The following is a 72,089-nucleotide window of genomic DNA, read 5'->3' on the forward strand; positions in this document are numbered from 1 at the left end:
CACAAGATGAAACGCCAATTGAAACTATGGAATCCAAGAAGGGACATTGTCGCGTTATCGCATGGTTGCGCTTTGAAAAATATGTTTGACCTTTACCAAAGGGCTCAACGCGACGATGTCCCTTGAAGGATTCCATACGTTACAGATCAAAGGAAATAGAAACACGTTCAACGTTTACCTCAGGGTCCCTGTCGTCACAAGATTATGTTTTGAGTGAATAAGTAAATCTTGTGGGAATAAAACCTGGGCCTCAAACATGACCAGCCAGACCACTTAAACATCAGGCTATCACATACCCTTGATTAAGTTACATCATGTGATAGTTACAAACACGAAACTAGTTTCCATATGGAAGTACTATAAGTACTGGCAGAGATGACAGAGATGGGATAAAGGGGAGCTGAGTAATTGATGACGCTGCTGATGGAGGCATTGAGCAAAAGATAAGAAACAGAACAAATGACACGTCTTCAATCTGGAACACGTTGCATTGCACTCAGCAAGTTTAATCCATTTTACGACATACTGTATGTCACGCTAATCCATTTTACGACATACTGTATGTCGCGATGATCACCGTACCAAACTTGTCTGTTCTGCAATGTTCCTCGTCAGGCATTCGGGTAAGGGTAAATTCCTGGTAACCTAGTATGTTTGTGGTAAAGGGCGACTTAATGGATCGGTTCGTCAAGCTTAGTGACTTGGATTATTGTCACGCTCATTATATTAATCACTTGTTTGGTTAAAGTCTAGGCTTTATTTTTTTTAGGTTGACCGTGGCTCTAATATAACTGATAATCCGGGCGAATCCGACATTTGAACCCACGATCTTTGCTTTCTAGGACGCCAAAGGGACACAACTCTGCACAGTGAATTGCGGTGTTGTAGACGACTGGGCAACCCGTTCACCCTGAAATGTCTCTGAATTCACGAACCTCGAGACGTGGGCGTATAATGTCAGTCCTTCTGTAGTTTCTTTATTGAGTAAATATGCACACCGACATCGAGACTGGCATATACATACATTTACAAGGCTAAATGATAATATAACATGTTACTAATCCTGGTACTACAACACACATCTGCTCAAACTCAGACATGGAATGGGTCACAAGATGTTTTACAATTGAATATACATAACACCTATTTGCAAAATAAAGCTACTATTGTGTGTGTGTATGTATGACATTTATTCGTGATGCTTACTTCAGTCGAAGCATTTTAAGTATAATGGCATGGTTGATACACGGTTTGTGGTGAAGTGTAAATGTGAGGTCTTTAAAACAAATGCGCAAATTTTATTAAGTGTGATGAGCCTTTATTACATTAAATATTACATATTGATGCTTTTGAATATTGGCAGTAAACAAGCTACAGACGAAAAGCAATTATTGCATATTTGAGCTTCATTTAAAACATGCATGTCGTGGCACAATACATTTCCTTGTTTACAATTATTAACTATGAGTCTTTCTGAATTAAACAATATGAGTTTTACACACACTTCTATTCAAATAATAAGTCATATGGCTCAGTCTCAACTTCGTGTTTATTTTAACTTCATTGAATATTGAAACCCCGATTCTTTTTGGTATTATGTTAATATCAAAGGTAACTTTTAGTCTTAAATCTTGTTATAGAAAGGTATTATCTCAAAGAGTTATCAACAGTTTACTTGACTATCTTCACCCTTTTATCTTGAATTACTCTTAATATCAAAATGTTTCATTAATCCAACGAACTGCAAGGCATCAGGTGATTATTGAGATAATGTTTCTCTTAATTGCACATCAGTTCCTTGTCCATCCACTGGTCTGAAATAGAAACATGTTTAACAGTTAAATCTCGAACCTACTTTATAAAAACACATGTCTCATTAAATAATCCTCAGCTGAAACGAAAGGGTTCAACGATTTATTAATTTTAAACAGGGATTGTTGTGTGACTCATATGAGAAGGCCTCTGTCACAAGATGGCTTACACATCAACTTCGCGTCAAGCTAAATTATCTCTACAAACTTGCTCTTGGCATCAGCAAAAATGTCTCTTTTCATCGAGAGGTTCTTTTTAAAAAAATGTACTTATCAGGTGTCAAATGGTTGTCAGGTGTCATTGGAATTATTTTCAATACATTTTAGTAGTTGAAATAATTGAGAGAAAACGTGCCCACCTGTTGAATTAACAGCATCATTGTTCGCATACTGTAAAAAATACCACCGACAGATCCTACTGATGACCAACTTCTGTATTTGAATCTTCTTCGCTTAACAGAATGGATAGTGACCTCAAATACATTTGCATATAAGCTATATACTCACATCAAACGTTCAACGTCCATTTGTTCTATTAGACCGCCACGCCGAATACTGAAATCGAGTAACAAATAGGTGTCACCACTATTTGGCACAACAAAGGTATTGAAATAACACTGCATCTAGATACCCGTATCTTTCAAGGTTTGGAGCTTTGATCTTCTTTAATGTCCGAATGATAATATGGATTCTCACTTGAGTAAGTGAGTGAGTGACTAAAGTTGGCTTAACGCCACTTTGAACAGTGTTTCAGTTATATCACAGCGTGTCAGATTGATGTGGGAGGATTGCCAGCATTCGAAGTGATGTACATGTCAGTTTACCACAGTGATGAAACAGGTATGATGCTGACAAACCAAGAACCAGGATTTGGAGCCACGATCATAGGTTTCTGCAGCTGGCACGCCTGAAGGACATATCTCAGTACAAAGAATTGCTGCGCCTTTGACATCTCGGCCACCACTCAGAGTTCTGATGAGGTGAAATGAAGTGCGTGGTTATTGCACTAATATAGAGATGTACATGCATGTGCGTGATGTGTGTGTGACAGTATACGTTCTCCGAGGCGCCAAGTCCTTGTTTTGTCCCCTTAATACCGAGCTACAGACATTGTACCGAGTACCATCCTTAACATCTTTTGGTATAAAGTGGCCTGGGATCGATCCCCCGACTTGGCAGACGCTCTATCCACTAGACTATGGAGGCTGTCCCGCCTCTCCTACAATGTAATAACATCAATGATTTGACGTACATTCTTGTACAATCTCTCCAGAGTAGTCTTGTCTGGGATGTATTTGCTGACCGTTGCTTTTGCATTCTGGACATATGGCTGGACATCGGGTAATCTGTCCAGAGATCGAAGGGGTATTGGCAGGCATAATTCTATCTGGATCTCTCCATGTTCTGGGTCCCAGGCAGTGATTTGGGGGTTATAAATTGTGAGAGCATCACGTGTGTAGTTCGTCAACTCCCGCTTGACTAGGTTCGGGATTTTCTGCAGGTGCTCCTCCAGGATGGATCCGCCCTTCGAGTAACACAAACAAACCAATTTTGCAAAATGTATAATCAAGCAGCCCCATGATCCCGTTTCAAAAAACAATCACAGCACTTCAAGTCTTTGGTAAACAATAATGGTTCCCATAGTCAAATAACAGCGACAAACACTATTTCAGTACGAATAGAAAATTTCTGCTAAAAGATCGGAAGAGCAACAGGTCTGGACTTCAGAGCACAGCTGTTCGTAACAGTACATATCAATACAACTGTAAATCTGGATCACAAAACAACATTATATCATAAAATATCATCATTCTAAGGTTCCCGAACACGAACAACACATTTGTAACTGCACGTTTACTCACCCACCTTTTAGCCATCATGAAACACGACTTACTTCTTGATATGCATTGTTAGTGATAGAGAACAGCATCTGTAGATCGCTTCGTTGCTCAGCATTTATCAGATGAGAACTAATCATGTCTCCCGAATTCATGAGCAAATCCTTGAAGCTGCCGTACGTCTTCACTGTGGTACTGTAGAGGCGGTCCATGTAAGGTGATATAGAATTAGATATCTCAAACTTGCTGTCTACGATGTGTGGTAGGTCCATGATCGTGTCTACTGTCGCTAGGAATACACATACAAGGTTTTGTAAATGTAATATAATATATTTACTCAATCAGGCTTCAGTGTTAATTAAATTCTACCTACAGTGAGCAATGCCAAATCAGCTAGACTCTCCGCAAACTATTCTGCATTATTTTGTCCCTAAACTCTCAGAAACCGTTTATGGTGGATTCAAATCCCAAAGAATGTTTTGTAGGAGTCCTTTCTGTCTGCTAGTTGGAAAATCATCGTCCGCGCCGATTACCTCCAAGTTTACACCTATATCTGGCAAGATCACAAGTAAGCTTTTCTTATGACACTAGTGGGATGCAGTGACGTTCTGTGGTGCAGTGCCCTTGTTGACAAAATGTGTCTTATCAAAGGTTATGCTACCTGCCGAGATTGCAAATGTTATTTACATAAGTTTGGACATTTCCTTTGCGAATATTGATATTGCTTACATAAATATTTGCTTTATTTCCAAAACATGTTTTCATAATCATTTTACACCTAGAATTCAACACGAGTCTCTCACTTCAGTCATCCTACACGGAAGTTCAAATCTGTTGCCTCGCTTGCCACTTCTCAGAGGGGAGTGGTCAAATGATGTTACGTGGTACTGACTATATATCATACCCAGCGTTAAACTAAAACCCACTTTAAGATCCCTTAAAACATCAAATAATGACAATTCAAACCTCGCATTGCTGAAGCCCTATATCTTTAAAACAAAATCCCGTTTGGTTACAAATAGAAGCCCCACACTGTATGACAACTTACCAGTAGCTTTCATCTGTACAATGTTGTAGTGGTGCTGATAGATGTCCCACATGTTTTGGATCATGTCATCTAAACTTGAGATCATCTCTACAGCATCTTCAACTGTTGTGTCCACCTTCTCCTAAAAACAAGCATGCAAGCATATCAATACAATACAGTACACTTGTTTTCCAATCTAGCTAGTAACATGGCCCCCTCGTGATACTGCTAAAACGTATATTTCCCACAGCTTCAACTGATGTTATTTGAATTCACTTTCTTTGTGTGAGAGGAAATGTTAACTGACGTTGAACAAACACATTTCTGCAGGATACCTTTGCAAGGACAACCCAGTCGTTCAGGAGGTGGTCATAGAACTCTTTCACATTCAGATCATTGGCATTCTGTAGGTGTTCTGTCATGGATCTAGTGCCTCGAATGAATCTTCTGAAAATAGTCTTCACAAGGTGCTTGTACAGCTTCCTGCAAATAATAAAAGCATAGTTTTTTTGGGTTTTTTGTCGTTGATCACTGCACTCGGCAATATTCCAATCGTATGACGACTGCCTGTAAAAATATCGGAGTCTGGACCAGATAATCCTTTGATCGATATTCTGAGCAACGATCCATGCTGTCGGGGTACAACGACACGCAATCAACCACGTCACCATGCCTGACTATCAGATCCATTAGGTCGCACCTTATTATGACCAGCATAGGTTGATGGGGACCTATTCTAACCTGGAATGTTATCAGAAATCGGTAGATACTCATGTACTTACTTTCCCGCTTCAGAATAGTATCCCATGTCTGCCATGTAGAAGTCATTACGGTCGTACATGCGCTTCATATCCCTCCTAATAGAGTCCAGCTGTTTTTCTATGGTAGCCATTTCTGACTCCAGTAGGTTTAGGTAGGGAGACAGTTCCTCCTTGGTGGCTTGTGCAATCCGGTGGTACTTGCCTGACAACTCCTGTCCCACAGACTCGTACACAGAGTCTAAAGTGGTCTTTCCATTTTCTCCATTCCTCTCCACTGCCCTAGTCAAGTAAGCCTGTTAAACACAAATTCATTCTTACTGGCGAGTTTATATAGCGCCTTCACATGTATGTAACTTTCAATATGGTCATTTATGTAAGCACTTACAAACGTTTGCGGGTGTTTCATACCTGAACATCGGCGATCATCTGTGGCCTCCAGGATATCCTGGCATGGAGAAGACGGGATGTGTTGAGTCTGAGGGCAACTATGCTGTCAGATACTCGACTTGAATTCTCCTGATGATAAACCCCAGCCTGCATAGCGCTTGAGTTCACATATCTTGCATCTACGTGAATCATCCTTTCAGGGTTATCTATTCGAAGAATTCTTTGAAGTAAGTGAGGGAATGAGCTATACATTTCATACACAACCAGTTATATATGTGTGCATATATTACTGCACGTCATATTAAAAGTCAGAATGAATATTGATATACTTGTATTTATTTAGTAGTTTCAAGTCTTTCAATGGCATTTAGAAGTGATACACATAAGGAAGAGAAATTATGCATGTCAAGTCCTTTATTATCAGGAACATAAGCAGAATAAATTCTCTTCCTTATGTGTATCACTTCTAAATACCATTGATAGTGTTCCTCATAATAAAGAAGTTGTCATACATATATTCTCTTCCTTGTTTATTTGTTGTTGTAAAAGAGAAAAAGTACCACAGACTACCTAGATCAAAACGTGTTTCAAGCTCCACCGCCCTCCAAGATGTCAGTCCAGTGGCTAGTGTCCTGTTGTTGATCACTATTTTAAAGGGGTTCTCTCCCATTTCAACAGAGGCTTCCAACTGCTTAATTGGACACTGCATCTACAACAAACCATGCATAAGATGTAACGTGGATGCATATACCTGTAAATAAAAACGACAAAACCCTATATATATTGATAAGAAATCTCTGTCAAAAACAGTGTCGATTGTACAATTACGACTCTATCATGGGCTTATGTTTATAAATCACTATCAAATATTGATGATACCAAAAGATGTGAGTGTCCTGGCCCACCGGGGGCACCCGTCACAAACGCATGCAAAGGCATGTCAATTGTTCACCTGAAAACAAAACGCGGGAGCTTATGGTACAAGTCAAATATTATTCAATATCACCTCATGCTGCAGTAGAAGAATACGTATTCTGTTTATGGTGAGTAAGAGTATATTCCATGCGTTTATGTTTCGCACCTTGTATGTATGAATCAACTAGAGTCTTCATTGCTTTCATCCATATCAAGATGCACCAAAAAAGAGTGTTATCACAAAACAAGTAGAGTACTCACTTTTAGCTTTAACATTTGCATTTCTGTATTCAAATGTCCTTCGAGAGCAAAGTTCTTTCTTTCCCTCGATGCTGTCAGGTAGGCAATATCCATTCCAGCAGATACTTTCTCACTGGAGCTACCGATGTGGGATGTAAGTTTGACGTCCACATCTGTATATGGGTGGCTAATGCCAACCACAAAGCTGTAGTTGCTGTTACCATAGCCATAGGAAATGTCATCCATTCGAGATGTAAGGGTGAGGGTTTTTCGGGAGTCACTGGAGTAGGACACTTGTGTTTTTCCATTGAAGACAGTCCTGCCATCATTCAGCAACATTGCCGTGTCAAGCTGGATGTTCTGAAGATTATTAACAACAAATAGAACATCACCGAATATGTTCCTTTTGAGGCACAAGCCATTTCCTCTTAGTACAAAGCATCAATCTGAATACATTCCAAAAAAAATTATCTAGCATGTTGATTCTATTTTAAATGATCAGTAATATATAAAATTAGTAGCATGCTTTTCTCACCTTGCCAATGGAAGGAAGTCTGAGAGAGAGATCTGCCTGCTTGTTTTTGTCATCCGGCGTGAAGATTGCTTTCATGGCAATCTTCTTTGTGTTATCTTTGTCTGCATCCCAGGAGAAGGCTCCATCCACAGTTTGGCTTGAACCTGTCTGACTGTAAGACCCATCCATTTGGAGACTTCTCAGAGGGGATCCCACTTTGAGGGAGCTATCAAACATCTTGCTGTTGCGACGGCTACGGTCCTTAACATTCACATCATAGAAAAGTTTGTGACCAGCCGCTTCATTCCAAATGAATTCTCCATGACTCTTTGTCTGGAGCTGTGAACTGAGGACATTTCCAATGATACCAACAGTACGTTGTGTTCTGATAAGCTTCAGTATCAGGTCTTTGTTCAAAAGAGACTGTCTGCTTCTGTCCATCAGTTTTGCTTGGAGCTCAATATTGCTTTCAGGATTTTTTCTGTCCCAGTTGATCACCATTACTCCATTAAGTTTTCGTAGTTTTCCAGGAATGATAACTTGTGTGACTGATGATTCATATGTTGATTCAGCAACCATAATATAACCTTTGGCTCTCACATTGTTTATGACTCTTTCTTTTTGGAGCACAACTGTAATGTTGCGAAAAGTATAAACATCTGAGTCAATAACTACACTTCCATCGAATTTGTTTGTGCTAAAGGTACTATAAATATTAGTAGCAATGTATTTACTCCCATTACTTTCTAACTTCAGAGCAGCCTCAAGACTTCCATCAACAATAAAGTGGTGATAATACAAAACACAATTTTCAAAACCTACCAAAGGCACTTTTGTCTCGACTTTAACAGTACAATTTCCTACAGTGGGATTTCTCAGTGAAAGTTTTACCAGATCTCGCCCCTTAATTTCTTTAGATTTGAAAAATAAATTTATGTCAATAAATGAATACAAAGCAAAATCTGAACTTAGAGTCAGTTGTTCCCCTTTACTGTTTAAGAACGTTATGTTATTCTTGAAAGTTTTGTAACTCTTAGAACGATCAGTAAAGAGAATGTGTTGCCTCTCATAACCAGTAATTGGAGTTATCAGTTCAGCTTTCACTGATCGGCTTTCATTTACTGGGGAAAGTACTGTAAATCTAAATGTAATGACTTTGTCGTCTCTGTAGCGAATGTTCAGTTTTCCAACTCCGTGTTGTCTGCTTACTTCTTTGCAATCAAAGGTAAACCCAGTGTTCGTAAAGTTCTCAGCAGGAGTCCAAATTGTCAGATGTGTATGAAATCCATCCTTCCAGGCAAATACAAACTCAGTTCCTACTGTTTGATTATTTATCTTGAAAGTACTAGTGGCATTAAGTACTCGATTAGCTTTTACAATGTCAAAGGTTCCTTCCATTAATTCGTAACCATGGAAATTGGTGTGCAAGGTCATATTCCCCATTTTCCAATCCTTTTTAGTCGTGTAATACAGTGAAATCACCATGTCATCAATTTGTGTGTCCATTTTCCCATAGTAATATGATCCGTTTCTAAGACCACTAAATACTATTTTACTTGTTCTATATTTTTCAAATGGTGTTTTTACAAGAAGTGTTACTGTTGGATCAACTGGATCTCTATCAGTCCATATAGAGTCTAATGTAATTTGCTTGTGGTTTCCATACATGAATGTAATATTCCCATACGTTTTGTAACTCAAATCAAGTCCATCAAATCGAAATGAAAATATTTCAAAATTTCTAAATGGTGTCGTGAGCTCTATCAAATTTAAATGGTACCGTCTTTGTTGACCAGAAACTGATCTGTAGGTGGTTCTGTTGTGGGTCAAGCTGAATGTTATTTCTTTGGCATCCATGTAACGGAGTGTTGCATATACATTTCTCCATTTTTTGTAATGATGGTAAGATAGTCCCGTTTCACGAAAATCTTGGATAGGTGTTCTTAATTCCATAACCACTTTGATTCTGTCTCTTTCTTTCACACCAACAACCGTACCCTCAAAGATCGAACCTGCCAATGTGTATAAAGCACTGGTATTGAGTGTTGTTGGGGTTATTTCAAAGTTCAAAGACACCTTAAGTAGTTGCATACTCTTGTTATTCGATGTAAATAGCACTCTCATTTTATGTCCATGTTTGTAGACAATCTGCACTAAATTCGAATATCCAAACATTTTGATTTCAGTTTGGACACGACTCTGGCCTAAAGGACCAGTATAGGTAAACGACACTACGTTGTTTCCAGCTGTAGTCTTCAGCGTTATAGCTAGTCTAACGTTTGTCAAATTGACTAGACTGAAACTGAACATAGCCCTTTGGTTGCAACCATAAATGGCTTCAGTAGTCAAAGCAGCTTCAGATTTGCCAAATGAATGCTGATACTTTACAGTGTTGTTTTCATATCCTTCGAAAGGTGTTGTCATCTCACCCTCAAAATCGATGTGAGCTAGGTCGTTGTATATGAATGAAATTGCTCCTTTTATTTGTTTCCTCTTATCATATGATAGGCTTCCTTTCGTTTTAAAATTGACAATGCCTCCAACATGGTGAAGATGTAATTCATACACCCTGTCATCGTTGGATGGCGATGACAATACTCCATTGGCTGACAATTCCAACCCATTATGTGTATTTGATGGCATCTTTAACTCAGCTGCATATGTGATCTTATTTTCTTTACGTCCCGAGGAAAATGATCCAACTGAAGAAGCCTTCTTTGTCTCATGATCAAGGCTTACTTCAGCATTTAGATATTTCAATTGGTGAAGCGATGTCTTGATTTCAACAAGTGCCGTGGTCTCTTTTGCGTTTCTGGTGAACCCACACTCAACCGAAGTAGATACTGCTTCATTCTTCAAAGAACCACCTGTATGTTTCCTGTAGTTTGCTGCAAGTTCAGATCCCATTGTGTCCGAGTTTGAATTGTATTTACCTTGAATGTCGAAACTGACATCCTGAAATACAATAAGTAAATTCAGTAACTTGATTTTCTTCAGGGAGCCACAAAATATTACTTTAAGTCTAGTTTAACACCAACACATGTTTAGACTGGCATCCTAAAGTGTCAACATATTCAGATCTTGGAAAGGCCGATACTGCTACGAACAGAGTCATAGCACAGATTACATTTTTATTCTTAGTTTTGTATGTAAATGAGCAATCATATTTTGATGAAATGTTAAACAATTCTTTATTTAACATTAGACAAACGAATACGACACGGATTAGATTTCAAAAGACGCTATTAGATGGTGACCTCACACCCACTGATAATTGGTAGACAGGGAGCCATTACAATTCTTCTACATCAACACATACAGCCCGACCAACCCTCAAATAATGGAACCACAGCTTAAAAGTACAGCAAGCAAGGTCATAACAGTTTATTCGTGGAGAAAAAAGTCACACATAGTGGAGAACAATTCTTAACAAATATCTTATAATCTTGGAATACAAGAATATTCCATCATTGGAATATTTGACGAGTTTTTATCCTACGAGTTTTCGTAAACAGAACCATTTGAGTCCAAGAGACTTAGTGTCTTTTAATCCTGTCAACTTTATCTAGCAAGCCAATTGTAATGATCATTGATCAGCCATAAGTTGTCTTACCATTGGACCAATCCCAGTCTTGAGTTTCCATTTGATATTCACTGCCCTTTTGTTCAAATGATGGTCTACTGACGCAGATCCCGTGATGTGTCTGTCGGGGTTTCCAATCTTCATCCCATACTTTACTGTGACATCTGCTTTGCTATGTCTCGTGCTGTGTGCGAGGTCACTTTTCAGAAATACGTTCAGATTTGGGTGCTGTTGGTTCGTATAGCCCCTATGTAAGAAAAATGCATAAACGTGGAAACTTTCTTGCAAATTACCTGTAACACAAACCCTGAATACATATTTGTTGTACCGCAATCAGCAATATTCCAGCCATTTGTCTTGGTGGCCTGTGAATAACCCTGTCTGAACTAGACAAACCAGTTCACATATCTACGCCATAAGGGTACAGAGAACAGACAACCGATCGAATGATGACAGATTATGGATGACATCACATAAGTTTATAAGTTCATCTAAAATGGGTTTGGCATAAACAGTGTTGAAAGTGCTTCCACGTACATATGGAACATATACTTCCAGCGACTTTTTGTGTTGTGATCTGCAAGCTTCGACCTGAACGTATGTTTGTTGTTCCATCCGCTATAGGCCTTCGGAAGATTGTACTCCAGGATGATTGTGGGGTTGACTGTTTTCTTCGTTCCTTCCATATTGCCTGTGACCTTCGCATCCAGGAATTCAGATCTCACTATTACCTTTGCCGAGTGTTTTGTCTTTTTACCAGATATTTCGTACATATCACCTGTTAAAAACATCTAATCTTAGACTTCTGCATACTTCTCATTCAGTATATACAGCATGTACATATTTGGAAGAGATTAATAATACAGTTTGCCTTACATCTGCACTATAAACTATTTACCTAAACAATAGTTCTTTTCCTAGTAATATTCAGGTCAATATATACAAATGCATTTGCCTTTATTGTCTGTGCTGCTGAATATTGAAAATGAGTGACGTTGATGTATATTATGATTGTCAAGCTTTTCTGTTGGAATATGTGAAATATCAACCATATATTATGATTTGACAATAGACCATGATGCTCACATTGAAAAGTAATTGGCTTTCTTAGAAGCTTGTGAACATCCAAAGTTACTCCTCCCTGAAGTGATTTGCTCTCCTTATATTCCCATTCCCCCTTGAGTGAGACAAGCTCAAGTTTGGGGGTCTTCACCATCAGTGTAGGGATGACCTTGATGATTGACTTCTTCCTGCCACTTTTCTTGTACATCCAGCCAGCCTCGAGAACGAAGTCCTGCTTTGGAGCGAGGCTGAAAGTACCCTTTAGACTCTTCTCAATTTTAGAGTTCATCAAGGAGGCTGTACAAAGACATTGATGTAGAAGTAAACCTCATTATCATAGTTTAGTGTGTGTTCTAGTACAGATGTGCTACAACTCAATAAAACACCCTTAGAGAATGTCAAGATTGTCAACTGTAAAATCTATGATTGTTTCGTGAGTTTAATTGTGTTTAAATATTAGCATTCGAATGAAGAGTAATTTTGCAGTCTCTACTTGCATTTAAAGTTCACTGCATTCTTTGTTAACCCTTTGAGCGTTAACTCAACACTGGCTTTCTTGTTTGCTTCAACCTCTACTGTTCCACTGAGCAGGATGACCTTTGCACGTGGACGTCTGATCTCCAGTCGGGGAATGTAGGTTACAGATGACCTTTTTCTCTTTATTCCAACTTCACTGATGACAACGTATTCTGATGATTTATCAACAGTCAAATGGCCTTGCAAGCCAATATTTTTCTTCTCAAATGTCATTGAACCTGTGGTATAATACGTAAATGATAACAATAAACATAACAATAGTAATCTTTCCAGATCAATACATTTTTCTATAAAGATATCGATGAACATCAACTATATATTATTACTATATACTTATTACTGTATTTATATACCAAGTCAGCGAGCCTGACCACCCGATCCGATCATCTTCATCTTGTATGTTTTTAGCACGTGAATATTGAGCCTTCCTAAAAAAATCATCTTTATACAAGTCTAAGCTTCATTCATTTTGAAATGAACAATATTATTTTTTGAAAAATCAAACTGCCTTTAAGAGTTGCTTTTTTCCAGGGGGTCAATGCTTTCATCTCAAAGTCTTTGGTTTTCTTCTTCAACGAAAAGGATATGTCAATGGTGCGGTCAGTCCTGGATCCAGGTGTGTTCAGGATGAACTGTACAAACGTGTTCTGCTTCGCCTGTAAACATTGAATTAGAACATATAGTTCGGCATATCATATTAACATGTTGGACGTCTACGTATTTGTTATCTTTGAGTTCTTGGCACACATGCAGTCGTTTTGGACATACATCATATTGATAGGCTCAAAATATGAGTTTTTGCTTTCTTGAAATTTAAACAACCGCTTGGTATAGATCAATATTAAGAGCTTATAAAGTTAACCTACCCCAGATTGTTTAGCCATGAGCTTGTAGCCAGTGTGTGTGTCCCTCTTGTAAAGAACGAGGCTTTGGTAGAAGGGCCCTGTGAAGGGGAAGTATGGAGCATCATCCACCATGGAAGCATTAGGCCACTGGAACTCATTACAGAGCTCAAGGCCGGTAATGGTGGCAATCCTGGCCCCTGTGCACAGTTCCAGTTTCTTTCTGTTGCCTGAGACCAAATCTTGTTTCTTCTCCTGATCACCATGAATGCTGAAGAACTCTGTGCTGTAGAATATGGATTGAGATATTAATCCATACGGAAAGTGAAAGATTTTGTTTTTAATGATTGATAGTTTCGTTTTTGTTTCTTTCATAAATAGAAGTGACAAAACCGATTCCATATTCACAAGAAATCTTCAAAAGAATGTCAGTGGAAATATTATCTATGAACTATAGAACAATAAGCATTTATGTAATATGCTTTGATGTGTCTATTCTATATTTATATTTTCCTTAATTGTATTTAATGAATACTCAAGATATATTATGATAGTGTTAGCTCTTGTATCTTTACAGTAATAGCCTTGGCTTCCAAATAATATCATCTTAAGATAATTATTACCAGAAAACTAGTAGTCCTGTGAATACGAAAATTAAATAAATATGTATAAGAATAAATCCGAGAAATGATATTCTGTGTACTCTGTTCAATATAATAAGATGTTCCTACCTGACATCCAGGATTTCCATTTTCTCCTGTGGAAAGTCAATGTTGGCGCTAAGAATTTTTCCTCGGTTGAGTTCTACACGCCCTTTCAAGGCAGTGCTGGAATGCCATGTGTTGACAACTCTAAGACCGGTTTTGGTGACAAAGGCATCCATGCTCATAGTGCCAGCAATCTTAATAGAACCGCTGGAAAAGATTGTCAAAACAAACATAGAAGCACAACTGTATAAATAATGTCCTTTACTTCGGCACGCAATAAAAACAATTATTTCAAATTTCATCAAAGTACCTTGGCTTTATGATTCCATCAATGAGGAGACTCCTTGGTGAAGCCATCATGTTTCGGAGATCCACTTCCCCTGAGGCCTGAAGGTCTATGGTGCCTGTTCCATTAACGTTGAGATTTAGGGGGAGACCAGAGCTGGTGGGGATGATCATGCTGCTGTCCAAGATCATCATACTCTGAGTGAAAGAGTAATCATGCTTCTTGGACATCTTGATGAGTAAGTCCAGAAAGTTGAAGTTCTTGACAGAAGCGATGGGATCAACGCCTTTGAAATGACCATAGTACATTTCATTGCCAAAGAACTTCATGTATATGTCTCCTTTCATGTCAGAAGAATTGTCGGAAATCTACAATGTAAGTACATATTATGAGTGTAACATCATTTTCATACACAAAACACTGAAATGCACACAAAATTGTTTCACTTACCCGGACAATACACTTCCGCTGGTGGTAATCCTTCCGCTGGTGGTAATCCTTTGATCCGTGAGAAGTCAATTAACCAAGTGACACTGAGTTACGTTTGAGACGAGCTTGTTTATTGTACATGTAATTCGATAAATATGGCGTCTGTGGAGGTCAGAGGTCAAAATTGTGACTTCAAACTGTGAGTATGGCCTGTCAACCAGCGTTACCAGCGAACCTTGATTACATATTACAAGAACACAGCCGATCTGGACAATTTGGAATTATTGTTTAAAATTTAAACCTCAAAATGTGGTAAAGTTCAAACTTCCATGACAGATTTTTTGAAACGTGTATGTCTTGAATAAAGATTAAGTGGATATATCTGTTTGCTCTGTCATCTGTCATGAGTTGCATAATTAAAGGGAAGTAACTCTTCAAGTAAGAAGCTGGTTTCAGTTATACAGAAATTCGTTTGTACGGACGAATTGTGAAATGACGCAAGTGTCCGTATAAACGAGGCACGACTGTACCAGCAATAATTTGGAATACAGAATAGAGATAAAGATTAATTGTGTAATATATCCCCACTTAAGTTTATCTTCACAACCATTATTTTCATATACATACCATTTCTTTCTTTGGTAGCCAGTCTCTGAAGAAAGTGTATTGACTGAGATATTTTTCAATCAAGTACTCCACACCTTCCATACGCCCACCAAGTTCGAAGAGATTGAGAGAGTTCCCAAAGAGATCTACTGTCATGTTGAACATTGCAGAGCGAGGAATGGCAGACTTATTTGAAAAGATGACATTACTCTCGAGCATGGCACCAGTGTTGAATTTCTCCATGAAGACGGAGACTTCATAGTTGCGTGAATGTTTCAGTCTTGAGAGGTCGAACTTCCTTCCAAGGGTTTTGTCCTGCAGTATTCGTCTGATGGTCTGTTTCTGTGGACTGGATGTTTCCATCAGGTTGGTAAGATGAGACCAGACAAAGGCTCCAACTTGATAAACTTTCTCAGACTCGAGTGTTCTTTGGATTGTATTCAAGACGTCTTCAGATGGACAGGGCATCACAGCCAAGTAGGCAGCAATTCTCAGCTCGGAGTCCTCATCAGAATCTTGGTAGATGGTCATTACTTCACTTCTCTGAAATGATAAACATGTTGTGTAATCGTAGTGTTATCAAATATATATATATATATAATATTAATATATTATGACATTTAAATATAACAAATAGCATATCTTTGAGTGAGTTTCGTATACATTTCCATAACTTACATCGGCAGTACATTGTAGTCTTCTGTAGGCCTGGATGGCAGCTACTCGGACCTCCATTGGGTTGGCTTGTTTGTTGAAGCAGCTGCTAAGCGTAGTGGTCAGTCTGTCCACATGGCCTGCATTTCCGAGAGCACGAAGTGCCACAAGACTAGTCTCCAGATTAGTATCTCTGATGTAGCAGCCATAACCAATGGTCTTCTCCATTGTAGAGATGATACGTGTGATAATGGATTCCTCAGAACAAGCTTCATGATGGTTGCAATAGTTGTTGACCATAGTGGAGATAGGTAGCATGGCCGCCTTGCTGTACTGTGGGGTGTCAAGAAGTGCCTACAAATGAATAGATTCAGAATTGACATTAGATTCAAAAGAAGGCTTCTTTGACAACTTTTAGGGAGAGTGAATACCATTATTATGTTTTCTGAGATGAGACTATAAGCTCACCTTTACTTCCTGCAACATCTCCAGTGTTGGGTAGTGGATGAGAGACAGGGAAGTGATCCACATGGCTGCCTGTGCACCAGTGACTTCTCTTTTCAGCAGAATTTCTTTCAAGAATGCAACAGATGCACTTGTGCTGGCCATCGGTATTGCGTCCAAGAAGATACTCCTGGGAAAAAATCAAGGATGAAAGTTATACAACAGGAAGAGGGCTTGTGGATATTCCACAATCTCATTGTACAGGTATTTTTTATATTTTGTTTCGGATAAAATATCAAATTTATTAAAGTTGTGTGAAAGCAAATAATTAAGGACCTTTTAATGTTGGGACATAAAAGCCATGGGGAGTACTAACTTGACTCTCTCGCTGTTTTCAGTGCAAATAGCCCCAGATTTAACTTGCTTGTAGACACTTCTCATGTCATCACTATGCAAGTTTTTGATGATGTAGACAAGCTCAGAGAACAAGCGTGCGGTGTCGGGGCGTATATCCTCGCGTGTATTCTGACAGATCTCTCGCAGTTTACTCTTAGCATCCCTCATTGGTTGACCTTTGTTTCCTGGGCCATAGGCGTGTTCAAAAACAACTTCTGCCCGATTCCTTATGTAATCTAGAACATTAAGTGTGTACGACCATGAGGAACATTTATGAAAGATGATAATTTGATGTATTTTAACGTGTTTTTATAATTGTCTCACAATTGTCACAACTACTTTGACTTTTACACCCAATGGAATCTGTTTCAGCAGAAAATCGAAGCTGATTATTCTCCAGCATTGACGTTTTGTATTTACGAATACGAATTCATCTGCAGAGCTAGAACCAGAAGACTGATCACCTTGTCTTGTGGTAACACCAGATCTCCGAGTCTTGTAGTTGAGTCTCTGAAGGATTTTGGTGGTGGCACCACTGGTGGCCCTGGAGAAAGGTCTGAATGTGTGGGTCTCCCGGATGAGCGCACTCTTGAGGAGTCCATTCTTGTCCAGTTCTTGTTCACATTCGTGTGTACTCTTCATGAGGGGCAGAGACTGGATCTCTGAAGGAACTCTGTACTGCATGCCATGGATGGAACTGTGATAACCATTACGATCAGTGCAACCTAGGAGATCTTTTGTTTTTTTTATTGTGGTAGAAAACCAGCCTTGAATCACCTTGTAGTCGGTATGACATTCACCCGTGACATCCCTCTGTAAATACGTAAGTCTTTATTAGGGATGCATTCTTATTTGAATTTCCAATGTATTGCTATTGGACATAGTCCCGTCGTACCATCGGTTATAAGTTCAAATATCTAGAATTTACGTTGACACCACATGGACTATGTATTGTTGTCAAATAATGCTTTAAAATAACAATATATTTATAATAAGCACCTCTTGTAAGAACAAGAGGCGACGATTTGTTCATAGCCACATTATCATCATCGTCGTCGACATCGTCATCATCAACAGTCCTTAAATTTCTAATACAACATGACATCATCTTAACACAGGACTGTGGACGTACTTGGTCTCGACTTCATTCAAAGAGACACCACCATAAACATTTCTTGAAATAATCCCTACATCTCTGATTATGCTACGACCAACTGTTTAGTCAGTTGTCAAATAACACCACATTTTTATTTCATTGACATATTTACTTCAAAGACGCTCTGGTCTCTATCCAGGCTATCCATACTGTTCTGGACAGCAGTGAGAAGACCTCTCTTGATGTTGAGAGCCCACGTGGTTTCACCCTCAGCTGGACACAGCTCCTCTACCACGCCATCTTGGAAAGAGAACCGAAGTGGAGATCGTTCCAGATTCCTCTTGAATTCCCCAGTTTCGTCAGCATTTTCCATTGGGTTAGTCGAGGGATCAGATCGGTACACTTTGACATCGCGGAGCTGCGGAATGGACATGCAAAAATGTTAAGTCATTACTGGTTTGAACTCTTGTATGATGTGTTTTATGTTATGATGTATATTTGTTATGTACAAGTTTCTTACCTTAAGAGCCATTTCGCACTTCGACAGCACCTCGATGTCAGCAATTGCCCGGAAACCAAGAGACGCTCGATCGCTTGAAGTTCCCTCCATGGACGTCTGCGTCTGAACGTTGTAATCGAACTCATACGTCATCCCGGGGACGTATTTGAATTTGGAAGTGTCTGTCGATAGATAAAGCTGCTGCAACTATTTTCTTTTAATAAATGAATATTGTATAGCTAATGGAGGCTTGAAGAGCACGAGTGGTCCTATTTTCCAACTCACTTTTGCAGATTCATGTTTCCGTAGTACAGCAGTATCCGATGTTTTCAGGTACGCATCTCGAGTTCGGGGATCCATGTTAAATTGCTACATGATATTTCAGAGAGCGAGCACTATAAAACTGGCATTAGTCCGGACGTGGACAAGCATCTACACCCACGTGCACGTTACAACACGAGTGAAATAATCTCGAACTCGACATTAAACCCTATTTCACCGCATGACGCCAGTACACTTATGAAGAAAACAGTTAGATTTATTACCACTTTAAATGCTTTAACAGAGAAATCTGAACTGGAGGATGATTTGCTGTGCACAGTGAGACCCCATGTAATCCGGAAACCCTGCCTTCTGAGCGAGTTCCTTAGGGATAGTCTTTATTTCCTAAACTTAACAATTAATTACTCGACATGTTACTTGTGTTTTATTATAAGTGTTTATCATTTCCTTCTTAGTGTTCTAATTTATTAGGTAAAGGTAGGCCTTATAACCTTGCTGGCCTCCCCAAAATAATACAATGTCAACTTACCTGTGCATATTCTGGCACATTTCCCGAATCCTTTTGCTTGCTGATTGAAGATTGGACCTTTAAACAAACATGACGAATTTTCATTTTACTCTAGACTTACTTCAACAAGCAACTGCATTAAGATTAGACAGGCATTGGTATTAGACAGGTAACTATTTGCTTTAAAAAACGGACAAGTAGTTGTTCAGAAACATACAAGTAACTTATACGTACAAGTAATTATTCAGACATGTACAAATATTCCGAAACACTTTGAAGCGTATATTCGATTTTTTTGTAATATTTGTCAAAATGGCCACAAAATCAAATAAAGTTGTTCTGGATATTTAGGAATGAGATAATCAAACACATATTGTCGTCGTATGGGTTCGAGTCTCATTCGATGTGTTTGGCGATGGACTTGAGTACAAAACACATCATTTCTGATTTCGAGTTAAAGTTGATTGTGCGTTTTCATAGTATTTCAGTGTACATTATTTTATGATGATTGTAGACGAAATATAAGGCATGGTTGGTGTTGGAGAGGGGTGGTTAGGGGTGGCGACAAATCACCTTAAAGAAATAAATTAATAAGTGAGTATACAATGGAATCCTGTTTTGGTATTACGCATTTGGAGGCGAGCAGCAAACACACTAAGTTCCAACAGTGTCATTTACATTTCAACCGTTTCCTTGCTGGCAGTCCCTTAAGGCTGGCCCTTGTAAATTGGAGGCAGTCGTGACATAGATGTCTGTCAGCGACTCGGACGCTGATAGTGATATGGTCATGTCTATCAGTGGCGGTTATCGTGCTGATGACGTTGTACCAAACACGTGTTCGCAGTGTGAAAATACAAAGTGACAAGCAGTATTCAGATCTCATGGAAATGGGGTTTCAAGCATCATTGACATCCCTTCACATAATAAATATTGCCATTATAGAATATGACATCATGTCTAATATACATACTATTCCTAATCTACCTAACCAATGTTGCATTTACTGTTTAACACACATTTAAAGTGATATTTGTTATATGTATTCAGAATTGTGAAAGTGTCATAAAAGATTCATGTTACATGTCTTCTTTGATATGTGTACTTTCTATGTGTTAACCTATCCTGGAATTTATATTCAACACACATATATATAACGTGTAACTTGTAACCAATATGATGTCATACACACATGTAACCTGCCTGGGGTATTACAAACATATTTATTGCCTGATGTGACACACACATGCCCGGGTTCGATATAGTAGAAGCCATTAAACGTGTGTCCTCTGGTTCGATATTGCTGGAATATTACTGAAAGTGGCAAAAATCCCAACTCACTAAAATTATGATAAAACGTTAGTGCAAAAGTATGTTTTAGAAACTGCTGAAATCAACATGACTTTCAAGTCCGCCAACTCGCATCATGCTCAAATAAATATTGCATTTTGCCCTGATTTTGCTGCTTTCTTGTTCTTGTTGTAGTCAGGGAGCCATGTAACTGACACACACAATCATTGTTTTATTCATTCAGCTATGTAACTGACACACACAATCATTGTTTTATTCACACAGCTATGTAACTGACACACACAATCATTGTTTTATTCACCAAGCTATGTACCTGACACACTGAATCATTGTTTTATTCACGCAGCTATGTAACTGACACACACAATCATTGTTTTATTCATGCAGCTATGTAACTGACACATACAATCATTGTTTTATTCACGCAACTATGTAACTGACACATATAATCATTGTTTCATCCATGCAGCTCTGTAACTGACACACGCAATCTTTGTTTTATTCACGCAGCTATGTAACTGACACACACAATCTTTGTTTTATTCCCGCAACTATGTAACTGACACATACAATCATTGTTTCATCCATGCAGCTATGTAACTGAAACACACAATCTTTGTTTTATTCATGCAGCTATGTAACTGACACACACAATCTTTGTTTTATTCATGCAGCTATGTAACTGACACACACAATCATTGTTTTATTCATGCAGCTATGTAACTGACACACACACAATCATTGTTTTATTCATGCAGCTATGTAACTGACACATACAATCATTGTTTTATTCATGCAGCTATGTAACTGACACACACACAATCATTGTTTTATTCATGCAGCTATGTAACTGACACACACACAATCATTGTTTTTTTCATGCAGCTATGTAACTGATACATGCACTCATTGTGTTATCCACGCAGCTATGTAACTGACACACACAATCATTGTTTTATTCACGCAACTATGTAACTGAAACACACAATCATTGTTTTATTCATGCAGCTATGTAACTGACACATACAATCATTGTTTTATTCACGTAACTATGTAACTGACACATACAATCATTGTTTCATCCATGCAGCTATGTAACTGACACACACAATCATTGTTTTATTCATGCAGCTATGTAACTGACACACACACAATCATTGTTTTATTCACGCAGCTATGTAACTGACACACACAATCATTGTTTTATTCATGCAGCTATATAACTGACACACACAATCATTGTTTTATTCCTGCAGCTATGTAACTGACACATACAATCATTGTTTTATTCATGCAGCTATGTAACTGACACACACACAATCATTGTTTTATTCACGCAGCTATGTAACTGATACATACAATCATTGTGTTGTTCACGCAGCTATGTAACTGACACACACAATCATTGTTTTATTCACGCAACTATGTAACTGACACATATAATCATTGTTTCATTCATGCAGCTCTGTAACTGACACACACAATCTTTGTTTTATTCATGCAGCTATGTAACTGACACACCCAATCTTTGTTTTATTCACGCAGTTTTGTAACTGACCATACAATCATTGTTTTATTCACGCAGCTATGTAACTGATACATACAATCATTGTTTCATCCATGCAGCTATGTAACTGACACACACACAATCATTGTTTTATTCATGCAGCTATGTAACTGATACATACACTCATTGTGTTATTCACGTAACTATGTAACTGACACATACAATCATTGTTTCATCTATGCAGCTATGTAACTGACACAAACAATCATTGTTTTATTCATGCAGCTATGTAACTGACACACACACAATCATTGTTTTATTCACGCAGCTATGTAACTGATACATACAATCATTGTGTTATTCACGCAGCTATGTAACTGACACACACAATCATTGTTTTATTCACGCAGCTATGTAACTGACACATATAATCATTGTTTCATCCATGCAGCTCTGTAACTGACACACAAAATCTTTGTTTTATTCATGCAGCTATGTAACTGACACACCCAATCTTTGTTTTATTCACGCAGTTTTGTAACTGACCATACAATCATTGTTTTATTCACGCAGCTATGTAACTGACACACACAATCATTGTTTCATCCATGCAGCTATGTAACTGACACACACAATCTTTGTTTTATTCATGCAGCTATGTAACTGACACACACAATCTTTGTTTTATTCATGCAGCTATGTAACTGACACACACAATCATTGTTTTATTCATGCAGCTATGTAACTGACACACACACAATCATTGTTTTATTCATGCAGCTATGTAACTGACACATACAATCATTGTTTTATTCATGCAGCTATGTAACTGACACACACACAATCATTGTTTTATTCATGCAGCTATGTAACTGACACACACACAATCATTGTTTTTTTCATGCAGCTATGTAACTGATACATGCACTCATTGTGTTATCCACGCAGCTATGTAACTGACACACACAATCATTGTTTTATTCACGCAACTATGTAACTGACACACACAATCATTGTTTTATTCATGCAGCTATGTAACTGACACACACACAATCATTGTTTTATTCATGCAGCTATGTAACTGATACATACACTCATTGTGTTATCCACGCAGCTATGTAACTGACACACACAATCATTGTTTTATTCATGCAGCTATGTAACTGACACACACAATCATTGTTTTATTCATGCAGCTATGTAACTGACACACACAATCATTGTTTTATTCATGCAGCTATATAACTGACACACACAATCATTGTTTTATTCATGCAGCTATGTAACTGACACATACAATCATTGTTTTATTCACGTAACTATGTAACTGACACATACAATCATTGTTTCATCCATGCAGCTATGTAACTGACACACACAATCATTGTTTTATTCACGCAGCTATGTAACTGATACATACAATCATTGTGTTATTCACGCAGCTATGTAACTGACACACACAATCATTGTTTTATTCACGCAACTATGTAACTGACACATATAATCATTGTTTCATCCATGCAGCTCTGTAACTGACACACACAATCTTTGTTTTATTCATGCAGCTATGTAACTGACACACCCAATCTTTGTTTTATTCACGCAGTTTTGTAACTGACCATACAATCATTGTTTTATTCACGCAGCTATGTAACTGATACATACAATCATTGTTTCATCCATGCAGCTCTGTAACTGACACACACAATCTTTGTTTTATTCATGCAGCTATGTAACTGACACACCCAATCTTTGTTTTATTCACGCAGTTTTGTAACTGACCATACAATCATTGTTTTATTCACGCAGCTATGTAACTGATACATACAATCATTGTTTCATCCATGCAGCTATGTAACTGACACACACACAATCATTGTTTTATTCATGCAGCTATGTAACTGATACATACACTCATTGTGTTATTCACGTAACTATGTAACTGACACATACAATCATTGTTTCATCCATGCAGCTATGTAACTGACACAAACAATCATTGTTTTATTCATGCAGCTATGTAACTGACACACACACAATCATTGTTTTATTCACGCAGCTATGTAACTGATACATACAATCATTGTGTTATTCACGCAGCTATGTAACTGACACACACAATCATTGTTTTATTCACGCAGCTATGTAACTGACACATATAATCATTGTTTCATCCATGCAGCTCTGTAACTGACACACAAAATCTTTGTTTTATTCATGCAGCTATGTAACTGACACACCCAATCTTTGTTTTATTCACGCAGTTTTGTAACTGACCATACAATCATTGTTTTATTCACGCAGCTATGTAACTGACACACACAATCATTGTTTCATCCATGCAGCTATGTAACTGACACACACAATCTTTGTTTTATTCATGCAGCTATGTAACTGACACACACAATCTTTGTTTTATTCATGCAGCTATGTAACTGACACACACAATCATTGTTTTATTCATGCAGCTATGTAACTGACACACACACAATCATTGTTTTATTCATGCAGCTATGTAACTGACACATACAATCATTGTTTTATTCATGCAGCTATGTAACTGACACACACACAATCATTGTTTTATTCATGCAGCTATGTAACTGACACACACACAATCATTGTTTTTTTCATGCAGCTATGTAACTGATACATGCACTCATTGTGTTATCCACGCAGCTATGTAACTGACACACACAATCATTGTTTTATTCACGCAACTATGTAACTGAAACACACAATCATTGTTTTATTCATGCAGCTATGTAACTGACACACACACAATCATTGTTTTATTCATGCAGCTATGTAACTGATACATACACTCATTGTGTTATCCACGCAGCTATGTAACTGACACACACAATCATTGTTTTATTCATGCAGCTATGTAACTGACACACACAATCATTGTTTTATTCATGCAGCTATGTAACTGACACACACAATCATTGTTTTATTCATGCAGCTATATAACTGACACACACAATCATTGTTTTATTCATGCAGCTATATAACTGACACACACAATCATTGTTTTATTCATGCAGCTATGTAACTGACACACACACAATCATTGTTTTATTCACGCAGCTATATAACTGATACATACAATCATTGTGTTATTCACGCAGCTATGTAACTGACACACACAATCATTGTTTTATTCACGCAACTATGTAACTGACACATATAATCATTGTTTCATCCATGCAGCTCTGTAACTGACACACACAATCTTTGTTTTATTCATGCAGCTATGTAACTGACACACCCAATCTTTGTTTTATTCACGCAGTTTTGTAACTGACCATACAATCATTGTTTTATTCACGCAGCTATGTAACTGATACATACAATCATTGTTTCATCCATGCAGCTATGTAACTGACACACACACAATCATTGTTTTATTCATGCAGCTATGTAACTGATACATACACTCATTGTGTTATTCACGTAACTATGTAACTGACACATACAATCATTGTTTCATCCATGCAGCTATGTAACTGACACACACAATCATTGTTTTATTCATGCAGCTATGTAACTGACACACACACAATCATTGTTTTATTCACGCAGCTATGTAACTGATACATACAATCATTGTGTTATTCACGCAGCTATGTAACTGACACACACAATCATTGTTTTATTCACGCAGCTATGTAACTGACACATATAATCATTGTTTCATCCATGCAGCTCTGTAACTGACACACACAATCTTTGTTTTATTCATGCAACTATGTAACTGACACACACAATCTTTGTTTTATTCACGCAGTTTTGTAACTGACCATACAATCATTGTTTTATTCACGCAGCTATGTAACTGACACACACAATCATAGTTCTATTTATGCAGCTATGTAACTGAAACACACATAATCATTGTTTTATTCCTGCAGCTATGTAACTGACACACACAATCATTGTTTTATTCATGCAGCTATGTAACTGACACACACAATCATTGTTTTATTCATGGAGCTTTGTAACTGACAGACACAATCATAGTTATATTTTGCATAGTTTAGTTTAGAACTGAATGTATCCTTTCTTGTTGATTTTACCAAACCTGTAAACATCTTCTATCTACTTCACGTGAACTTACAAGGCGAAGTATGACTGAAATACTATCAAAGCGCTCTTGAACCCAGCTCAGTCACAGCAGCCTACGCATTCATACACCCCTTTGAACTTACATGAACATACGTATGCGTCATGAATTAAGTATACTTTTAATAAGAAATAGGGCATTCTCGGAATAACTTAAAATTTCGAAAATTGTAAGAGATATTAGTTTCTAGTAAGAGTTGTAGGATCATATTAACGAATAGGGAACACATTACAACTGGTAGTGAAGTAAGACAGTAGATGTTATATGATCGTCAAAGATCTTGTACATTTTATGGAACATTATGGAGGACAAACCGTCTATTTCACTAATTATAAAGAAATTACTATCCAGCAATATATGCACTGGCCGATGATGTGTCATCTGTTGCCGATACACCTTTAAATCTACAAAAGAGGATTTCTGCCTAAGAACATTTTTGCAATAACAGAGGTATGAAGGTAAGTTTGAAGAATTAAAGTTATGTTATTCAGAACAGGCGGACCTCTTAGACATTATGAAACTTGGAAATGTAATGGTGTACATATTTGATCTGCGTCTTTTTATAGACACTTGGGTATTGTGTTCACGCCCAAACGTGTTTGGACTAAGGCACTAGCTACTCTCGCTGTGCAGAGCAACAAGGTCATTGTGGAATTGTACAGATAGCAAAAGAAAGTTGGTGGTATACCCTGTCAAGATTTATTAAAGACATTTGGTGCTTGGTGGTGCCTACAGTTTGTTATCGTGCAGAAGTATGGGGCACTTCATATTGTAAAAATATTTAAATTGTACAGAACAAAATGTGTAAATAGTTTCTTAAAACGGGTAAAACAAGAAACAATGTTATGTTTTTTGGAGAGTGTGGTTGAGGCCCTCTCAAAATTGTGTATACCACAAGGGTCATCAAGTATTGTTGCATGTTACAGCACTCGGATGATCACAGACTGCCTCGCTAATGCTATTATATGCTCAAATCACTGGATTTTGGTCGCATCACATGGGCTACTCATATTGTAAATATTTTGTTTAAATTAGGATGTGGATATGTATGGATATATTTATTATTGTTCGCAATATAAAGATATTTATTCATCTCTTCAAACAAAGATATGTGATAACCTTTAACAATCATGGTGGCGTTCCATCAATATATCTGATACCATTTATAATAAACATTTTAAATCCCTGTTAAATGTAAAGAAATACCTTACACTTCCCATGTTGTACGTCTGAGAATATGACTCATTTCAGATGGAGCAAGTTTTAACTTGCAGTTGATTTTGGAAGATACACAAATGTGCCATACACTGAACGATTATGTGAATAGTGAATAGAAAATTGTAGATCTTTTACTGAGGATTAATGTCATGTATTGTTTGTTTGTAAGCGTGATTTAGCTCTAAGAAGAGAAGTGTGTACCTCAAACATTATATCAGGTCTCAAACTGTAACCGCAGTTCATGCAGCCAAACGCTGTCTGTAGTATGGGCCTATGGCCTTTTAACTGAATAAGCTGTCTGTCTGTCAAAGACAGGAAATTTTAAAGGTGACGTTTTTGGATCGGTAGTACGTACTGCCGCCACGATATGTCAAACATTCATTCACTCGACGAGACATACTGCATATGAGTCACGCAATGGCAATTTGAGAGAGTCTGGCCCACTCTTCTTGCAGCGCCTGGCCAAGTTCGACTAACATGGTCGGCGGCCTGTGACGTTAACGCACACGTTTCCCTATCATGTCCAAGACGTGTTCACTGGGGGTCAGGTCTGGGGTCATTGCTGGCCATAGTATTCTATGGAGGTTGTGCTGCTTTAAGCAGCTGGGAAGCATTGTCGATTCATGCACGGTGACAACGGATGTTGTCGTCCTGAAAGACAAAACGTCGCCCCAAACGCCTTGCAAACGGGACAACAAAGGTGTCAGTATATTGTCTCGAAAGTGCTCGAAAGTGAATCGAGACTCATGTAACAACATGACACGTGACCAGCGACGATTACCCCAGTTTTTTTTGTTTGGTTTGTTGTTTAACGCCGCACTCAGCAATATTCCAGCTATATGACGGCGGTCTGTAAACAATCGAGTCTGGACCAGACAATCCAGTGATTGACATCACGCAATTGGGATACGATGATATGGGATGCTGAAGACCTATTCCAACCCGGATCTTCGCGAGTCTCCCAGTTTGTGAGGGGCGGCACAAGACGTGACCGTCGAGCATGGAGATGGGCTGCATGTAGACGATTTCTAATCGTTTGAAACCCGTGAACATCCGGGGTTAGAATAGTTATTCAGAAACCAATGCTTGCCATAAAAGGTGACTATTCTTGTCGTAGGAGGCGACTAACGGGATCGGTTGATCAGGCTTTCTGACTTGATTGATGCAATCAATGGATTGTCTGGTCAAGACTCGATTATTTACAGACCGCCGTAGGCGTTAAACACAACAAACAAACAAATAAACTAATCATTTGTAAAACGAAATAAAAATCTGTATGATAGGATTGAGTCCGCCTCCGTGATCTAGTGGACAGAGCGTCTTTCCGAAGAGCGGAAGTTCCTGGGTTCGGTCCCCGGCCGTGTCATACCAAAAGACAGTAATAGATGGTATTTGTTGTTACGCTGCCTGGCGCTCAGCGTTGAGGGGCTTAAACAAGGACTGGTCCGCTGTGGATTCAGTATACTTCGTCTGAGTCGGGTATTCATGTTAAACTGCGGTATGCTTTCCCAGTGGAGTAGCACTAAAACATTCGGCATTAGTTCGGACTAGTACAAGCAGACAGACAGGCAGACAGGCAGACACACACACACACACACACACAAACACACACGCACGCACGCACGCACGCACGCACGCGTTCATGCACATCGCTGCAAAAGTGCAGTAATCTTGACCGCGACGTTATCCCACGTCATCAGCACAGGTAGATTTTTAGTAGATTTATTGTACCTAATAAATATATTTAATTTAATATCATAGACAAAATATGAAATTTTGTCATGTCACATAAGGCCACAATGTCGCGTTGAACTCAGTATGTCGTGTGACTGCCCCGGGCAGCAATCACGGCTCTGCTTCTCCTTGGCACTGACTGGAGTACGAATTCTGTCCTGCGGAATTCTGCCCCATTCTGCTTGTAACGCGTTGGCCAGTTATGGGAGTGTCTGTGGCGTGTTCTGACGTTGACGTACACGTCGATCGAGTTCATCTCAGAGGTGGTCGATTGGGTTGAGATCTCGATGGCCAGGGCAATCGTTGATGTTGGCATTATGATGGTAGTCTACCGTTACACGAGATGTGTGCGGTGGAGCGTTGTCCTGTTGAAACAGCTCCCTCTGGCGGTCAACGATTGGAAGAAGGTGAGGTTGAAAAATGTTATTCATGTAGCGATTTTCCTGTCAACTTTCGCTGAACCACAACCAAGTCAGCTCTCGTGGAGTAGGATATGGCCCCCCACACCATGACACTATCGCCCCCGAAATTCGAATTCACGTACACAATGTGGGGCAAAACGCTCCTTTCGACGACGATAAACACGATGTCTTCCATCTCGCCGGTGAAGAAGAAATCCTGATTCATCGCTAAACCACACTCTCCAGTTTCTCAAATGCCAAGGCTTTAGGAAAGTATGCCACCAACGCAAGCGTCGCTGTCGATGGATCTGTTGTAAAACATAGACGATAACTTGTCTTTTGGGTCGGATTCCAGCCTCGCGAAGATGGTTCCTGACTGGCTGGTCCGATATCCTCCTCAAACCAGGGATGCGTCCTGCAGTCTCCATAGCTGTGACATTGCGATGACGTAGGTGGAACAGGCGAATGTAGCGATCCTGTACATGGGTGGTAACTCTTGGTCGGCATTCTCGGACGGTCTGCAGTGGAATTGAACTGTGTGTATCGATCACAAAGGCGGCAATTGGTGCTGTGGTTGACGTTGAAGTCGCGTGCAACAGAAAACTGCGATTCCCCTCTTTGGATACGTCCTATGACGAAGTTCCGATCGGCAGCGCTGAGTCTCGGCATTTTCGAACTTGAAAAATGTTGACAATTGAATGACAAATTATTGGCTTATGCTTGCCTTTTTATAGCCACTACCACGGATTACGAATGCTAAACTTGCACGTGTATTTTGCTTCACTGTTTTCCTCCATGACATCAAGTGTGAAACAATGCCGTTTAAGACATTGCAAATCGACAATGGCTGCGTTTTGACGCACCGTTTGTTGAATATCAGGCCACCAACATTTTCCAATAACATATATCCAATTGATATATTACCGGATTTGTGAAGTCAGGTTCAATGAACAACATACTACCTGTGCGTTTCTTTTTTTTGAAGAGTGTACTGGTATATACACATACAGTAAAATAAGTTTATAACGAACACGCTTATAACGAACTGACGGATATAACGAACTTTATTTTTGGTCCCGGCAATTTGCTGTATAGATGTTGTATATATGCTTATAACGAACTACGGTTATAACGAACTTAAATTAGTGGTCCATTTGAGTTCGTTATAACCGTAGTTTACTGTATATACATTGATCTCCTACACATATATATACATTCGTACATATCTATATATGTACCTTGCCAGGTCCTGACTATTACGCTAACCGGTACGGTATTTCGTATAAAATGCCTGATGATAGCGTTTTTAATCGGCCGTAAATTTTGGGTATAACTTATTTAAAACCTTTTGCAAGATAGATCTACATTTCTACATACAACGACACCTCTTTGACTCGAACTTCGTTTAATTGAAATCCCCTTACTCAATATATCGGGTAAGATTATTATTTCCCCTGTACATGTCAATATCATAATGCCACTGTCCAATATTATGGATAACTCGATATACCGTCCATTAGCCCAGGACTTGGGTCTGCGAGTTGTCGCTGTATACAAATGTACTAAGTCTTGTACTGAGGAATGAGAACTGAACAACCTACCGGCCAGTGTTCCTGTAAGCAGGATCGCCAGAACCCAACTCTTTCTGAGAAGCATTGCTCAGGCCAGTGTGACGCTACAGATGCATGGCTCCCTTTCGTACGAGTGAAGTGGTTGGTTGTTGCGTACAGTGTGCACTAATCAAAGTCGGTGATAACACAGTTGATAGAGGCACACTTGACCTGTTGATAGGTTGACATGCGTAGATAATTATGATGAAGATTGACATTTTGAAATGCACACAATAGCGATTCCAATGTTTAAGTACGTTGTTGATGGACCAAAGTGTACAGATTGCTCTGATGTTTGTCAAAATACTACAAATTATTAAAATAAAATGAGTAAGAAGTATAACATTTTTTTCCGCAAAAAGGGGTGTGCACGGTATGTAAATTTATCCAAACTAAATGGCCAAATAGCTCAATATTACAGATTACCTTACTCATTGCCATTAAGTGCTCGTACAACTTTGCAGCGGTTTGCCATTTGGTGTTTTCATGTATCTTTTCTCTTTTTACCCGACCGACCATACTTATAAGAAATAACTGTTTTTTTAATAAAAACAAAATGTATCAAGGACAAGTTATGGAAAAAGGGCATTTGAATTTAAAACATCCCAAACAAACTCGGTATGTCACGTGGCAACTATATATGAATATGTCACAATGCATTCGAATTACATGTTTTAATTGTGGTCCATACAGTTTGTTATGTATTCAATATGAGATATTTACCGTATTGTTATCCTGTTCGTGCTTTTAATATGTGAAACCATCGTTATGGTTGCATGTATTAACGTTTAGTATGAAAAAAAGGGGGAGTTGTGCACGCTGTAAGTTATTGATTAAACAATGAGAACTTGTTCCTGGCGATAAATGATCGCAAGCCTTACATAAACAATTATATGCCTCCGAATTTGTAGGTTTTTTAATCAAGCAATTCAAAAGCGGAATTTGGGATTAAAAGGTTTAATAAAAAATGCAGTGACATAACAGTGTATTAGCTAAAATGTATTAGCGATTATATTTTGATGGACTTACCTGACAACACCCCACATTGTCCGATGTTATTTGTAACTCGCAAATGCATGGGTGTATGCAAGATGTGTAACAATTGTTTCTTGTTTTACGCCGCACTCCTCAATATTACAGCTATATAACAGCGATCTGTAACTAATCGAGTCTTGTCCGGGTCATCTGTTGTGATATGATGCATGTTTTATCGCCAATGATACCGTATTAAACACATCACCTTAGAATAACCATGTCTTGTTTTAGAATGTTTAAGCATAGGTGTGTAGTTTCTTGGGCCCGGCGGGGGCGGTCGGGTAGCCTAGTGGTTAAAGCGTTTGATCGTCACGCCGAAGACCCGGGTTCGATTCCCGACATGGGTACAATGTGTGAAGCCCATTTCTGGTGTCCCCCGCCGTGATATTGCTGGAATATTGCTAAAAGTGGCGTAAAACCATACTCACTCACTCACTCTTGGGCCCGGTGATATATATATATTTCAATCTAAGAAACAAAAATCATTTACGAATGCTTCTCTGACTTGTAGACATATCAAGACGTCGCCGATTTGTCCGGCTTTTAGAAAACCGGAAGTGTCGAAAGTAAAGAAAAAGTTGGTTCACATGTCGGGTGACTGTTCACAAACAAAACTGGTTACACCACTCTTCGGTATATAATGAATATAAGACTAAAATGCCATGTCTTCACTAAATATTTCTGTGTTATAATGAGTCTTCTGCAAGGAATGACAGCTGATATAAAATGGGATCCGAGGGGATACATTTTGTACTGCCCCTGCATGGGTAAGTTTCAACTGCTGATGAGCCAAGGATGCAGGAAGTTTCAAAGTTTCATTTTTGTCAAAGTTCAGTTTCACATGGAAGGCAAATGCATTTTAGGAAATTCAGGATTTTACCAGTGGAAGTATTTGCATTTACACGGCTGAGACTCCCTCTTTTTTGGAATTGGTAATACCTACTAAAGGGGGTCCAAGGGATGAGAGAGGGTCGTGATGGGTTTTAATGCTTAACGTAAAACACCCTTCAAACACTATCGTAAACGTAAAATTCATCTTTTTTTATCGTATATGCTTATCGTAAAATACCAAAAAATAACTGCTTAACGTAAATAAATAATTTACTGCTTATCGTAAAATGATTAAAATGGTCAAAAACAGTCTGTCTTCAAGAACCAAGTGCTTCACCACAGAAAGCAGGCTGTGCAACTGACGCAGGGGACCAGTCTAGAATGTTTAGCAATTTGAGATTTTACCAGGTATTAAAGACATGAATAGTCAGGATGAAACGAAAGTAGAATTAAAAGTCCCATGTCCCTCTATGGCCGATTTAGGAATTTTTCGCGACGATTTTATTGAAAAGGAAGAAAAATTACTGCTTAATGAAAAAATACACTAGATTTTACTGCTTATGGGACCCACCCATCAGGAGACAGTGAAGTCAAATTTAACATGAATGCAACCAGAATTTAAGTAACCTCTTTGGTCATATGGACAAGACGTCTGTATGGCAGCCATCTGATAAAAAAAAATGCAAAGTTGAAATAAAGCACAAAAGTATGCTTTAAATAATCAAATGTTAGAATAAAGCATGATAAAGAATGAATGTTACAAATAAAGGTCATTATTTACATACAAATAATGAATTCAAAATACAAAAACAAAACAATACCAATGATCAATTTGCAAACAAAAGACTTCATATGTAAAGAAAGAAGAATGTGCACTAAAGAATGTAAGTGCACAAAAGTGACACTAAACTGCTCGGGGACTACATTGACAATAAAGAATGTGACATGGCATTGCAATTTGTAAAACATTGTTTAATTGGCTTGTTCCACCATGTATACGATAAGTACAAAGTGCTCATTTGCTCATGTGCTCTGTATTGAGTCACTCCCCGTGCACTCAGCACTTACTTTTGTTTTGTGCAGGTAGATTTGGTAATCAGGCGGATCACTTCCTTGGTGCACTGGCGTTTGCAAAGAGCTTGGACAGGACCCTTGTGTTGCCACCATGGAGGACATATGTAAGTCCTTGTAGAACATGGAAATTTATTTGATAGGGATTCCAAGTAGGTCAGCAGTACCTTATATTGTCTTAATATCCCCAGGGTTTTATGTGACCACATATGTGTCTCCAGTATGCACAAATACAGAGAATGGATGCAGAAACAAATTTAGTGTATTCATAGTACCTACAGCACAACACGAGCAGTTATGGGTCTTTGTTATTTCATCATCACAGCCCTCTTCTCCAAACGTCCTGAGTGGAAAGAAAACCTAATGCTTGTGTATACATACTGTATTTGACATAATATATTTCTGAATATTTCGGGCGGTCGGGTAGCCTAGTGGTTAAAGCGTTGGCTCGTCACGCCGAAGACCCGGGTTCGATTCCCGACATGGGTACAATGTGTGAAGCCCATTTCTGGTGTCCCCCGCCGTGATATTGCTGGAATATTGCTAAAAGCGGCGTAAAAAAACCATACTCACTCAACTCTGAATATTTCACTTTGGTTCAAGACTAAGTCACTACAAATAGATATTTAACCTCCAAGCAAAGCGACTTATAATTTCCTTGCACTGAAAATACATAGAGAACGACCAGATGATAACAGACATGCTGACTATGTTAAAAATAATAATAATTTATTGACCATAATCAATGTTTTGTTCAACAACAAAGATTTACAAGATACCACCTTTGTCAGTCCACAGGAACTGGCGGTCACAAGAATTATCGGTCCCAGACTAATTCCGGTAAACAACTGGTCATAACCAGTAAATGGGAACACTGATCACAAAGCATGTCAAAAACATTACTCCGTACAAGGAATAGGCTTTGCTATTTCGCTATATTGTTGTGACATTTGGTGCACTAAGTAGGTCTGCTCTCGGTGCATATTTAGGTGCAGTGATGACACATTACTCCATAACTATGCTGGCTGCAAGAAACTGGGTAGGTAAGCGAACAGCTGAGGAGAGATTGTGTTGGGCCTGTTTAGAATCTACTAGCGAAGTTTCGACTGACAAATCTATTGAATCCAGCACAACTAACTGTGCTAAAACATCTCTTACCACCAAAGCTTTGTCTGCTAGCGCTAATGGGTGCATTAAAAAAATGCATTGTAATATTGACTTTTATTGGCATCTTCTGATCTGTCTTGAATCATGTGCTTGCTTGGGCATCATGCATGAAGTTTGAGGCTCTGTATCCCCATGTTACCCAGCGAGGTGGCCAAGCTTTGGCTACTGGTGGCCTATAGCCTGTGTTTTAAACAGTTCTAATTATATTGTTATGCGCAAATATGTTTGATAAATTTGTCTTTAAATATAACTCATTTCTGGTGTTCCCCACTGTGATAATGCTGGAATATTACTAAAAGCGGCGTAAAACCGTACTCACTCACTTTAAGTATAACTTTGTATTCATGACTAAATGGTATATATATCAACTTGTTCTCGTTGCTATATGGCTGAAATAATGCCGATTCGACGTTAAATTTTAACTCAATCAAGTGTATCAGGTTCAATCCTGCCTGTTGAATACTACAATGTTGTAATACTTGCATCTTGTTTTCAGAAAAACATCCCATTTGATGAATGGTTCCAATTGGGTCCTTTGGAAGAATATCATCGCGTTATACTGGCCGAGGACTTCATGACCGACTTAGCTCCGACCCACTGGCCACCGGAGCAGAGGCAGGGCTGGTGTTGGATGCTGTCCAGTGACACGGACCGGGACTGCAAGATGAAGGAAGGTGAGAAAAGTGTGCTGTCCCCCTGATTATTCATGGGGCAGTAAGGTAGCCTTGTGATAAAAGCATTCACTCGTCATGCTGAAGCTCATTTTATGCTTGAACATTGCTCAACATGCTAAAAGCAGAATAAAGCCTTAGTCAGTCCCTCAGAATATTCATGTCAATAGTCACTGCTTTCACGTCAGTCTAGACACGTGAAGATCCATGCTTATGCCATACCATGGCGTCCATCGTCCATATGTCAACAAATTATTTCAAACGACTTTTTCTTCGGAACCACTAATTGTAAATTAACGAAATTTGACTGGAAGCATCCCTAGGTGGTGGGGATTAAAATCTTTACAAATGGTAGCGCTAACCCCCCGGGGGACTGAGGGGTGGGGCCCATTAGAGATATTATTGCTTTAAACAACTTCTTCTCCAGAAATAAGAGATAGATATCAACCATATTTGGTGGTGGTGAGGATTCAAAATTGTATAAATGGAGGGGCAGACCCCCCAAGGGGCTGAGGGGCAGGGCCAAAAAGTTAATAAGTTGGACACAGTTAAGATCCCCACCGTATAACCATATGTACAATTGCTGAGTATAATGAGAGGAATGCACATATGCTACCAGGACTGGCCCTTCTGTTCATCTGTCCGGCACTCCCAAAAGAGTTAGAATCTTGACCATAACATGCAAACCGATATCATCCCCACCCTATAATAAACAGATACATTCTATACATTTGTTTGTTATGAAGAGAATAATACATTTATTCCAATAGGATTAGCCCTGGGGCCCAGCTTTGCCTCTGGAAATTTAGATCCTCGATCATGGAAACGGTTCAGATCTCTATGCAACATTTGTATCTAGAGAAGTACACGTTCATGCTGTCAGATTTGCCATCCACCTCTTTTAAATGCTGACAGAGTCAAAATTATGAAATATTTGCAGTATTATATACATGTACAATGCAAATGTATATTTTGTCATGATTGCGTAAATATCCAGGTGAGTGATACAGGCACTGTGGGCCTCTTGTTATCTTGAAATAGAAATCTTGACAAAAAATCTTATTTACATATATGATAAAATACTGTCTAAAACCAATGTCTAAGCATGAATACACAATGCCATTTTGAAAGTGGTCAAATGTACAAATGTTACATTGGTATAACACTTTCTTAGTGAAGTACAGATGCAAACATTTGTTACATTTGACCACTTTCAAAATGGCATTGTGTATTCATAGCTTTCAGCCATGGGAGCGGTGTCAGTTGCTGACTTTGTTTGCTGGCGATTCGGTGCCCCACTCTCGCAGTGTGGGTTCAAATCCTGGATGGGACTCAACCAAAAAAAGTACAAGAATCTGTACTTTACTCAGAAAGTGTTATCCCAAATATAACATTTGTTACAATATCTTCTAGTCTAGTCTATATTTTGCCAAACTTGACCATTGGTTGAGGATCTTGATATGAATCACATGATAGTTAATTGATGGGATTGGCACAATATGGAAAGTCTCAGTAATTTTAAGTGATGCCGGTCCAGTGAACCTGTAAATTTGTAACTGAATGGAAACAGTGCACACGACTCTAAACTGAGTTCAGGATTCTTAAAACAATCTGCTGTCATGGTGCCTCACAGATGTCATAGTGCAAATGAGTGTTCAGAGCATGGGCCTAAATTATGGGTCATTATGAACATTGAATTCAGAATAACACCACCCGTGATGATTCGGGATAGAATAAGTCTTCAGCAACCAATGCTTGCAAGTTCAATTAGCTTACAGATAGCTATTGTTCATCCTTACCGGTGGATGTTTTGAACTTCGCACATGATCAAATACAGAAGTGTGGCTAAAAAAGCGAAAAAGGCCTGTTTTTGAAAATGTAGATGAATTATGTAGCACGTATGTGTACTGTTGTTATCTATATATCCAGACCCGTGAAGATCCGGGCTTAGGATAGGTCTTCAGCAACCCGTGCTTTCTGACTATGCTTGTCGTAAGAGGCGACTAACGGGATCGTGTGGTAAGACTCACTGTCTTGGTTGATGCATGTCATCGTATCCCAATTGCATGGATCGATGCTCAATATGTCAATCACTGGATCGTCTTGTCCAGACTTGATTATTTACAGACTGCCATCATATAGCTGGAATACAGCTGAATGTGGCTTTAAACAACAAACAAACAGAATAACACAGGCAAATCAAAATGTTAATCTCCCAATCGTTTCTTTTTCAGGGAATCCATTCGGGCCCTTTTGGGATGGACTGAATGTGGACTTCGTTGATGATGTGATCTACAACATGGGCTACGACTACACACAGATCTGGATTGACAGGTCAGTGTAATGCTGCATCAGTAGGTCAGTGTTGGATCCGGATAATAATGACATGGACACATAGGTCAGTGTTGGATCCGGATAATACTGACATGGACACGTAGGTCAGTGTTGGATCAGGATAATACTGACATGGACACGTAGGTCAGTGTTGGATCCGGATAATACTGACATGGACACGTAGGTCAATGTTGGATCCGGATAATACTGACATGGACACGTAGGTCAATGTTGGATCCGGATAATACTGACATGGACACGTAGGTCAATGTTGGATCCGGATAATACTGACATGGACACGTAGGTCAGTGTTGGATCCGGATAATACTGACATGGACACGTAGGTCAGTGTTGGATCCGGATAATACTGACATGGACACGTAGGTCAGTGTTGGATCCGGATAATACTGACATGGACACGTAGGTCAATGTTGGATCCGGATAATACTGACATGGACACGTAGGTCAATGTTGGATCCGGATAATACTGACATGGACACGTAGGTCAATGTTGGATCCGGATAATACTGACATGGACACGTAGGTCAGTGTTGGATCAGGATAATACTGACATGGAATATTGTACTAGGTCTCATAGAATATTTAAGCCAGTCAGATAGCTAGTTTCTTTAACAAGTGGTGATAGATCATGAAGCTATCAATCCAGGATGGCAAGCCAATCAGATAGCTAGATTCTGTAACAAGGGTGATAGATCATGAAGATATCGATACAGGCCGGCCGGCCAGCCATTCAGATAGCTAGATTCTGTAACAAGTAGTGATATTCTCCTTTCCCTGTAGGTATCCAGCCAGCAAGTACCCAGTGATGTCCTTCAAGGGAGCCCCAGCTTCCTTCCCTGTCAAAGAGGAGCATGTGCATCTACATAAATACCTTCAGTGGTCAGAGAAGATGGAACTAGAAGCCTTGGATTATATCAACAAGAATTTTCCTGGCGACATTTATGTTGGTTTACATATGAGAAATGGGCAAGATTGGGTGAGTTTAAATGTGCTTTAAAACAGTGGCAGAAATTCACACCAGCCTAGCCTGAGTAAGCTTGTGTAATGTCAGGAACACCCTGAGACCTTTTACAATATTTCAGGCTTGTTAGGTTGTAATATATTATCACTTTCTGGGCTAGTAAGGGACCGATAACATGCCAGGTGCCCTCCCCCATACTATCAAATGGTCGGTCCCTAAGTGGTTCATGTTAATTGCTACCACTGGACTGCCGGGGCGGTCAGGTAGCCTAGTGGTTAAAGCGTTCGCTCGTCACGCCGAAGACCCGGGTTCGATTCCCGACATTGGTACAATGTGTGAAGCCCATTTCTGGTGTCCCCCGCCGTGATATTGCTGGATATTGCTAAAAAGCGGTGTAAAACCATACTCACTCACTCACTCACTCACTCACCACTGGACTGCCAGATTAATTATTATTGCATGTGTTTTTCAAAATGTACAAGTTATTGATACAAGGTGGGCTCAAAATAAGCTCTACCTGAGTGCGGCATGAACCAACCAACCAACTGACTGATTGCAGGAGAATGCATGTGTACATGCTGAGGGGCGGTCAGCCTTCATGGCCTCACCACAGTGTTTGGGGTACACCGGAAAAGGAAAGGTCACCACGAAGATGTGTCTGCCGCCAGCTGAAGAAGTTCTAAGGTATTGAAGTCTTCTATTAATTTACATCTTCACCATTCCCTCTGCACCATTCGCATTCTTGTCGTGGGGGTTGGCAGATTCTGAATCACTCCATGCCACCTGTACTTGTGCCTCTTCCTGTCCGTTCTTTTCTTTGTATGTTGCATTGTCCGTCTGTCAATCTGGGGACACAGAGGGCCCAGTCGTCTAAGGCGCCGCGATTCGCTGTGCAGAGTTGCATCCTTTGGGCACGCCAGAAACCTATGATTGTGGGTTCGAATCCCGGTTCGCCCCGATTATGTCAGCACCATACCCATGCTCGTGGGTTTCACCAAAGTGGTAAACGTCTGACACCTGCATCACTTGGGGCTTTCCTCCCACATTAAGCTGACACGCTGGGATGTAACTGGACTACTGTTAAAAGCGGTGTTAAACCCAACTCACTCACTCTTGTCGTAAGGGACGACTTAGGTGGATTGGATGGTCAGGTTGACTAAGTTGGTTGATGATTATCATACCACAATTGTGTAGACATTTTTTCTCATTCTCATTATGTCAATCGCTGGTTTGTCTGGTCCAGAATTGCTTATTTACAGACCACCGTCATATAGCTGGAATAGTGCTGAGTGCAGCATTAAACAACAAACAAACAATGAAAACCATGAGCATTCTAGGCAGGATAAGTCAGCTGGTACCCCTCGCTTGATGTTCAGCATTGTGATCAAGACAGAACATAAGAGTCTTTGAATTTTTGTGCTGTATGATCATGTATGGTGTGTGTGGATTCAGTGTTTGGCATCAGCATGCCAGTAACCATGCCCTGACTTCAAGCCTTGTTGTTCATTCATCATTCCAAAATTGAAAATATTTCAGAGCCTGTGTCACATAACATGCAGAATATATAGAGGATATTTCATGTGTCGAGTGTTTCTCACATCAAGTGACAGGGGGTAAGGAGATATTTTCACGAGTCACGAGATGAGAGAAACATGATATTTCACGAGACACATAAAATATCCTATTTATTATATAGTTTTTGTGTAGTTTTCTCCCGGAAAATTAATTACTTCATTACAAATGTAAAACCTTGAAATGTAAATTCTCCCTACCTAACACACAGGGACGGTTTATCCCTTGTATTTGAGACTATAAGCAGTTTCGTGTTTGCAAAATCTGAAAAAATGTAAACAAAAGTGTCAAAATTTATTTGGGTCACGAAAATTCTTTGTCATACATTACGGTATGATTATATTCAATATCAACTTTAACAAAAAATATTCTTGAAAACTAGGAGTCCGAAACGAAAGAATACACACTGGTTAAGTAACAAAAATGGCGCTTTTCAAAACGAACAGTCTCCATTGACGAGTTAAATGAGAAATTAACAGTTTATAACGAAACATTTTCAAGAGAATAACAAACGACAAAAAGTGATATTAACTCAATAAATGGCCATCTGTCATTATTTTGCCTTGTCATGGTGGAACTGACGTAAATAGGACGTCAACAGTTTGTTTACGGGCTTGACACTTACGATAAAGGGAGACAATTTATGGGGCGTTAACTCTTGTATGACAATAGTTCCGTCAAAGTGTTATGTTCATGCAGTGAAATATCAGATTTTCACACTGAAGTATATAATAAATGTATCTGAAAATCTGCAAGACCGCAATTTATAGTTTCTTTTAGTATATTTAAATAGACTGACATACCTGATTATCCCTATCAAAAGTTGAGTGGTGTACATGAAGCGTTGCTCTCCACAGATTAACCAGGGAGGTTGTTGTGTCATCCAAGGCCAGAGTTGTCTATGTGGCAACTGATAGAAACCCCATGCTGCCGGAGTTGCGGGAGCACTTGAAAGACCTTCAGGTATACTTCCCATAGACTTGACTACTACTTAAAACAAGTTAGAGAACGCCTAAATTTTCATACGACTGTAGTTGATTAACTGTAGTCATTTGGTGTTCTTTAGCTTCTTTTGAGTAATATATTCTGTGCTTTTGTACTGAAATTTTCATCTTTAGGGTATGTTTCACTTGCACAAAAGGATTGTATGGTTGACTGTGTTGAGTCGTGTCCCTTAGGAGTCCCAGGAGCCACTGATGGGTTTGAATCAATTATCTGCACATCAGACTTTGTAAGATGGCCTACAAACTGATAATGATGACATATTGTCTTTTCTGTTATTGAGTCAAATCATGTTTTATGGTGTATTGTTATGTATGTTGCATCTTGAAAAAAGACCCTTCGGTGGTCTAGTGGAAGTAGCGTCTGCCGGAGCGTTAAAGGTTGTTGGTTCGATCCCTTGGGCTGCAGCACACCTAAAGATGTTAAAAGATTGTACTTGTTGTTGTACCCTACCTTGCTCTTGGCATTGAGGAGATAAAACAAGAACTGGTCGGCTTGGAGTCTATATATTGTGTCTGAGTGTGGTACTCTGTGGGCTAGCGCTATGATTAGTGCAATAACCTATTGTGACGTTACACCCTATTTCACCTCAACTCCAATGAATGGATCGGATGTCTTGGTTGGTTGCATGTCATAATCCACATACATCGGACATTGCTCATAATATCAGTCAGTGGTTTGTCTGGTCCTGACTCGATTATTAACAGGCCTCCATGATATTGGGGAAGTATAACGTTTGTGAAGTATGTGGGAAGTATAACATGACTGGTTCCAAGACCTGCCCATAGATCATGTAGATGCTTATCTAAATTATTTACTGAACAGGGGGCACGGGTGGCCCAGTCGTCTAAGGCGCAGCGATTCGCTGTGCAGAGTTGCGTCCCTTGGGCACGCCAGAAACCTATGATTGTGGGTTGAATCCCGGTTCGCCCGATTATGTTTCTAGGTTTGTCAGCACCATACCCGTGCTCATGGGTTTCACCGAAATGGTAAACATCTGAGACCTGCATCACTTCGGGATATCCTCCCACATCCCGCCATATATATGGAATACTGTTAAAAGCTTTTCACTATTTACTGAACAGGTGTTCTTTTTATCAATCAGATGTCAGTCGAAACCAGCTAGATCACTCTCAATCAGCATGGTGACCATGGTTACATGAGTTCTTTTATATTTACAGGTGCAGATATTTCACCTTGACCCATGGCTACCTCAAGTTGACCTTGCCATTTTAGGTATGGCTGACCATTTTATTGGAAACTGTGTATCCTCATTCACTGCCTTTGTCGCACGAGAAAGAAAAGTGAACAAGAAACCAACATATTTTTGGGGCTATTCATAGCATTGTCTTAAGTTTGGGCATATTTTTTACATCTTTTCTTTTACAGGATTTAGTTTATTTACCAAGAACTGTGTTTTTGTCTTGGGGTGATATTTATGGTGAATGGCTATTTTGTGTGATTGCTTGATATTGATCCTGCTATTGCTATGAACACAAGTGTATCAGATTAATATGGTTGTTTTGGTTTTTTTTAAAAAGGCAGACTGTCCAGTTGTGAATTATTATCCATTATTATTGTTACCGTACCTTTAACCCTGTATGATACATTCCTATATCGTGATGCAGTGTATCTGAGGTATGGTAACCATGCTTTTGTATTTAGTCCTTTATTGACCAATATTGTGCAGCTATTCTCCAAACGTACAGAAGAATAAGTGTGCATATACTTGATTGAATACTTATAAATTATTATGAGGGCACAGATGGCCCAGTCGTATAAGGTGCCCCAGTTCAGGGTGCAGAGTTGCTTCCCTTAGCAAGTATTTATCCACGATTCTAAACTAAATGCCCATGTAAAGATAAGAATTTATGGATAAACAACTTCTTTATTACAATTAAGAGCGATGTTTCGGTGTAGGTTCCAACACCGTTATCAAGCACTAATGGTACGGTGTTAGAACCTACACCGAAACATCGCTCTTAATTGTAATAAAGAAGTTGTTCATCCATAAATTCTTATCCTTACTTAGTACTCCAACTTCTAAATGTCTATCAAAGAAGTTAATGCCCATGGCAGGAAATTTTGGGGAAAAATTCATTATTTTGCTCCAAGTTGTAAATAACGTCTACAACACCGTAACATTAGTTATTACTATATGACATGGATTGGGACGTGTGTAATGCCAATTTGGGAATTTTTACATTTAAGCATAAAGCAGGGATTTATCTGGACCTGCTCAGAGGTCGATATTCGACCCCATGTCTGCAGCAAATGTCAATAAAAAATTCCCATATCAGAATTAAATACTTCCCAATACATGGTTACATATTTATAACTAATAACTAATTTAATGGCTTTGTAGATAACCTGTATTGTATTTCACTGATAACAGGACCAGTAAATACAAAGAGATGTTATTGCTTAGTTAAATATTGCATTAAAATACAATGTTAAAATGCCTCTGAACTTAAGAAAATAAGACCTTAAATAAAATTCCCAATTTTGATGCAAATAAGTATGGATACCAATTTGCCTCCAAAGTGCTCTTATGTAATAACCAGTACTTATGTACATCCCAGACCAGTCCATCATTCGCAGATACACGTTTGTAACCACAGACTCTTTCAGGTTGGTTCCTATGTGTAAAACAAGATGGCTGTTGAGTATATGCTGCAGTGTTTTCCTAATAGGTCCCTGAATAGGTCGGACTTAATATGCTGCAGTGAGGTGCAGGCATCATGGTCTAACGACAAATGCATCATTCTTTTACTTCCTAAGACGCCTGCCTTCAAGTACGAGTACTTATGTCTTAGATCATCCAACCATATATTTAATTATTGAGTTGGAAACCAGAATGGTAAAGATTTTTATCCACCACAAATCCATACCTAATCAATGATTTAAACTCAGTGAGTACATAGAGAGTTGCATGATTGAAAATGTATGTACACATATTCGTGTTTGAGGAAACAAATTATGTTGTAGTTTTCATGGAATTACAATTCATGTACATTATAACAGCATGTTCCGAAATCCGGAATCTACTAGGAAAACATCATGAAACAGCCTGTAGCTCTGTGTAGCATGACAAGTCAAAATCAGCATTATTTATAGGGATCAGCACAGAAATATGAATACCGCAACCTATATGTTTGAGCCATGAACAAATTTTGCTATGCCCCGTCTCACAAACTTGACGATAACTTGATGTGCTCCGTCCATTTTGTCCATCCACTGCCACACTTTTCCAGATCTTGTTCCAACATCTTCCTGAAACTTCACACAGCCATGTGGTGAAACAGTACCTTTAGATTGGATTTCTTCATTTCTTCTATTCCCTCTCCCCCTCTCACAGGGAATCATCAATGTCTGCGGTGTTGTCAAAACCCTCTTTTCTCAGGCTTGATAAAACAGGTTTCATAAATCCGAGGACCAGATACTAATCCATTTTGATGGGCAGGTGAATTCTTACAACTTATTATCTCCCCAAAACAAAGATGTTTTATGTATCTTTGTACTAGCTAGCTGATTTGAAAGTAGACGTGTTGAGTCAACATCTTCATTCAAACTTTAAAATTCAAAATTATTCTTAGGAATTTTCTCCCCACAGAAAATGTTCGATATGTTCCCTTGGTTCATGGAACAATTTTCGATCACACTTTTGTTAAGCAATCGGGAAAATCTACCTGTTCCCACTGATCCCTGCCTTCAAATTCTTGGGTGTATTTTCAATCCGCTCTAGTAAGTAGCTCACTTAATACCACAGTACCACCCTACTGTTTCTGTGGTTCATCTTCTAACCCTGATGATCCTCTTACTTGATTGCCAAAGAATAGTGCTTGGTTATGCCTAGCTGTTGATCCATATAGTCTTGGCTGACTCCCTCTTCCCTTATCAAAACCACATCACAGTACCATCCTACTGTTTCTGTGGGTCCTCTTCTAGCCATGGTGATCCTCTTGGTTACTTGCCTAAGAAAAGTGCTTGGTTATGCCGTGCTGTTGATCCATATAGTCTTGGCTGACCGCCTCTACCTTTACCAAAACCACATTTCTTATGACACTCGTAAGATGAATCATAAGGCCTGAATCTGTTGCTGTTGTAATGGTGGGTCCCACATGGGAATGGCATTAAGAAATGAGATACCCTGTTAGACTGTTAGTGCCTTTGCACTGTCCTTTGCACTATGCTGACTCTCTTCTGCAATGGAGATGGATATTTCCCTTAGTCTGGAATAGAGTAGTCTCCCCTTGACATCAATGATCATCACATTACTGCTGTCAACCAAAGAGGAAAGACCTACCATTTAAAGTCTCAGCGTATTTCACTGAATCCTTTGCGTGTTGGCTCTAGTGTTTTTTTGTGAACAATTATTGTGCACACGATTTGTGTGTTCATATGTTTCATATGATTTATCATTTATGCCATAGTATGAATATTTAATGCCTGGTGATGGTATTCACCACGGTGATCACAGGTGTGTTGTTGTTTGATGTAGCCATTTTGAATATTGTTCGTGGTGACGCTTTTTTCGTGATGTGATGATCCGTGATGTCACCCCTTCCGTGGTCACATGGGAGCTGTATGATAGGGTTAGCCACTCAGCAAGTTGAAACAACTTTGTCTTCAGCAAGACCTCACACAGCTCTTTCTCACAGTCAAGAACAAGCAGTAAATGCATTATTATTATTTTTGTTTATGTTATGACTTGCTGCAAGGTGTGTGTACTTCTGTATTGAAGTAATTGTTGACAAATTTGTATTTGCTTCATTACACATGTTAAAAGTTTTTATTGCAGATATTGGTTTCAGCTTTCATTGAGCTACCGTTTGTGGAGTATCTGCATGACTGCGCTTTCTTGCCCTTGTTGTTGTGGCTTGAAGGAGTTCACTTTCCTGAATAGTCAACAACTCCTCTGGCCTTTAGTATGAACATAAGGCCCAGGATCGGCAACAACGAACATGTTGATAGTCCATGACATGGTCATCCTGGTGTCAACCTATGGTTTCAAGAGACAACAAATGTTCTTGCAGAAGTAGACATTTTGTCTGGAATCATAAGTAGAGCCAGATTGATATTCTTACCTTCTTCTGTTTCTGTAGAGTCGGTGAGACGATCACCACATCTGGTATACTAGTGAGTTTGGTGTTTTTCACTGGTGCTGGGCTGTTGCCTCTGAAAGCTAATTGGTCGTTTGTAGCGAATCTAGTGGAATAGAGTGTGAAAGGTCCTGTCTGTGGCATGTATGGATGTTCGATCTCCACCTGACTGAGTGTGGTACATACTTGCTGCCTTGGCCTGCCTGTAGGACAGTTGGTGTAGACTTTCTGTGACATTGTTGCTACCTGCGTCTGTAACTGCTGTACCGTAGACACCAATGTTGATGACAGTCCCTGGTCCGTAGTGGTCCCTCAATTTGCCATGGATTCTTCAGGTTGGGGATTCTCACAATACGATTGCCCCACAAAACACAGCCATCAAGGACACTCAATTCATGTTTCCTTTTCATAAAAGGACTGAAAGATTCCTCTAGATTCCTGCTTGGCCATCCAGAAAGAAGGAAATTTCTCACTCTGGAAAGGGTTGGATCTCTGTCTGTCCATTGTTTAATTTGCCATGATTTCACAGGAGAAGCATCCATTGCTTCCAGTAGGAGGATTGTGTCCCCTGGTAGAGCTGGATTTGGTGGTGTGTATGGTAAAGGGAGACGACTCATGCAGTCGGCATTCGCAAGGGAAGTAAGTACCTTTTCTGTACTCGATTGTATAGTTATATGCAGAGAGGGTTAATGCCCAACGTTGAATTCTGCTCGATGCCATCTGTGAAATGCCCTTGTCCCGACTGAAGATACTCTCGAGGGGTTTGTGATCTGACAACAGAGTAAACGAACGCCCATAGATATACTGATGGAACTTCTTAGTTCTGAAGATAATTGCTAGAGCTTCACGATCCAATTGAGAGTAATTCTTTTCTGCTTGTGACAGGGACCTGGATGCGAATGCTATTGGTTTCTCTACACCACCATCAGACTGATGTGAGAGGACGGTACCCCATAGGGAGATGCATCACACGCCAATACAAGTTTCTTTTGAGGATCATAATGCGTAGGTAGTGGTGAGATTAGGCAAGAAACGCTGATAGTACTGCATGAGTCCAAGGAATGATTTAAGTTCAGCAACATTTGCGTGGAGCTGGAGCCGACACTATAGCCTTCACCTGTTCGTCAAGGGGATGCAAACCCTGCACATCTATTTTGTGACCCAAATACTCTACAGAGCCGACCATGAATTTGCACTTCTGTGCGTTCAATCTGAGACCAGCCTTACTAAGTCTGGATAGCACTTCCTTCATGTTTTCCAAATGTTCCTGTTCAGAGGCCCCGGTGACAAGAATATCATCCAAGTAGACACAGACATGCTGAATGTCTTTGAGCAAGCACTCCATAGTTCGCTGGAATACGGCTGGAGCTGCCGATATGCCATAGGGTAAGCGCTGGTACTGATAGAGGCCACGATGAGTGTTTATAGTCGTGAGCTTTTGCGACTCCTCGTCAAGGGTTAACTGTTAGTAGGCTTGACTTAAATCAAGTTTCGTGAAAGTCTTTCCACCAGACAAGGATGCGAACAGATCTTCGATCCGTGGAATGGGGTAAACATTGGTACAAGCGTTCTTGTTGACAGTTAATTTGTAGTCTCCGCAAATTCGTATGTTGCCATTGGATTTAACCACTGGTACGATTGGAGCAGCCCAATCAGAATACTGCACTGGCTTGATAACACCCTGTTTTTCAAGGCGTTCAAGTTCATCGCCAACTTTCTGACGAAGAGCGTAAGCAACATTCCTGTGCTTATAAAATCTTGGCACATTTGAGGTGATCTCAATAGTGACCTTTTGATCCTTGAATTCCCCTATATCATCTTGGAACACATCAGAATAAGAGTTCAAAATGTCTTGTAATCCTTCATTTCACACATTCAAAATTTTTCCCCAATCTAGTCTGATGGCCTGAAGCCAATCTCTGCCAAGCAAGTTCTCGCCATCACCTTCCACAACTGTCAGCGGGAGAGAAGCCGACTGATTTCCATAATTTACTTGAACGTCTGTAGTACTTTCTATCGGTATTCTCTCTCGGTTGTAGGACCGAAGAATAGCATTGGTCTCACTTAACTTGGGCCTGTCATCACACTCCTTCCACACTGAATGGAAAGTACTTGAACTGATCACAGAAGTTGCTGTGCCAGTGTCTATCTCCATAGTTAGCTTTTTCCCATTGACTAACACTTCAATGAGATAGGGCTCCACTCTGTGTCGCTTACCACTCAATCCGTTTTGAGCATGTTGAGTTTCTACCTTAAAAAGTCCATATTCATTGTTCTCGTCTTCCTGAGATACATCGTCAATATGATTAGCATGATTAGTGGAAGATCTGTTTAGTTGTTATGGTTACCACGACCATGACCACGGCCCCTGTCGCGACCCCGACCACAACCACGGCTGTGACCATGATCTGAAGATCTATCATTCTTGGCGCTGCGAGAGCGTCCAGCACGCTGGATATGACCAACCTTATTACAGTTGTTACACACAGCGTTTTTGTAATAGCACTGACTACTGACATGATTTGAGCCCCCACGGCGATCACACTTCCTGTCTGCATTATTTCTCCTGTTATCCTCTCTAATCTTGTGCACTGGCCTTGGCATCTGATCTCCCCCTTTAATATCATGCACTTCCTTAGCAGCCATTTCCATTCCTAAACACAAGGAGTAAGCCTTAGCAAAGTCCAATGTTTTCTCAGTTAACAGTCTTTTTTGCATTGCTTCATTGTTGATACCACACACTAGATGATCCCTTAACTGAGTGTCTAAATCAGTATATTCACATGTCGATGCTCACAAACAACATAACTCAGCCACATATGCTGATACAGTTTCATTAGGCTGTCTATCACGCATATTGTACCTCCTCCTTTCCATCATAATAGTGGGTTTCGGGTGTAAATGTGACTTCATCAGCTGTACTAATCCATCATAAGAATGATCGCCAGGTTTCTGTGACGTAGACAAGTTCCGTAGTAACTTGTATGACTTCGCACCAATCACACTCAATAGAATAGCACGCTTCCTACGCTGATCTGTAATTTCGTTTGCTGCGAAATAATGTCCAAGTCTCTCGACATATTCATTCCAGTCATCAGTCTGAGAATCATATTCATCTATTTTGCCAAAGGTAGCCATGTTGTTTTGAATACCGAGCGAACGCACATGGTCTGACCAAGATCGTTGTTACAACTCGCCGGCACGACAAACGCACTAAATTGACCTCGTCGCTAATATATGTTGTAACCCCAGACTACATACAGTCATATCATCAACAAGACAACCCGGGATTAGAGACTATAGTCAAGATGCACATTTACTCTTCTTGAGTGTTTACATTCATGGCGGAAGCAGACAGACCGAGGTTCCCAGAATTCTCTGCTAAGGGAGCAGTTATTATGCTTAAGTGGAAATCACGGGGAGTGGCTTATTGTTTTAAACTGTTACTCTATGACAGTAATCTTATGGACAGACGCTTGGCAGCCTTCTTGTGTCTCCTCTCTCCGTCCTTTGAATAGTTCTATTCACGAAGGCAGGTAGTGAGTGTGTAATAGATATGGCACAGGAGATATTGAACCTGAACTTTATATGTTTCTTTATAGCATGTTATGGATTATTACATGCATGTAAAACAATATTCAGTTGGTACACAAAGTCTTATTGTTATAATTGACTTTTACTCAAGGTCATCATCATGGAAGCATTTATTTCAGATAAATGTTTCTCAAGGTGTCTTGAAGAATCCTCCTTTTCTTTTTTATGTGTCACTGTTTAATTCCTCTGGAAGCCTTTTAGGGCCATTAGTTTTGTTTTGTTCTGGTTTTTATTTTTTGTGGGGTAAACGAGAATAACCTCAGTGATTCAGGAAAATTAGCATTAATAGATGGAACTTGTTTCTGGAACCCCAGTTGGTGTGGCTGGGGACATTTTAGAATGTTTTAATTCATCACTAGCTTCAGAGGTCATTTGCAATTTAAGATTTCTGTAGAACCCTTGTGAGATTTTGTTTTACTGTTAGGGATAGAAATATATCAGGGCAGAGCAAAAGAATATATAGAGTTTGGACTTTTATCCATTTAAGAAATTTATTCCAAATTTTAGATTCTTCTCATCCTCACTGTCGGATGCCATCAGATGAGCTCTGTATTCTGCTGCTGTCCTCCAGCCATGCTCACTCTGGTCGGCAAGCAATACAAGCTTCTGTCTTTTCTTAATGAGCTCCACCTTGGTTCAACTTTCTCAGGGCCTTGTCTTGTTGGTTGTGCTGGATGTCCGCACTGGCGCATGTAACGAGATCTTGTACTTCTGTATTATTCAGATATTGATCCTCGTTGGCCTCACACTTATAAGTTGGTCTTTCATCCTTGAGATTTCTTCTTTCTGCTGTCTTCAGCCAGTTGTTTTAGCTCATCTTTCATCATGTCCAGCCTTGACATGGCCTCCAGCCGGGCTCCTTCCTGAATTACTTGGGTAGATAAACTGTAATAGTGAAAGTAAGCTATCCGTTCCCACAAAATCTGCCCTCTGTCTATCCAGCCCACTTGTTAATAAGTGTCACAAGTCTCGAACCTCAAAAACATTATCTTCTGTCCAATTGAAGAAAAGAAAAAAGATATATATATCTTGAATGATTTATTCAATAATCCTTGCAAGTTCTCCATAAATACAACTTGTTATCAGTAATACATGAACATATCAAAAAGAATTACATTTTAAATTCTGAAGGTCCAACAGCACCAATAGACCAATTGGACAATACGTTTATAAGATTTCATGAACATTTTCTGAGGTCAGATCTGGAAACAAAGAAAGATGGCTGAAGAATAAAGATCTTCAAATTTGTGTCAGGATGAGAACATACCAAGTGCTTGGTCATACCCTCATGCTCAATCAATATGTCATATGAATTATAAAATTAATGTTCCAGCTATATCACCATGACATGTAAATGACCACTCAGGGCCAGGCAAACCAGTGGTTGATAGCATGACAACTAGTCCTTGTCATCAGGGCATATAAGGGACCAACCACTTGATATTCATGGAGGGCGGATACTAGGGAAAAATAATTAATATATCCTCAGGTTTTGCAACAAATACCTTGTTCACTGGCTTACCTAAAAACTTGTAGATCCGGGGTAGAATAGGTCTTCAGCAACCCATGCTTGCCGTAAAAGGCGACTATGCTTGTCGTAAGAGGTGACTAACGGGATCGGGTGGTCAGACTTGCCGACTGTTGATGCATGTCATGGTATCCTAATTGTGTGGATCGATGCACATGATGTCAGTCACTGGATTGTCTGGTCCAGACTCGATTATTTACAGACTGCGTTCATATAGCTGGAATATTGCTGAGTGCAGCATTAAACAACAAACAAACAACTTTAACACAGATTTACAACAATCATAGCGTTGCGATGACTTTGTGGAATGGGGTCCTGCAAATGAACCATAAGTTGTTTTGTTCTTCTCCTTTCAAAGGAGGAAAGCAGTGACGGGAGTACAACCCTGGATGACCAAATCACACTGCTTATACATTCCCACCACTCAGTCCTCACTGTGGGCTCGGTGGGTGTCAATGGTGAACCAGAATAACCTCAGTGATTCAAGAATATTAGCATTAATAGATGGAACTTGTTTCTGGAACCCCAGTTGGTGTGGCTGAGGACATTTTAGAATGTTTTAATTCATCACTAGCTTCAGAGGTCATTTGCAATTTAAGATTTCTGTAGAACCCTTGTGAGATTATTTTTTTAACTGTTAGGGATAGAAATATATCAGGGCGGAGCAAAAGAATATATAGAGTTTGGACTTTTATCCATATGTGAAAATTCTCGCTGTCTGGAAATACCACTTGACAATTAGAGACGATACAGTTTTATATGGAAATCATTATTTCCACCATTTCCACCCATAAGCATGGTATTTACCTGTCTGAAGTGCAAGAGAAGCACAAATATGTAGGTACATGCAATAAAAGAACAATATAAACAGAATGTGCAGTGCTTATGCTCTTGATACAATGTTTGTACAATATAGAAATGAATAAAGTAAATACGAATAAGCTATTCTACTCAACTTTTGATAGGGATAATAATGTATATCATCCTTTTTAGAAATACACTTTGCATATGAGAATCTGTTCTATGTTTCGTGGAAATATGAAAAAAAAGTATCTCTATCAAAAGTTGAGTGGTATATAAAGGCAACAGTGCTCTGATCTCAGAGATGGCCACAGCACCGTGACACAAGTCAAAGTAAGCATTAATGTATAATTGGGCGAAATGAAGGGAGGGTGAAGAGAAGCTGTATGCAGTGGAACCTCCTTATTCCAGGCAGAATCATTCCCACTGAAACATTTTGGATTAACGAATCATTGCTACAGTGTTGTGTTTTGGGACATACACACATTCCTGTCAAGATGGTCCGGAGGCAGGGTTTCCAGACTAACAGGTTCTGGATTAAAGAGGTTTCACTGTAACCATGACAACTGACAATGACTGATGCGACAACCGAATTATTTCAGTCCTAGGGAGCAGGTGTAGCCCAGTGGTTATAGGTGCTGTTTCTTGCTGTGCAGAGTTACTTCCCTTAGCTATGCTGGGATCCTTTAAGCGTGTGACTAAGTGCCAGATTCTCCCTATTTATGGTACTTGTCATGATGGGTTTTATCAAAGTAGTAGACATATATATACAACCTGCTACACTTTGGGCATACTACCAAAATGCACTGATAATTGTTATAGCGCTTTTTGTGATGATTTTAAGTGTTTCCAGCATTAGTCATTTCCATGTTGGTTTAGTATTTAATGTTAGTTATCATTAGCAGATTTCCAACTTTGCCTTGATGCTGGTGGTGCCACCTAGTCTGTCTGCTTGTTATCACTGCCTTAATCAATGTTGGAGGCCAGAGGCAATTTGTACATGATCATACAATGCGCTGTTATGTTCAGATATTTTTGCCTTTTTGCACCTGAATCATATCAAATAAAGATCAATAGTTTTCAAGTTAATTAGGTTCTGTTCTTTTTTGTCCTTTTAAGACTGGGCTTCACTTTACATTGTTTATTGAACATTATTGTTAATGTTTTGTCCGTACATATATGAAAATAATGCAGTGAACCTTCTTATCAAACATGAAAGTTATGTTCAGGCCAAACCTAGTTTATTTCATGTTTAATTGCATTTCTCAGTCTATGTGCCAAGAGGTTTGATGGAGATTAAAAGATTCTGGGCTGATTTGAGGGATATTTCCTGAATAATGTTTTCATACAGACATTTTGTGGAAGAAATATGCTGTAGGAGTCGTATGTCTATTAAGTTCCGAATTTTAATTTTTGGCCATAATACAACATAACTTGATGTGGCCTCGGTATGACATGTCATGCCAATGAGCATTATGCATGTGAATCGTTCATCATTTACAGGTGATCCTGACCTCTGGGGCTACAGTTCGCCTTGCAGAGTTGCATCTCTTAGGCATGCCAGAAAACTATATGAAAGCTGGTTCATACTGATTAAATGTCTAGGTTTGTCAGCACCACACACATGCTCCTTAGTTTCACCACAGTGGTAAATGCCCAAGTCCTGCATCAGTTCGAGATTTCAAGCTGACACACTGTGTTATTACAGAAGTTCTGTTGCAAGCAGTGTTAAACCAAACTCACTCTCCACATACACATCCTGTGGATGATTCCGAGGTAGACTTGATGATCCCCAACAACTGTTGCTTGTCATAAGAGACAACTTATTCTGGTGGTCAGGCCTGGTACCTTGATTGCTTGCGTGTGATCATAGATATACTACTCAACTTCTGATAGGGTTAATCAATATGTCATTTAAATATGCCTTTGTCATATGAGAATCAGGTTTGTGTATCATGGAAAGAAGAATATATCCCTATGAAAAGTTGGGTAGTATATTTATTCCCCAGATGATTTTGTTCATTATGATCCAGACAATTGTTTGCAGGTCCCTGTGATGAAGCTGTAATACTGGTGACTGCAGAATTACACAACTCACTCATTATTTACATATAGACAAAACAGATGATATCCGGGTTAGAATTGGTTTTCATCAATCCATGCTTGTTGCAAGAGGCGACTGACAGGATTAGGTGGTCAGGCTCACTGACTTGGTTGATGCATGTCATCGTTTCCCAATTGTGTAGATCAATGCTCATGATATCAATCACTGGATTGTCTGGTCCAGACTCGATTATTTACAGACTGCCATCATATTGCTGGAGTGTTGCTGAGTGGGGCGCTAAACAACAAACAGACAATAACAACATCTATTGAGTGTTGAGCATTTATTTCCAAATGCAATTTGTTGTGTAGAGCAACATAAATAACATGAAAAATATAGGGATAATTAAAGTTGAAGCTGTGTTAGAACCACTAACAGTAACAATGTGCCAAATATCCGGATGGTATTCTCACAGTATCAATAACACACACCTGAAGGGATCTGTAATAGTAATTGCCAAATTTGTATTGCTTTCATAATGAAAATATTCAGAAAAATAAGTCAACTTTGGATATGTTATACAGAAAGAATTAAAGAAACAGTTAGTTCTCTGGCATCAACATTTTTGTGTAGGAGTGCATGAAACAGACCTCATAAGAAACCATCAGTTTTATTCCAAGTTACCTTGTCCAATTTAACAAATATATATTTATATATCCCAACTTGACTAATTCCATTGATTGATAATATCAATGGTTTTAGCAACAATAGATATTATCCTAAAATGTTTACAAAGTCTGATGTGATGATAATACCATCTTTAAACTTAGTTACCGTATTTGACGTTATAAGCGCCCACAGCGATATTCTTATATATTGGCTAGTGAACAATCCCAATTAGCACCCCTTCCGATAGATCAATGTACACAAGACTTATTTATTCGTGTATGATGTGCATTCGTGTTATATGCATAAAATTCTGAAAAATATATCTGTCCTGTATAATAGGCACAGACTTTTCTTTTGTATCATTTCAGGCTGTCAGCATAAACCACGAAATTTACAATCTTTCAACTGTTTTTTTTTTCTCACCAAAATTATTTCTAATAAGAGCCCCCTATTTTGAGAGCACCCTGGGCGCTTATTACATCGATTACGGTATTAGCATTCATGGCAGAGGCTGATGTGTCTCACTGCCAATGTCAAATTCACATCACATTTGATCAATCTCAGATTACCATTGCAGTAATGCCTCCTGAGAGATATTTGTGTTGAAGCATTATCCTGATTCTGTTCCCTTAAGTACTTAGTTCAAAAGTATTCACCACACATGTAAACCAAATTCAGTTCAATTTGGCAAGAAGTGCTATGACTTGGCTGACTGAAGATGTTGAAATTGTTCTGATGGAATGACCACTACGTTTATTGCACAAACTTTGTTTCACTAAATCCCACAGATTTTGACTTGCTTTGCTTTACATTACTTTAACATCATAGCATTTCAAGTCCACATATACTTTAGGCATCCTTCATACAACCAACTCATTCATAAATACTACCAGTTGACAAGGTAATAGAACATTTTCTTGACATAGAAGTTTGCCGTTGGCATTTACCTTCTTATTATATCTTATTTGGTTCATTATATTTGGTATTCGTGTCATTATATTTGGTATGTCAGGGTATAATCTGAAACCATATCTACCCAAATCCTTTTGGTATTTTCTCATCTTAACAAAACTGATGCATGATTCCATGAAAATTAAGACATTTGACACAGCATGAAATGTTGCCCTGTGTTGAAGTCATTAGAGTTATCTCCCCTTACCATATGCCAACTTCAAGAAAGTGAATATGGCTTTACACTTGTAGCAATATTCCATCAATATCCTGACAGGGGACAACTGGAATGGGCTTCACTGTACCCAAGTCTATGAAGTACCCGAAACAACAGACATTTGGCCAAACAAAATGTTATTGCAATAGTCATGAAAGAGTTTAGTTACTTTAGGACTATTACCAGGGTCCTGGGTTAAAGTTTGTTTGTTTGTTGTTTAACGCCGCTCTCAGCAATATTCCAGCTAAATGACGGCAGTCTGTAAATAATCGAGACTGGACCAGACAATCCAGTGATTGACATCACAAGCATCGATCCACGCAATTGGGATACGATGACATGCATCAACCAAGTCAGCGTGCCTAACCACCCGATCCCATTGGTCACCTCTTTCAACAAGCATAGTCATCTTTTACGTCAAGCATGGGTTGCTGAAGACCTATTCTACCCTGGATCTTCACAGGCCTTCTGGATTAAAATGGGTCCACAACACTATTGCTTGCCTTAAGGCGACTAAGTCTGAATGGGTGGATTCGGTGACTTTGGTTGGTTGCGTACGCCATACATCTTACCCCAACAGTCTGGGATGTTGCTTAAAATATCAATCACTGGTTTGTCTGGTCCACATTTACAGGCTATCATGATACAGCTGGAATATTGCTGAGATTGTTATTATACTCCCTGGGCTGACCTACAGTAAATAACAAAATATGTCAGTACAACCTTTGCATTCTATCATGCCAATAATATCTGTGACATATATATTAATCTCGTTAAATATGTGTAAAGAAAATACCTTCCATCACTACCCATGATGAAACTGGCACCCAACTCATGGAAGTGGACTGATTGATCATATTCATGTATACTACTCAACATCTAACAGGGATGTTTTATATTATTTTCCTGATACACCCCACTTATGTCATTACTCATAATATGTAGATGTAATAGTATGAGGTATCTCAGTATCCTTATCAAAAGTTGAGTAGTATATCTACATATCACTTCTTTGATTGATGCATGAAACTGTTGTGGAACGTGCTGAATGGGAGTATTTTAACTTACAGAAGAGTTAGTTTGGTTTAATGCCGCTTTAAACAGTATTTCGGTTTTATTACGGCATGTCAGCTTCTTGTGGAGCGAAAGCATGAATGATGCAGGTCTTAGGCATTTATCATTTTGGTGAAACCCACAAGCATGGTGCTGATAAACCAAAAATCATAATTAGAGATAAACTGGGTTTTGAAACCTACGATCATGGGATTCTGGAACATACTCCGCAGAAACAATTGTGGCATCTGTGCTCTCCTATACAGAAGAGACACTCAGTAATCAAAATAGCTGACATAATGGGCACATGATATAAAACAATGATTGACCATACTTGTTAATCTGGACACAACATTATTGCCACACATGCATTTGATATTGAGAATAACAGCATGATCATGATAAAATACACAAACTGTTTTGTCATCATTTCTTTCAAACACTACATCTATGAACAGCATTGGTGCTGCAAAAAATAATGTGCTGACAAACTTGCATGTAGCTGTTGTGTTTTATCAAGAAATATAGCGATATTATGCCAAAAAGGCCTGCCGTCATCTACAAGAAACAACATTTTGAAGTAACTGTCAAAGGATAAAAGATTGTTAAGGATAACAGTTGGAGGATAAAAGATTGTTGAGGATAACAGTTGGAGGATAAAAGATTGTTGAGGATAACAGTTAGAGAATTGAAGATTGGTGAGGATAACAGTTAGAGAATTGAAGATTGGTGAGGATAACAGTTTGAGAAATGAAGATTGTTGAGTAATAACAGTTGGAGAAATGAAGATTGTTGAGGATAACAGTTGGAGAAATGAAGATTGTTGAGGATAACAGTTGGAGAAATGAAGATTGTTGAGGATAACAGTTGGAGAAATGAAGATTGTTGAGGACAACAGTTAGAGAAATGAAGATTGTTGAGTAATAACAGTTGGAGGATTGAAGATTGTTGAGGATAACAGTTGGAGAAATGAAGATTGTTGATAATAACAGTTGGAGAAATGAAGCTTGTTGAGGATAACAGTTGGAGAAATGAAGATTGTTGAGGATAACAGTTGGAGAAATGAAGATTGTTGATAATAACAGTTGGAGAAATAAAGATTGTTGAGGATAACAGTTGGAGGACTGAAGCTTGTTGAGGATAACAGTTTGAGAAATGAAGATTGTTGAGGATAACAGTTGGAGGATTGAAGATTGTTGATGATAACAGTTGGAGAAATGAAGATTGTTGAGGATAACAGTTGGAGAAATGAAGCTTGTTGAGGATAACAGTTGGAGAAATGAAGATTGTTGAGGATTACAGTTGGAGGATTGAAGCTTGTTGAGTAATAACAGTTGGAGGATTGAAGATTGTTGAGTAATAACAGTTGGAGGATTGAAGATTGTTGAGGATAACAGTTGGAGGATTGAAGATTGTTAAGGATAACAGTTGGAGGATTGAAGATTGTTGAGGATAACAGTTGGAGGTTTGAAGATTAATGGTAAGTATGCCAGACCACATTATTTTCTATTCTTACATAGCATTTCCCTAAAAAAAAATCAAAACAATTGTTTAAATTGTAAATGTTACTTGTTTGTATCTTTGTCAAAACATTTAATTATAACTTATTTTTTAAAAATTAACCTCCAATCCATGCTGACAAAGAATATGCTTACCTCTGCCTTCTCACATTTGAACAAGACATTCAAGAAAACAATAAGTTACAATGATGTGGTCCAAACAAATAAATACAGATTCTTAACATGTGTTTGTATCATTAACATTACATATAAGGAATAAAAATTGTATTATGTGAGCCTAAAGTAATAATTTCTTCATCACATAATGTCTTAAAATACAATAATCGAAGTCTAAGACTTCACGAAGGTATTCTTAGATACCGTGTAGGAATACAAAGCTTGAGTGAACCGATGATATTGAAGACATAGTGCCAAATGATTTGCCGTCATGTTTACATGGTTTGTTGTCATGTTTACATGGTTTGTTTACATATATGAGCACTCATACATCGGCAAACCACGAATCCTTCATTGACTGCTAAGCAATGGGCTTTTTAGCTTGTAGGCATCACATCGATGTACAGAGCTTTCTAAAAGTAGTTCCTCCTCGACCTCATTTGCATATTTATCCAATGGTGACCCCAAGTTTGTAGTATGGTCTCTAATCCCTGCCAGATGTGAATGCTGATTAAAATATTGGTATATACCATCTTACATCCTAAACTGTAGCACTTGTTTCCCTGGAAACCGATGAACCCAAACAGCATCATGCCACAAATATATCAAAATATAAAAATATTCAGATACACACACACACTTGTTCAAATTTTCACTTCAACCTACAAGCAATGACCAAAGCAAATCTTTGAGTAGGAAATATTACTATAATCAAATGAATGTGGCCTTAATAGAGTCTAAAGCACATTCTGATAACACAGCTATAGTAACTATATTTGTATGAAAAAATACTACTTAACATCTGAAGCATTCTGAGCTAATCTATGATATGGCAAGCTTCACCAAGCAAAGCTACATCAACACACCTGAGTTCTGCTAGGCCCTACATTGTGTCAAATGCAGTGCCCAACATTGGAAGGATCCATTAAAAAACTACAGAAAAAGAACAATCTGGTCATATTTGATTAAATATGACGAAATGAAAATGCCAATGATGCCATGATATCTTGCATGTGGTTTTATTTGATAGACTAGAAAGTAAACTTGTGATGAAATTGACAAATTCATGGAATAAAGCTACTAATTATTGCAGGAAATCCTCGATCAAAACCTGCTTGACACAAACAGTTAAACTTAAAGTTTCAGTTCCCCTCTGAGAAAATTGAGTCCACATGTGTCTCCTGTGACATGAAAACAAATGCATGCACCAGAGGCTGCGATTCTAGTCCTGACATTACCCTGTCATCTGAACCATGGCTGATTTGTGTCCAGCCCTCACTGTCACATTGTGTTGTGTGAGTTGTGTTTAACACGCTTTAAACAGTATTCCAGTTATATCACGTCGTGTCAGATTAATGTGGGACGAAAGCCCCAAGTGATGCAGGTGTCAGACGTTTACCACTTCGGTGAAACCCGCGTGCCAAAGGGACACAACTCTGCTCAGCAACATTGAGTTCAGAACCCCCATCACAACAATAACCTTTCATTCAAACTTCAAACCACAGTTCTTGAGCTTGTAACGGTCACCATCAAGCAAAATCTGCTGACCTATCTGTCATAAAAATCATAGAATTTGCCACTGTGAACATGACAACAAGACGAAATTTATGCTGGAAAGTTGTGTACAAAAGCAAATCTGTGCAAGAAGTTTTCTCCCCAAAACTTGTATACCTCTAATACCAAATACATCAAGGTCTTCACCTCCATTACTGTACTCTTGCAGTGGGGCTGGGACAAGTCCAAATTTACTACCCGGGTACCAAAGCCTCTATCATCCGACCCTACCCGGGTACCCGGGTAGAATTGTTTGAACAGAGCTCTGACAAAAAGTATTTAGATACACTCCCCTACACTATAAAACGATCTGGTCATGTATACACTGAAGTTGACTGAAGCTTTATCTATATTCAAAAATATAAAAGTTAGAAGGAATGCATGCACTGTCAGAAAGAAATGCCAACATTAGCGACTTGTAGTGTAACCATGGAGTTCAAGATAATTTTCATCATTAAACAAAATAATCACGTGACTAACCATGGGACAGGATAGTCCTGGGGGTACCCAGGTCCTGCTCAGTGTCCCCCAACCCGAGTACCCGAGTTACTCATTCCAGCCTTATCTTGCAGGCTTTGCTTATTTCCGGTGTGTAAGCATTTGTCTACTATCAAAGCAATTAATACCACTTTTTAACAGGGTATAATCACAAACACAACCTTCCAGTTAATAGTCACTGAAGTCGTTTTTCACTGTAGGCAAGAGTAGACCCAACGGACACTGAGGACACTATATATGTTTGAAATGTACTTTTAAATACTGGGGTACATGTGCAAAATGGATATGCTTACTACATACAAAAATGATGGAAAAACGTGGTCAGTAGTATTGACAACAAAGGCCAGAGAATAAAGAACACATGAGTCATCAGCTGCAACAATTACATACGGCAGACCTCCATTTTGTTCAAATTAATATCCATAACATGAACCAGTTTATAATTGACTGTTGAAATAAGAACTAATTAAGATTAATTACCTTAATTCTCTTCACAAAATAGTAAATGCAAAATAATGCTATGGCTACTTCACAAGTGATACCGTATTCGCCATAATAAACGTCCATGGAACTGCCAAAATTGAGAAAGGGGTGCTTATCATGCTTATTAAAACCATACACAAGTTAAATTTGTTGTCACAGAAAGAGTGATAGACATGATAGAGAATAAAAAATATTTCAAACATCAATGAAACAACAACATTTTCAATTAAAATTATATAATCCTTTAACATTGCTTTCAGTTAGAAATCTACAATATAGCAAATACTGACTGTCAGATAGAAATTTGGGCGAAGTACAGCACGCTCATAAAGATTTCAGACTGACCTAGAAGTTGGTTCGGGGGTGATAATTAGAGCAGGGTGCTTTATACAGATAATATGGTAGGCCAAGAAGTAAATATATGTGGTCTTAAAGTCTTTTTCATACGGTTTACAATAACTGCCTTAAATCTCAAACACAATTTGCCAGAAACAACATTTGTTGTAACTTGTGAGCATTCCAATCTGGTTTTTCAAATGCAATTTGATGATGGACCAATTGTCTTCTCACCACAAGCTAACAAAAACTCCAGACAACAAACAGCCACTCCAGTCAGCACACATCTAGCACACATCTAGCACACAAGCATCTACAACACAGAAGTACCGGGTCTGTATTCGTCGGGACAATGGCCCACAACACATTCTACATATAAATACACATTTGATGCTAGCCAGGACAAGCAAATATGAAAACAGACATGATCACATTCACTCCTTTCTGCTTTTGATTGTGCGATAATTGATAGGTACACACTGAATTGACATCATCAACAATTATGAATCATAAATTAAATAAAGTTGGTATGATGAACATTGACAATTATTTCCCACAGCCACACATACTTCACTAATCACTATACTCTCCACATGTCCACTTGACAGTGAAGATATGTCTGACCTTGAACCTCTCAAACAAAGACTGTAAGGCTAAAAAAATAATAGTCCTGGTTCTCAGGCACCGCCTGCATTATCATAAAGTTTGCCGCATGTTTCATTTTTATTTCCATTTAAAAATAAAATAAAAATATCCTCAAATATTCCAAGTCCAACGGTAGTCAAATACTGTATTCCAGTATTTCATTCATTAAGGAATACATTTACATTGTATGTCCTTTCCCAGGTTGATTGTACACAACTGAATTTGGTTACCATGGTTACATACTAGAACAACAACACAAAAAACACCGCCTATCCGGACTATATTTTCAAATGTCATTGCCTGAGAACCAATTCTTTTATTTTTATAAAGCCTAAGTTGAAGCATTTCAGTTATCACGATAAGTAATCTAATTCTATACAAAGTAAGAAAAGAAAACTACTCAACATGAGTGAGTTTTGTTTTAGGTTGATTCCAGCAATAGTCCATGCACATCAAGGCAGGGGACACCAGAATATGGGCTTCATACACTGTACCCATGTGGGAACAGAACGTGGGCCTCCCGCATGACAAGCAACCATTTTAATTATTCAGTACCCCACAGCCCTTTTCATCAATGGTAACAGTTTTCTCTTCAGAAGAAAATTTGTAAGACAATAATAACCATGATAACAATAACCCTAACACAGAAAGAGGCATCATACACGATTGTGTACGTCGTCTGCTGACTGCAAACAATTTCAAACCTATCAAAAACAAAATCACATTTCTCAAGTCACGCAGTCTGGAGCAAGCAAACATTTTGTTGACTAAACCTTGCGAGGCTTAGCCTTGGTCATGTGTCAATCAGTGGCAACTGAGGATTTGTTGGAACAAAGGTGTCAAGATCTTCGTCATCGATGTGGATGTCTGGCACGGAGTGTTCGTCGAAGTCCCCGAGCGCAATGTGATCCTGCAGAGTATATTTGGGGTCAATGGAGGAGAGTTTGAGGAATGTGTCTTCCAGCAGTTGTATCACCGAGTCGTACTGGCCGTCGTGGTCCTCACTGTCACTCGGGGGAAGCAGGTGATGGCGGACAGACTGAACCATCTGGAAGACAAACATTGTTTAGATCTTACAATTACGTAGATATCACTTTGTTTACTGAGTCAATAAGGAGGTTGAGTTCACTGCTGCCCAGCATGGTGAGTGAGTGATTGGGTGAGTGGGTGAGTGGGTGAGTGAGTGAGTGCAAACAAGGGTTCGAACCCATGATAATAGCTTTCTGGTATGCCAAAGGGACGCAACTCTGCACAGTGAATTTGGGCTTAATGTGGGTAACAGAGCAGAGGGACCCAGGTTGTAGTCATTTACCACTTAGGTGAAACCTATAATCTCATAATAATCAGATATTTTACTCCAATATAATACATAAAATCTGAGGACACCTCATTGGTAGTTGCATCAAGTGAACCCTGAGTGAAATGAAGGTTGTGGAGGCTCTTTGAGCCAATCAGATGTCAGCTTTCTAAAACTAATAGGTTTCATTTAAGGAATTTCAATTTGTACAAAAGAGAAACCCACATAGAACACAAATATTCCTTCAATGGTACTTTGGGTGTAGATGACATGGCACTCGAGACATGACAGGGTGTATAAACAACAACAATATGCCGCTGCCTTAATTATCTAAAGTCAGAAGTGGTCATTTTAGTTCGACTTCGAGATCAGACATGCTGATCTGAATGCTTTGCCCGGTGAATCTTAGAAGTCTTGACGCTTACTGGCTGATCAGAAAGTTCAGCTGACACCTCCTGAGGTAATGTTGTCCGATGCAGTGAGGTATATTGTAGAAAAAGATCTGATTTGCATTAGACTGGTGAAACACACGCACATGTACGGCGCTGACAGATCAACAGGATCATAAACGGGATAAATCTGAAAAGCAAATCTTGAACCAGTGCATGCAAGAAGACATTTTGGCCCTTGATCAAGCATGTGTACTAGGGGCCAAGTTTACCAAGGAGCGTAATGCAAATCAATATGTCAGGTTGGATTCAACAACAATTCAAACTGTATACAAACCTTTGTGAGACAGGAAATGCCAAGAGCTACCCTGAACTGTCTGGACAAGTACACCCTGTTGACATTGGAGGGGTACTTGTCCGCTAGAGCTATGAGCGGCCCGATGAGTTCCCCATCAGTACTGCTGTCATAGGTCATGCTGTAGTCAAACTCATAGGGCAGGTCTGTAAAAAACATACAGTCTGTCTTTAATTCACAGTTTCGAAGCCCTAGGCTTGTTGGATTTTTGTTTTGTTTGTTTTGTTTCTTGTTTAACGCTGCACTCAGCAATATTCCAGCTATATGACGGCGGTCTGTATATAATCAAATCTGGACAAGACAATCCAGTGATTGATATCATAAACATCGATCCACGCAATTTCTGATACCATGACATGCATCAACCAAGTCAGCGAGCCTGACCACACGATCCCCTTAGCCGCCTCTTACGACAAGCATGGGTTGATGAAGACCTATTCTACTCTGGATCTTCATGGGGACAATGATAACGAGCTCTGCAATGGTCTGAACAGCTGTTTCAGTAAGCCAGCTCATGATCTAAAGACGAGGGTGCCTCAAAATTGCTTGAAAGACAAGGAAAATGTTTACTTTTCACATCAGGGTTATCAAAAAAATCTCATTCCTGCTTTATTTCCAACACCGCTACGGCAGACATCAACAACTCACTGCAGTGATATTCTGGAGACATTTCACTCCCAATGGTGAGACACTGGACCTCCGATATGACCCCCGGGTTCAGTTTGTTGTAAGGGCTCACAATCACTCCAACAAAATGGCTGCCACCTTTGGCAAACCAGTCCTACAAGGTAAAATTCAAAACTGACAAATTTCAAAAGATATTTCTTTACACATCATTCAAAGTGTAAGATGACTCCAAATCGCCTAGGTGGTTCTTATGACAAGCGTGAGTTACTGGTGATCTCCCAATATCCCTCAATAGTAAAGTGTGAATTTGGTGTCATGGTTTACAAGTGTATAAAATGCACAGTTATCCTTTTATTTGTTATTTGAAAAGTTAGATCAAATAACAACAATTTTAGAAATACCTATGAAAATATAATACTCTTATTACAGCGGACATCCTTAAACTTAAAGGTTAACAAATGTAAACACTGTTAACAAATGCAAACACTGTTAACAAATGCAAACACTGTAACAAATACAAACACTGTTAACAAATGCAAACACTGTTAACAAATGCAAACACTGTAACAAATACAAACACTGTTAACAAATGCAAACTGTTAACAAATACAAACACTGTTAACAAATGCAAACACTGTAACAAATGCAAACACTGTTAACAAATCCAAACACTGTTAACAAATGCATACACTGTTAACAAATACAAACACTGTTAACAAATGCAAACACTGTAACAAATGCAAACACTGTTAACAAATCCAAACACTGTTAACAAATGCAAACATTGTTAACAAATGCAAACACTGTAACAAATGCAAACACCCACCTGAAACTTGAGCTGTGTTTCAATATCCCTGACAGAAGGGTTGGGGGCAAATGTTGGATGTGAGTGATACCAGCCGACTACAATCAGGCCTGCCGCCGAGATCTGCTCACTGGCCTGCGTCTGGGAGACTGGAAAGAAACAAACATCATTTTGAAAGAGGACATTATATACTCACCAGCCAGAGTATCTGTCATCAAAATACATTTATTAATAGCTGAAAATTAACAATAACTAAGTATACAAATTCGCCGTCTCCGTAAAATTGAAATAGTTATAGTGACTGTCATATAGTTACTGTGTACCTATTACGACCTAGAGTCCTCGCAGGCATCCACTTATCCCTTTCAAACTGCTATGAAAACTTGTGCTATATTTACACTCATCAGAGGGGTATACAAAGTATGTGATTTACACTACCAGTTGTCGGATTTTCATTTTTGTGAAAGCCTCAGTGGCTGAGTGGGTTAGATCGCTGACTTTGTGTACTGGCGATTAGGTGCCTCACTCTGGCAGTGTGGGTTCAAATCCTGGATGGGACTCAACCCCAAAAAAGTACGAGAATCTGTACTTTACTAAGAAAGCGTTATCCCAAATATAACATTTGTTCCTTTCAAACTGCTGTATATCCCTAAATTGGGAATGGAAATACTCAGACATTGTAAAACTGAATTTGAGATAATATCAAATCTTCAAAGAAAATGAGAGGAATTCTGTGCTACTAATAATGAGTGAGTGAGTATGGTTTTACGCCGCTTTTAGCAATATTCCAGCAATGTCATGGCGGGGGACACCAGAAATGGGCTTCACACATTGTACCCATGTCGGGAGTCGAACCCGGGTCTTCGGCAAGACGAGCGAACGCTTTAACCACTAGGCTACCCGACCGCCCCTGCTACTAATAAAGAACCACATAAGTAACAAGGACATGATCACACACACTCACGATACATGGCAACACATGGTTAGCATGGTAAGCTACTACTCGACTACTGCTGGCTCGGACTAACCTGGGTCCATCTCACACTGCATGCCTGTACTGAGGCTGTTGCAGGGCATCCTGATGTCCTAATAAGGACATGATCACACACACTCATGATACATGGTAACTCGACTACTTCTAGCTCGGACTTACCTGGGTCCATCTCACACTGCATGCCTGTACTGAGACTGTTGCAGGGCACGGCCATCCTGATGTCCTAATAAGGACATGATCACACTCACTCACGATACATGGTAACTCGACTACTGCTGGCTCGGACTAACCTGGGTCCATCTCACACTGCATGCCTGTACTGAGACTGTTGCAGGGCACGGCCATCCTGATGTCCTAATAAGGACATGATCACACTCACTCACGATACATGGTAACTCGACTACTGCTGGCTCGGACTAACCTGGGTCCATCTCACACTGCATGCCTGTACTGAGACTGTTGCAGGGCACGGCCATCCTGATGTCCTAATAAGGACATGATCACACACACCTCAGCCGCTCACGATACATGGTAACACATGGTTAGCTAATACACGACAACTGCTGGCTCGGACTAACCTGGGTCCATCTCACACTGCATGCCTGTACTGAGACTGTTGCAGGGCACGGCCATCCTGATGTCCAGTATGCCCAGGTCACCATGGTACTGACCACCCAGCATCCCTATCACCTCTGTCTTGGAAATGTGAGCATGGACGTCCATAACTGCTACTGTCGTGTTGGTCATGGACACGCTGAAAGGAGCCTGTTTGAAAGAAGAAAGATCAGGAAAATATAGAACAGATGAAACATACAACATAACACTGCCCTTTAGTAATATCAGTGACAAGAGATGCCAGGTTATTTCGCCAAGGGTACTGAAACTGTATTATGGTTTTACTATTATAGACCTCTAGAGGATGCAGAACTTCTTAAGGGCTTCTTATCGTATGATCAAGAAAACACGTTTCAAATGCTGCTGATCAGAGCTGCCTACCCACAATTGCTTCCATATGTAGTGAGTGAGTGAGTTGGGTTTAACAACGCTTTTAACAATATTCCAGTAATATCATGGTGTGTCAGCAGACCAGGGTGTCACAGGTCTTAGACGTTTACAACTTTGGTGAAACCCACGACACGGGTATGGTGCTGACAAACTAAGAAACATAATCGGGGCAATCCGGGATTCGAACCCACAATCATAGGTTTCTGGCATGCCCAAGGGACGCAACTCTGCACAGCTAATTGCAGCACCTCAGACGACTGGGCCATCCATGCCCCTGCTTCCATATGTAGTGGCAATACATTCTGTGTGTACAATGGTCACTCTTTGTTCTACAAGAACTAATGAATAGTTTTCCAAGTATTTATGGTTGTAGACAACTTTCATGCCTTTGGATATTTCAGATGTGAAATGGGGGCGGTCAGGTAGCCTAGTGGTTAAAGCGTTCGCTCGTCACGCCGAAGACCCGGGTTTCGATTCCCGACAAGGGTACAATGTGTGAAGCCCATTTCTGGTGTCCCCCGCCGTGATATTGCTGGAATATTGCTAAAAGCGGCGTAAAACCATACTCACTCACTCACTCACTCAGATGTGAAATCATCTGCTTCTGCCTTCCCTTGTGCCACATCTTCATTAAATATGTTCAGCTTTGGTTACTTAAAATCTTTAGACTGACTAAAGAGGATCCATACTGAAAAGCACAGTGAGGATAACATTTTTAACTGCTACAGTGGTTTGAAGACATCAACCAGGTCACGACAGTCTGCATTACAAAACAGAATGAACACAATTTTTTTTTTGTAACTGCTATCAAATTCATTTGGCGAACAATGAAGTATGTAGGGCGTATCATCATATATTCGCAGTGTTTAGTGTACAAAATACGCAAATACAAGACACTTTTAATGGATAGCATGTCCTCTTATTCTTTGTCATGACTTTCAAATACTTCTTGCTCCTTGATTAGGTGAATGATGAAGGAACATTCATTCATTCACCTGATCAAGGAGCAAGAAGTAGATCAGAAACGTTGTGACAAAGAATAAAAGAACATGATATCCATAACAAGTGACATGTATCCATCATGTTCATGTTCTCACAACTTCTAAATGCCCATCAAATACGCAAAATTCAAACTCTGCATGATCAGCAACATCTGACAACTCACCGGTCGATCTATGGTAAAGGGCTGGCATGGTATCAGTTTGAAGGGATCGTATGACACTTTCATCATCTTAGCAACCTTGACCTTCCTTTCTTCTCCAGATCCAGTCTTGTGCTGTGAACCGAAGATACAATTCATACAACTGTCCAGAACAATAAAATATGCAACCTTTATTTAAGGGAAAACATACCCATGTCCACATAAAGTTCAGTCATTAGCATTCATTAGTCACGTCACTTACTTCAATTGTTTTTCCTTCCAATTCCTTTTCATCCACCCAGTGACCAGACGAGTCTCGGATCCGTCTCTTCCTGGGTCTCTGTTACCAAGACAAGACAATTGATTCAAAGATCCTTTTCAAATGTTTTTTGGTAACGGTTTTCATCTGTCGGGTAACAATATCATTACTGATTTTGTATGAATAAGAAAACTTAGCATGAGTAACAGATATTTCTTGACATTGGTTAGAAATATGCCATAAAGACATGACATATTTTGCAGGGTCAGATGTTAAATAAATCATAGGATCAACCAGTGTATGGTTTTTCTCAGGGATTATGATGCATCAATAACAGTAAAACCCAGAACAGGTAACATATAAAAGTAAAATATGTTCAATTGTTACATTTTTTACACAACATACCATGGAGTCAAGTTTATCCGACACAACAGCCATCCAGCCATCTCGGCCTGTATGTTTTAACTTGGCCCCAGTCGGCTGTGTCTTGCCGGGGTTGTTGTAGCATGCTTGTTCTGAAACAAAACACAACCATTACATTGTAGGTTAGTTGGTTTGTTGTTCAACAGCACACTCAGCAATATTCCAGCTATATGACGGCAGTCTGTAAATAATAGAGTCTGGACCAGACAATCCAGTGATTGATATCATGAGCATTGATCCACACAATTGGAATCAATGACATGCATCAACCAAGTCAACAACCATTAGAAAACCTCATGAAACAATGTCTTTTCCTCTTTATGAACAGTCAAAGGTTTGACAGAACAAACGTGAGGTGGGATGAAATGGGGTTTTACATCGGTTTTAATCAAAGATTATTGCACTTATATAGCGATATGTGTGCATGTGTGTGTGGCTGCTTGTACTAGTCCGGACTGATGCCAATTTACAGTGCTTGCCCACTGAGATACCAGGCCGCAGTTTAACATGAATACCCCATTTAGACACAGTAAACTGACTCTGAGCCGACCAGTCCTTGTTTTAGCTCCTCAATGCTGAGCGCCAGACAGGGTAATAACAAGTACCATTGTTTAACGTCTTTTGGTATGACCCTGCCAGGGATTGAACCCCAGACCTTCCGCTCTTGATCTAGAAATTAGTCAGGGGATGCTTATTAGATCAGTGCACTTATATCAGCAAAAATCGCACAGTCTTGAAAATATTGACTGAAAGCATGAGAAACAATCTCTGCCATCTATGACACTCTATCAGCATGATCAGCAAAGTCATGGCTCAATATTCATTTTAATCTGGTCTTCCGACCAGCAGAAGGAACTGGGGACCTGTTCCGACCCAGAATCCCGAAGAGGTAACTAAGCTTTATTCATCTCCTGGCTGCCCACAAGAGTATAGTTCAAGGTTCACATTCCAAGATTCCTACCACAGCCAAAGTTAATGGTGCCGGTGCACTCCAGAAAGCAGTGTATCCTCCCTATACAGTTGACATCCCCACAGTTCTTCAAACCAGTCCGCACCGAAGTCTTATTCAGGAAGTTCGGTTTGCACTTTTTCCTGAAAGATGAAATAACCTTCATCAAACTAGTCGTGAGACGATACACCTATGCATCTGGGGATCGCTATTTTTCTTCTTGATACAAGTATCCATCACAGTCACACACTAAGTAAAAAATATCAATTCTTACCTTAAATGTTTAATAACTGTTAAACCAAACATGAATTAGTAGGGAAAATCAGTGGTGAAAATGTAAATATTTTCATCCACTGGGCAATACTTGACACAGCCAACAGTAAATTATCCGAGTACCAGGTATTTGGCCATATTGTCTATGAAAAAGATGGCTTATAAGATTTGAGATAAGAGCTCATGCAAGTATCATTATGTACTGGATCATGAGCAAGGTATTGTGATACGTATCGGATCACACAGTTGGTGTATCGTCCCAGCCCTACATCAAACACAAGAGTTTACTGTGGGTGCTTGACGTAGTATGGAATAATTAATAAATAATAATAATATGTATATTTGTGGAAGGATCAGTGATTTTGAGTCACTGAATTTAGGAATGCGCCTGTTTTGGTAGTTCATTGGTGTGGAACTGGAGATAT

The 72,089-nt window shown here is 39.2% G+C and overlaps 3 protein-coding genes across 3 annotated transcripts in view; 1 reads left to right on the top strand and 2 right to left on the bottom strand.

Annotated features, from left to right (window-relative positions):
• Positions 1 to 1,599: 1,599 nt before the first annotated feature.
• LOC124119888 lies at positions 1,600 to 31,441 on the bottom strand. The gene is made up of 28 exons (XM_046482553.2): positions 31,323 to 31,441; positions 19,446 to 19,502; positions 18,656 to 18,816; positions 18,308 to 18,553; positions 17,504 to 17,852; positions 17,020 to 17,275; positions 16,668 to 16,833; positions 16,224 to 16,553; positions 15,567 to 16,088; positions 14,535 to 14,878; positions 14,249 to 14,431; positions 13,542 to 13,803; positions 13,184 to 13,331; positions 12,636 to 12,893; positions 12,163 to 12,435; positions 11,614 to 11,854; positions 11,107 to 11,323; positions 7,515 to 10,448; positions 7,001 to 7,339; positions 6,395 to 6,533; positions 5,846 to 6,030; positions 5,459 to 5,730; positions 5,012 to 5,159; positions 4,698 to 4,818; positions 3,706 to 3,938; positions 3,064 to 3,336; positions 2,319 to 2,366; positions 1,600 to 1,814 (listed from the first exon to the last, which is right to left on the bottom strand). Exons 1-27 carry the CDS (start codon positions 31,375 to 31,377, stop codon positions 2,328 to 2,330), a joined length of 8,751 nt encoding a protein of 2,916 aa, XP_046338509.2. The 5' UTR covers positions 31,378 to 31,441; the 3' UTR covers positions 1,600 to 1,814; positions 2,319 to 2,327.
• A 1,496-nt stretch (positions 31,442 to 32,937) lies between these two features.
• On the top strand, positions 32,938 to 43,942 carry LOC124119891 (GDP-fucose protein O-fucosyltransferase 1-like). The gene is made up of 8 exons (XM_046482558.2): positions 32,938 to 33,133; positions 34,281 to 34,375; positions 35,932 to 36,109; positions 38,341 to 38,440; positions 39,242 to 39,437; positions 39,982 to 40,106; positions 41,852 to 41,957; positions 43,178 to 43,942. Exons 1-8 carry the CDS (start codon positions 33,007 to 33,009, stop codon positions 43,337 to 43,339), a joined length of 1,089 nt encoding a protein of 362 aa, XP_046338514.2. The 5' UTR covers positions 32,938 to 33,006; the 3' UTR covers positions 43,340 to 43,942.
• A 19,407-nt stretch (positions 43,943 to 63,349) lies between these two features.
• The window catches only part of LOC124119890 (deubiquitinase MYSM1-like), a 23,504-nt gene continuing 14,764 nt past the window's right edge, over positions 63,350 to 72,089 (bottom strand). The window contains exons 8-16 of the mRNA XM_046482557.2: positions 71,404 to 71,534; positions 70,425 to 70,534; positions 70,023 to 70,100; positions 69,785 to 69,895; positions 68,193 to 68,379; positions 66,642 to 66,769; positions 65,837 to 65,969; positions 65,171 to 65,334; positions 63,350 to 64,195 (exon numbers count right to left, since the gene is read on the bottom strand). Of these exons, the coding sequence (XP_046338513.2) occupies positions 63,941 to 64,195; positions 65,171 to 65,334; positions 65,837 to 65,969; positions 66,642 to 66,769; positions 68,193 to 68,379; positions 69,785 to 69,895; positions 70,023 to 70,100; positions 70,425 to 70,534; positions 71,404 to 71,534 (1,297 nt within the window). The 3' untranslated portion in view covers positions 63,350 to 63,940. The remainder of the gene's footprint in view (positions 64,196 to 65,170; positions 65,335 to 65,836; positions 65,970 to 66,641; positions 66,770 to 68,192; positions 68,380 to 69,784; positions 69,896 to 70,022; positions 70,101 to 70,424; positions 70,535 to 71,403; positions 71,535 to 72,089) is intronic.

The sequence above is a fragment of the Haliotis rufescens genome, unplaced genomic scaffold, assembly GCF_023055435.1.
Source record: "Haliotis rufescens isolate VD_foot unplaced genomic scaffold, xgHalRufe1.0.p SCAF_2, whole genome shotgun sequence".
In the NCBI taxonomy this organism is placed as follows: domain Eukaryota; kingdom Metazoa; phylum Mollusca; class Gastropoda; order Lepetellida; family Haliotidae; genus Haliotis; species Haliotis rufescens.

Bases quoted from the DNA above. Each gene is read 5' to 3' on its own strand.
- LOC124119888 (XM_046482553.2), bottom strand. From the start codon at position 31,377: ATGCTTCTCAGAAAGAGTTGGGTTCTGGCGATCCTGCTTACAGGAACA. The intron at 17,853-18,307 runs GTAAATATGTCA...ACGTATTTACAG, and splicing joins GAGACCAGAGCGTCTTTGAA to AGGGATGTCACGGGTGAATG. The intron at 4,819-5,011 runs GTATCCTGCAGA...GCTTGTTTTTAG, and splicing joins ACTGGGTTGTCCTTGCAAAG to GAGAAGGTGGACACAACAGT.
- LOC124119891 (XM_046482558.2), top strand. From the start codon at position 33,007: ATGAATATAAGACTAAAATGCCATGTCTTCACTAAATATTTCTGTGTT. The intron at 36,110-38,340 runs GTGAGAAAAGTG...TTTCTTTTTCAG, and splicing joins GGACTGCAAGATGAAGGAAG to GGAATCCATTCGGGCCCTTT. The intron at 39,438-39,981 runs GTGAGTTTAAAT...GACTGATTGCAG, and splicing joins TGAGAAATGGGCAAGATTGG to GAGAATGCATGTGTACATGC.